This window comes from Coenobita brevimanus, unplaced genomic scaffold (genome assembly GCF_032717465.1).
Source record: "Coenobita brevimanus isolate Jiangsu-jjx unplaced genomic scaffold, ASM3271746v2 jjx.HiC_scaffold_2807, whole genome shotgun sequence".
Taxonomy (NCBI): domain Eukaryota; kingdom Metazoa; phylum Arthropoda; class Malacostraca; order Decapoda; family Coenobitidae; genus Coenobita; species Coenobita brevimanus.
The window spans coordinates 62,026-134,114 of NW_027643771.1; the positions used below are offsets into that span (position 1 = coordinate 62,026).

General features: G+C 41.4%; 2 pseudogenes; both read left to right on the plus strand.

Annotated features, from left to right (window-relative positions):
• The first annotated feature begins 7,740 nt into the window (after window positions 1-7,740).
• LOC145390089 (5S ribosomal RNA) lies at window positions 7,741-7,858 on the plus strand (annotated as a pseudogene).
• A 5,312-nt stretch (window positions 7,859-13,170) lies between these two features.
• Window positions 13,171-47,120, plus strand: LOC145390088 (protein misato homolog 1-like; annotated as a pseudogene).
• Window positions 47,121-72,089: the final 24,969 nt, after the last annotated feature.

Genomic DNA, 72,089 nt, shown 5'->3' on the forward strand with positions numbered 1-72,089 from the left:
CACAGCCAAGCAACAGCACCCCCGGAACCGAAAGCTGCCGCTTGGCAGCAGTTCCGCCTCTGCAGAGATCTGTCCCTGCAAAGGTCCACATACTGGGGTAGTGCCGAACCACCGTGACCTCCACAATTGGCCAGGCCAATAGCCCACGGGCACACCCATGTCCTTCCTGTTGCAACTTACTCGAGGTCATAGATGAGAATTTTGATGAACGTGAAAATTTCCACACTTTTTAATGCCAAAAATAGAATAGAGAGGATAGGAGAAAAGGAAAGAAGAAGCAATAGTAGAAGAAAAGGGCCTTGCAAAATTAAGTTGAGACACCGACAGGGACCCAAGGAGAGGGGAGAGGGTTGAGCAAAGTGAAGGCACAAATATGACATCCACCCAGCAACCAGACTCCTATACTTTTGGAGTACAATAAGGTACCCTGCTATGGCTCCCCTACACATCAAGTCCCCATCGATGTCTCCGAAGCCCCCCCACGACAACAACGAGCAAGGAAACGGGGGGGGGGGGGCATCATCGTAGGAACGTACGTAGAACCGTAGTACTGTATTATATTTTCCTGCCACTGAGCTACATGAAATAAGCTACAAAGGGACGAAAACCTGGGCCAAGTTAAGGTGGAAGAACTATAGGTAATCTCTCAGTCTTCATTGCACATGGCCAAACCATCTCAAGGTACCTCTCCCAACACCCTCCAGCGCATCCACATCAACACCACAGCACATCTTTACTTTTTCAGATTAATACAGACGATTTGGCGCAGCGGAGAGAACTCGTAGCTATCAAAGAACGAATGAACAGTATCCTCGCTTACCCTTCTGTACCTCAAGTAGACGGGGAAGCTGTTTACACACTATAATCCTATCACTGAGTTAATGTACACACAGCACCTGCGTACTACGCCTTTCTCGGTTAGAGGGTGACTGATGGGATTCGGAACTTCAAGGGTTCACAGAGTTCCAGTTAGAGACAGAAGACTCATTTCAATCATGCTCGGTAACATTTGCTTTACTGTATATTTCATTTTAACTATACTCTTTTCACTTATGTGTTATATACTTAAACATTATCATTATCTATACATTAACCACTTCACTTTGAGAACGTCTCTTTGCCTCTGTTCATATTACTGTCAGACGATTTTAATTATCTAGAGTAAAACCTGTCGAAAATGATCGCTTATAGCATCATCATCCATTAACCTCTACGTAAGATGCGCCTTTTTAATTATATCTGCCACCGAGTCTCAAGATATTAATATATATATATATTTTTTATTATTATGACATGCATATTAACATCTGACTGCCAGAATATATCTCAGCTGAATGAAATAATCTTAGTTAGTATTTAGGTGCGTTTACACTACCCATAAGATCCTCTCAGTATTCCACACATCATCTTGGATCATCATCATCATCATCATCATCATCATCTTATCACCGTTATTATAAGATTACCCATCATATGACTACAACATGTGTGCCCATGCGTCTATTACTGCATGTGTCTGCAGATATAAGATGTGTGAGTTAGAGAAAGAACAGAGGAATTAGTTGGAGAAGAACAGGGAGGCTTTGGGGAGGGAAGAGGTTGTGCCTGTGACGTCACATGGAGAGACAGGCTGACGAATGAGGATATAAAGGAGCGTTGTGGTGTGGATGTGGATGTGATAGGAAGCGTTATGAGGAACACGCTGAGGTGGTTTGGCCATGTGGAGAGGATGAAGGGTGAAAGACTGACGAAGAGAGTGTACGTGAGTGGGATGGATGGGGGAAGAGGGAGGGGGAGGCCGAGGATGAGATGGAGGGATGGGATGGAGAGGTATATGAGAGAGGGGGTTGTGAGTTGAGAGCAGGGCAGTGAAATGGCGGGGGACAGGGCGACTTGGAGGCGATTTGTTTGTGGCCACCCCAAACGGAATTGAGGCGTCTGGCAATAGATAGATAGATAGATTTTTTGTGTTGGTAACACTTCATGGTAGCAGCGAAATTACTACTACGAGTCCTCCTAGAAGGAACTTTTAGAAGCAACTCTCATCTACAACCACATTTAGTAATAATTTTAGGAGTACTCCTAGAAGTTTTGGGACATTTCACTGCCCTGCTACCAACTCACACTCCCTTCTCTCATATACCTCTCCATCTCATCCTCGGCCTCCCCCTCCCTCTTCCCCCATCCATCCCACTCACATACACTCTCTTCGTCAGTCTTTCACCCTTCATCCTCTCCACATGGCCAAACCACCTCAGTGTGTTCCTCATAACGCTTCCTATCACATCCACATCCACACCACAACGCTCCTTTATATCCTCATTCGTCAGCCTGTCTCTCCATGTGACTCCACAGGCTCTTCTTAAATAACTCATTTCCACTGCTCTCACACTTGACTTGTGTCCTTCCAACAACGTCAAAGCTTCACTTCCATACGTTAGAGTTGGTATCACAATACTGTCATGTAGTAACTTTTTCACTTCCATGCTCACTTCCCTGTTTCTTATCACTGCTTTCAAAGAACCAGCAACCTTTCTTCCCTGCTGTACCCTTTCAAGCACTTCACCCTCCAAACCTCCATCTTTACTCATCACACTACCCACGTACTTAAACGTACTCACATTTTCCAATTCCTCTGTAAAAGGGAGACTGATCAGAGCTGACCTCATTAAATGCTGGAAAATCTTCCATCGCCAGTCCCCAATTGCACCGCCTGAGCTTTTTTCTCTTCCTTCGTTAACTCACACCAGGGGCCATAGATTCAAGGTGGCCAAGCCCCGCACTTTAAGCCGAGTGTAGACGCAGGTTTTTCAGCATCAGATGTATAGACCTCTGGAACTCTCTTTCAGATGATGCTGTTAGCGCTGACCCAGTTGCATCATTTAAAAAGTCCCTCCACTCACAACTAGGTCACATCCTGTTAGACTATATTGAATAACAACGACTCTTAATTCGAAGTCCTTCAAATAGTGCAACTACCGTGCATATGGCACAAATTCAGCCTCTAATCAATAGTCTATTCTGATGATGATGTATATAGGAAACGGGGCTGGCGTGCCAGCAGGTATGGGCTCCCCTACTTCTTGAAAAGCAGATTCCTACCGAGCCATACTGTTAATTGTAGTAGGGTAGCCAACCAGGTGAGTAAATCCAACCTCGCTGTACCAGGTGAGTAAATCCAGCCTCGCTGTACATTCAGTGACTTCACCTCTCTCAAAGAATCTGTTGATACATTTAATGAATTACCATTAGAAAGCCTTAGAGTATCAGTAAGTAGTTTAAAAATGAAAAACTACTTTACATATATAGAAACAACATCTATTTGATCATATATTATGATTCTTTACGAATGTCGATAAAATGGATAAAATGTAAACACATCGTGACATCGTGTTGGTATAACCGACGTAAACACTAAACACAAGCTACCCAGCGAGACAGGTGTCATGTGATGCGTCAGACTGGTGAGATCGACCCATAATGGCTTGTGTTGTGAGTTTTGTGATAATTGGTATCACATATCGTTTTCGTTTTTCGTTTTTAAAGGCTCCAACATGCTTGCATATGTCGGCTTTGATCACCTAATGGCGGCTCTCCACGCTTCATGATCCATTCCAGCCTCCCTGAAATGCCGTGATTGCTGCTTCCTTTAGTCCACTTTCTGGCCAAATTCGGGCATCATGTGTTGATCCAGGCCAGCTTGCAACCACATCCAGTATTTTATATTCACTCTCAATCGCCAACTGAATGTTCATGCTGTGGTAATTTTTCCCCAGTTCAGTTCAGTTGATAGGTGAGGAGTATTGCCTTTACATCGGCACTCCTCTTGTCAATTCATTTTTCTGGTTTATTATTTTTCTTGTATTTAGCTCGTGTTTTGCTCGTGTGAGTGTGTGTGTTTTTTTTATTCTTTGCTATTTGTTAATGTATTCCTCTTTCTTTCCTTAATTTCTCTCTCTTCCTCCATATATGATGTAAATAGTCTTTTGTTCTTCCTGTATTTTCTTCACTAAACAGTAATTGTCCTATTAAATTGTTTTCATTTTCTATATAAGGCTGTTGTAGGTGTTCTTCCTTATTCCTGTCTTCCTGATACAATGGCCACCATAATACAAAGTGTTTTATGTTCTCTTCTGCTGCCCCGCACAAATCACATTTAATATTGCCCCCTGAAAATCTCTTCCTATCATTTAGTGGTAAATTATTTGTTCTACTTTTATATAATATTATGGATGCTATGGTATTATCATATATTTTTTCTTCTTTTATATATGATTTATAATTTTTATAAATTTCCAGATTCTTTTTTTCCTTTATTTCTTTCTTCCATTGAGATGAGTCCCAGTTCTTTACTTTTTCTTTGATGTCTTTAATACTAATATTTTTTACTGATTTATTTTCTAATCGTATTTCTCTCATGTATGTTTTTACTGTACATATCCACTGGTCTTTTCTACTTTCCATCTTTTCTTGCATTATTCTTTTAATTAAGTCATTTTTACCTTCTTCTAATCCATATTTTAAGTACTTAATATATGCTTCCATTATTCTGCTCTGCATACATGATGCCCCTATTTCTCCTCTTAGTGTTGGTATCTGAGCATATCTTGGTGCCCCTAAGAGGTATCGGTAAACGCTGTTTTCAATTCTTTGTAGTTCCTCTATTTCATTTTTTGTACCATCATCCACTCACTTGATGTAGTGCTACCTACCTCTTCCTTAGCCTTTATCATTCTTTTTCTGTGTCTGTCCTCCTCTCTTCCTATTTCTCGCATCTTTCCTGTCACTTCTTATTGCTTTTCTTTCCTTTACAGGTGGCTTTACATTGAGTGACAAGCCAAATGGTTTCCTGTAAGCTAAGAAACCATTTACAACGCTGGGTGGTTACCATATAACCAAACCATACGTGCTCCCTACACGTCAACGAGTGGGTTGGTGGAGGGTTAGTGCCCCTCCCTGTAAAATAAGTAACTCAAAGTCAAGTGGCCACCCCTTACGGGATTATGGCGTCTGGCAATAGATAGATAGATAGATAGTATATTTGCCCCGTATAGTATAGTTGGGAGTACCACACTTTTCCAGTAAGTTTTGCCTATTAGTACCTTATATACGCTTTGGCCTATAATTGTGTATGTGATGTTTGCCATCTTTTTAGCTTTTTCAATTATCCGTCTCTTGTGCACTCTAAAGCATCTTCTCTGGTCGTTTATTGTAATTCCTAAATATTTGGTTTCATTTGTTACCTCTGTCTCTCTTATTTTTTCGGGTTTGTTTTTCATGTTAAAGATCAGGCTTTTACTTTTTGTTTTATTTATATTTAGCCCACACTCTTCTCCTACTGTAATCAAACTGTCTGCTATTTTTTCTGCCTCTTCTATTGTATGAGCTAGTAGCAGCCCGTCATCTGCAAAGAACAGTGCTGCTATTTTAAATATTTCATCCTTATACCCTGTGCCTTCTTTTTCCAACCTGTTTATTATATAGTAGGTTATCATTTTAAATATTGTGGTTGAGCTTGTGCATCCTTGCCTTATGCCACTATTAATCTTTATTTCTGTTTTATTTTCTTTGGCATATTCTATTGTTGTTCTGTCCCCCGTATAAGTGTCTGCTATTACCTCTATTATATCTTCTTGTACCTTGTATTCTTTTAGTATTTCAATCATTTTCTTCCATTTTACTGAGTCATAAGCTTTTGCAAAGTCTACTGATATTACTACTAGACTCTTTTTCTGCTCATAAATTTTGTCTATACAATATTTTAAAATGAAAAGGTTATTTTCAATTCTTCCTCCTTCAGTAAATCCATTTTGTGTTTCCTTTATTTCATTATTATTCCTTAGATGCTCTTCTATTCTATCTTTTATGACAGTTGACATGAATAATTTATACGAGATGTTAGTTAACGCTATTGGTCTTAATTCGTTTACTTTTGGCACCATCATAGTTCTGGATTCTTTCCATTCATTTGGTACCTTTCCTTTATCTATTATTTCATTAAAACACACTGTCATTGTGCCCATTATCTTGTCACTTTTTATTAGGATTTTATATAATTCTCATCCCTACGTGTCAAGTGGGGTTGGTGGAGGATTAGTGCCCCTCCCTGTAAAACAATTAACTCAAAGCCCTTGGCCACCCTGTCTGGGATACATGGCGTCTGGCAATGAATGAATGAATGAAAATATAATTCTGGTTTTAGCATGTCAGGTCCCGGCGCTTTCTTATTTTTTAGTTTCTTTATATTTTCTCTCAGTTGTATTGTTGTTACTACTGGTTTGTCCAGGTATGAGTCACGTGGAGAGACAGGCTGACGAATGAAGATATAAAGGAGCGTTGTGGTGTGGATGTGGATGTGATAGGAAGCGTTAGGAGGAACACACTGAGGTGGTTTGGCCATGTGAAGAGGATGGAGGGTGAAAGACTGGCGAAGAGAGTGTATGTGAGTGAGGTGGAGGGTGGAAGAGGGAGGGGGAGGCCGAGGATGAGATGGAGAGATGGGGTGGAGAGGTATATGAGAGAGGGGGGTGTGAGTTGGGAGCAGGGGAGTGAAATGGCGGGGGACAGGGCGACTTGGAGGCGATTTGTTTGTGGCCACCCCAAACGGGATTGAGGCGTCTGGCAATAGATAGATAGATAGATCTTTAATTCTGTTTCTTCTTTTCCTTTTTTCTTTCTTAATTTATTTATATTTTCCCATAATCTTTTGCTTCTATTTTCTCCATGGGTTATTTCTGTTGTTATTTTTACTTCATGAATGGTTATGGCCTCTGTTATTTCTAGCTGGACCTTTTTCTTTGGTTCATTATATAAAACTTTATTCCTCTCTTTTTCTTCTTGTGTTTTAGCATTCCTTGTAAGTCTATTATAGTACTTTGGCTTTTTTATTCCCTCTCTAATACTTTTATTCATCCAAGGTTCTTCTTTTATTGGTCCAGTCTTATTTATCCTCCTTCTATATTTGGCTGGAAGGTTTTTGTCAGCACTGTCTTGGATTATTTTATTCAACTTTTCCATATAACTTATGGCCTCTGTTTGTATTCTCTGTTCTATTTCCTTTATATACTCCATAACTTTTCCTCCCTCTGTTTTGTAGTAGGTACTATCTTCCCACCCTTTTTTCTTATGATTTTTATTCGATCTCCCCTTAATCTTAAGTTTTATTTGTATTAAATTATGGTCTGATAGATCAAATATTTCTTTTTCCTCATCTATAATCATTTCCTGGTATACATCATAGAATTTAGCTGTTACTAGTGCAAAATCAATTACACTTTGTTGTTCGTTCTTGCTCCACGTCACTTCCCCTATACAGTCTAGATCATCATTTAACATTATCAAGTTGTACTTCTCCATCCATTCCAGTCTCCTTTGTCCATTTTTATTTATACATTGTTTGCCTTTGAATCCTACATGTCCATTATAATCTCCTAATAGAATTATTGCTTTGTCTTCTAATTTATTTAAGTGTGTTTCAATGTCTTGCTGTAATGCTTTATTTTTGTTATCATCACTTACTGTGAATTATACTGTTATTATATGTATCTCTTTCCCATACACTTCTCCTTTCACATATAAATAATCTTTATTTATACCTTCTACCTTTTCCAGTGTAATCTTTTTATTTTCTTTATGTACTAACATTATACCTCCTCCTTTCTTCTCGTCTTTTTCTCTCATGCTTTCATATACTTTCATATCATCTATGAAAATGTTTCTTACTTTTAACTGTGTTTCTGTTAAGCACATTATGCCACGTTGAGTACACCGCTTCCCATCCGATCAGCGAAGTTAAGCAACGTTGGGTCTGGTTAGTACTTGGATGGGTGACCGCCTGGGAACACCAGATGCTGTTGGCATCCCTTCGTGTCAAGTGGGGTTGGTGGAGGATTAGTGCCCCTCCCTGTAAAACAATTAACTCTGAGCCTTTGGCCACCCCATTTGGGATACATGGCGTCTGGCAATGGATGGATGGGTGGATGGATGGACATTATTGTGTTTCCATCAATTATTTCTCTTAGTTCACTCATTTTTGCTTTTGTTAAACCTTGTATGTTTATAAGTTGTATAAGTACGTTCTCATTCTCATCCTTCTCCTTTTTTATACTCTTTTTCTTTCACTCCTCACCCTCTAGCCTAACAATTTTCCCCTTCTTTATTTTCCAAGAGTGAGAGCAGTGGAAATGAGTTACTTGAGAGGAGCATGTGGAGTGACGTGGAGGGACAGGTTGACGAATGAAGAAGTGAAGGAACGTTGTGGGGTAGATGTGGATGTGGTTGAAAAGATTAGGAGAAATACACTGAGGTGGTTTGGACATGTGGAGAGAATGGAGAATGAAAGACTGACTAAGAGGGTGTATGTAGGTGAGGTGGAGGGAGGGAGAGGGAGGGGTAGACCGAGGATGAGGTGGAGGGATGGAGTTGAGAGGTATATGAGGGAGGGGGGGGTGAGTTGGGGGGAGGGGAGTCAAATGGTGGGTGACAGAGTGACTGGGAGGCGTTTTGTCTGCGGCCACCCTTTGCGGGATTAGGGCGTCGGGCTATAGATAGATAGATAGATTTATTTTCCATGTTCCTCCGTTTTTCTGTTTTTCTGCCAGCTCATCTCTAAGTTTCTTGTTTTCTTCCCTTTCCTCTTTGGTCATATCTAATGCCACTCCTATTTTCTTTATTTCTGGTTTAGTGTTATCTTTCAGCGTCTTTGTTTTGGCTATAACTGCCCACTTCATCTTTTCGCTTCCTGTTGTTACTAGAACTGGTCTAACCTTACCCTCAGTTTTCTTCCCCAGTCGGATTGTCTTTACTACTTCTATATTCTGTAATCCCATTTCTTCCACAATTATATCTGCACAGCTTTTGTCATCATCTTTTTCTCTCTCTTTGCCTGTGTCTTTTTCTGATTCAGGGATATTGAACATCACTACGTTTTTCTTTCTCTTTTCCTCCTCTTGCTTTTCCTCCATTTTATTCATCATTCTTTCCACTGCCATATCTACTAGCCTGTCTTCTTTTCTCTCCCATTCTCTTCCCATGCCCTTCATCTTTTCTACTGCCTGCTCTACCATTCTGACTTCATTTCTCTCCCATTTCTGCTCTAGGTCTTCTATCCTGTCACTCAATCTTTCATTTTCTTCTTTCACCTCTTCCATCTCTCTTTTGATCTTTCTGTTTTCTTCCCTGAGTTTTTTCACTTCCTCAAAGTTCTTCAGAACTTGAGGCTTGCATCTTGTGCAAATCCATGTTGTTGCCTCTTCTTGTTGTAGAACTTTATAATAGTCTCTGCTTACCTTGCCACATCCTGCATGGTACCAGACCTTACAAACTTCGCACTTCACTCCATTATCTGTGTTCCTAACCATCTTTTTACACTTGCCACAACCTTCGTCGTCCCTCATGCTTTCGCAGTCTTCGCATCTTTGTTCTCCATTTACTTCTGCAAAGTAGCCACAATCTTTGCATTTCTTTCTTCCCGGTACTCTTTTCTCGTTCCCTGCCATATTTTCTGTTGCTTTCGGGATTTTGTTCTAGCTTTCCCCCTTATTTTTTGTTAAATCTCACCCGTTAGCAACAGACGGTGTTTGTTGACGTAATAATCATTGTTATTGTATTAGAAAATTGTTGAAAGCCAGTGTTTTGAAGATCTATCTATCTATCTATCTATCTATCTATTTATTGCTCAGACACCATAATCCCATAAAGGGTGGCCATTTGACACTGAGTTATCCGTTTTACAGGGAGGGGCACCAACCCACTTGTTGACACGTAGGGAGCACGTATGGTTTGGTTATATGGTTACCACCCAGCGTTGTATATGGTTTCTTGGCTTACAGGAAGATAATCAGTATAAAACCACCAGTTTAAAATGCAAACCATGTCAAGCAGCCACCTGCAATGTCAGACTTTTAGGTTGATATGGTTCCATAGTCAAACTGCCACTAATAGTTTGTCTCTGCCAACCTGACCTAACACAACTGTACCAAACCTAATCTAATGTAGCCAGATTCAAATCAAACTTAAATTAACCTAACCTAACCTGAAGAATTTGGCAATGAATGAGATTCCAAATTGACCCATTACCCTCTGCAGGACACCACTACCGGTGTCAGCAAACCTGTGCTCCTGAGTAATGTTATTTTTGCAGAATTTGGGTGTCATGAATAAATTATACAATCTTTAGTGACCAGTGATATTTCTACAGAATGTCTGTCTATCTATCTATCTATTGCCAGACGCCTCAATCCCGTTTGGGGTGGCCACAAACAAATCGCCTCTATGACGCCCTGTCTCCCGCCATTTCACTGCCCTGCTCCCAACTCACACCCCCCTCTCTCCTATACCTCTCCACCCCATCCCTCCATGTCATCCTCGGCCTCCCCCTCCCCACATCCACCTCACTCACATACTGTACACTCTCCTCGTTAGTCTTTCACTCTCCATCCTCTTCACATGGCCAAACCACCTCAGTGTGTTTCTCCTAACGCTTCCTATCATCCACACCACAACACTCCTTCTCCATGTGACTCCACATACTCCTCTCAAATACCAGTAACTCATTTCCAATGCTCTCACTCTTGACTTGTGTCTTTCCGACAAGGTCCAAGCTTCACTTCCATACATTAGAGTTGGTATCACAATACTGTCATGCAGTTACTTTTTCACTTCCATTCTCACTTCCCTTTTTCTTATCTCTGCATTCAAAGAACCAGCAACCTTTCTTCCTTGTTGTACGGTATCGTTTAAGCACTTCATCCTCTACACTTCCATCCTTACGTATCACGTTACCCATGTACCGGTACTTAAGTGCACTCACATTTTCCATTTCATCCTCATCCAACGTCACTGTACAGTGAGTGACAATTTCTCTAGAAGAAATATAGGCTACATGAAGCTAAAATTGTTAGGTTAGGGTAGATTAGACTACAGTATATTAGGTTGGCTTAGATTATTTTTATATAGATGCAGTAAAGACTGAGATATAAGCTAGAGAATCTCCCTTTACCTACTTCCTTATTTACCAAGTACCGGTATGTATAAAAGCCTGGGAAATGGACAGTTTAGTTTTCAGCAGCAGGAAGACCTTACCAGCCCATTTTTATTCCAAATTGCTTCTACAGTGAAGTCACCATAGAGTCTGCCAAACTAGTCAGCAATACTGAACTAAGGTTGATAAATGGGGCAGTACAGTGTACACTGTGTGTGCTTTTTACCAGTTGTGCTTCAGTATGGCTTGAAATTGCTCTCTTCCCATATGATTGCATAGTTATGATACTGGGGAACCCTGATAATGTACTAGTCATGAAGGAATGCTATGACAAGGATGTGAAATAACCTGCAATTATGGGCCAGATTAGTGTAAAATGGGTATAGTTTGCATTTACAGTACCAGGATATGATATTGTTGTTATGTATTTTCAGTCAAGCTTTTGAATTCATCCCTGGTAGTTAACCCTCGGATTTATCGAATTTTTGGCTCTATCAAACCAGGCTTCCCCCCAATTAGTTTGATAAAGTGAAGGTCTACTGTATTTAGTACTAAGAAATCAGTGCTGTGGATATTCAGAACCACTTCATTTTTCCAAGATCTGTCACATCCATTTGGGATTATTATGAATTACTTGGGAGAAAGTCATACAGCGTGACCTCAGGGATAGGGGACTGAAGTGAGAGGCTGCCAGGAACCGAGCAGTGTGGAGAGCCCCCATTAGGTTACTAAGGCTGATGCATGCAAGCATGTTGGAGCCTTTATAAAAATAATGAATGAGTGAACTTAAGATCATTGCATAAAAACAGTTCTAGGACGGTAATATCTTAATCCCATAAAGAGTGGCCACAAACAAATGTTACTGTGTCCTGTACTATCAGGCTGCCATTTATCCAGTACTCTCCCCCCTCCCCTCATGTGTCTCTCCACTCCATCCTTCCATCTCATCCATGGTCTCCCCTTCCTCCCCTCCATCTCATTCACATAGACTTTTCCAGTCATTCTCTCAATCTTCATTTGCTCTACATGGACGAACCATCTCAGTACAGATTTTCTCCTAACACCTTCTATCACATCCACATCACCACCACAATGCTTTGATGTTGTATCCTAGCAGCCAGCAAAGACCTTTATTGGCCCAAGAGGAAATACTGTACCCAGCAGCCAGTGATATTACAGTACCTTCTTCACAAACCTGGCTGAGTTGGTAGAGAGGTGATTGTCGCAGTGAATGTGATTTGAATTCTGGTTGGGAGAAGGAACAGTTTAAACTTTAAATGATGTGAATTTAATTGATGTAGACTTGACTGATCTATCTATCTGTCTGTTGTTATCTATCTATCTGTCTATAGCCCGACGCCCTAATCCTGCAAAGGGTGGCCGCAGACAAAACGCCTCCAAGTCGCTCTGTCACCCACCATTTGACTACCCTCCCCCCAACTCACCCCCCCTCCCTCATATACCTCTCAACTCCATCCCTCCACCTCATCCTTGGTCTACCTCTCCCTCTCCCTCCTCCCACCTCACCCACATACACCCTCTTAGTCAGTCTTTCATTCTCCATTCTCTCCACATGTCCAAACCACCTCAGTGTATTTCTCCTAATCTTCTCTGTTGCCAGATGCCTTAATCCAGTAAGGGGTGGCCACAAACAAATCATTCTGGATGGAACAAGGAACAGTTTAAACTTTAAAAGATGTGAATTTCATTGAAATAGACTTGACTGATCTGTCTGTATTTTTCTATTGCCAGATGCCTTAATCCCATAAGTGGTGGCCACAAACAAATCGCCTCCCTGTCCCCTGCCATTTTATTGCCCTGGTCCCAACTCACATCCCCCTCTCTCATATACCTCTCCACTCCATCCCTCCATCTCATCCATGGTCTCCCCCTCCCTCTCCTCCCCTCCACCTCACTCACATACACTCTCCTCGTCAGTGTGTCATTCTCCATCCTCTCCACATGGCCAAACCACCTCAGTGTGTTTCTCCTAACACTTCCTATCACACTGGACTGATCGACCAGGAATACAAATATGGCAGTTTTAGATCAATTTCAGATGGACAGAGTATAGTAAGTAGCTTAACAGCAGCAAGTGTTATTAATACTGTATACATTATTTCAGCAGCAGTAAGTCTGTGAGTCCCCACCTTTAAGATGAGGGAGTGAGTCACGTCCTAATAAGCCAGATGTCAACAACCACACGAGAACTGATCACCCTTCAAGTTGGCCATTATGCCAGCTTTGTGGGAACACACTGGTGGAACTTGCAGGTCAGTCACTATGGGAGGTTGTCTTTGTACCATGTGGTGTCCAAGTAAATACATAAAAATATTGGTTATTGATTGAGAAGGTGAATGCCGGCCAGTATTATCAGTTATTGATAGAGAAGCTAAAAGGGCTAACTAAATGTTACTGGTTATTTGTAGAGAAGATAATAGGACCAACTGAATGTTACTGGTTATTGATGGAGAAGATAACAGGGTTAACTAAATGATAATGTTATTGATAGAGAAGGTAACGGCGTTAACTGAATGTTCGGGAGGATTAAGTGAGAATTAATCTTTCACAAGCAGCAAGTAATTTTGATTTTCTTCTTGTTTATACCCTGTTTTCTCAGTTAGGTTTGTCCCTGCTAGAACCTTTGTGTCAGTAGCCCTGGGTGGGTAGCTTATAATAGGCATATAATAATATTAATAATAATAATGATTATAATGATAATACCTGTAGTAATGATAATAATATGTCTGTCGATCTATCTCTCCATTGCCAGATGCCTCGGTCCCATAAGGGGTGGCCACAAACTAATCGCCTCTATGTCGCCCTGTCCCCTATCATTTCATTCACTTCCCAGCTCACACCCCCCTCCCTCATATACCTCTCCTTCCCATAATAATAATAATAATAATGTCATAATATCCAGGTAAAAGAGAGCCTTGAGTTGGTAGGGGAGTTTGAGTATCTCAGTGCCGCAGTAGAAAAGACAGATAATGTACAAAGGAAATAGTGGTAGGTGGTGGCGACCATCATCCACTCACTTGATGTAGTGCTGCCTACTTCTTCTTTTTCTGTGCCTGCCCTCCTCTCTTCCTATTTCTCCCATCTTTCCTGTCACTTCTTATTGCTTTTCTTTCCTTTACAGGTGGCTTAACATTGAGTGACAAGCCAAATGGTTGCCTGTAAACCAAGAAGCCATTTACAACGCTGGGTGGTAACCATATAACCAAACCATACGTGATCCCTGCATGTCAAGAAGTGGGTTGGTGGAGGGTTAGTGCTCCGCCCCGTAAAACAAATAACTCGAAGTCAAATGGCCACCCCTTACAGGATTATGGCGTCTGGCAATAGATAGATAGATAGATAGATAGAAATGGAAAATAGAGTGACACAGGGAAGGAAGGTGGCTGGGACTGTGAAGACATTGATACTAAGCACTGAGATGAGTGAGTGAACTGTGCAGGGACTGCATGAAGGTGTGTAAGTTCCCTTATTGATATATGGGTTGTGGAGAGGATAGGGAATGTGAGAGTGACTACAAGAGTGTGAGTGAGGAGGAGGGGGAGACCAAGAATGAGATGGAGGACTGGAGTAGAGATATGAGGGGGGGGGGTGAGTTGGAGGGAAGGCAGTCAAATGGCAGAGGACAGAGCAACATGGAGGTTATTTATTTGTGACCACCCCTTATGAGAATAAGGCAACTGGCAGTAGATAAGTAGATAGCGTCAGACCTTGGTATTGCATGAGAACAAAAAGTTAGGAGTAAGAATAGTGGAAGTGTGAGTACTGAGCAGTGTGTGTGTGGAGTGGAAGTGGAACTGGAAGTATTGAGCAGTGTGTGTGGTGGGTGTAGAGTGGGTAGGATTACAAATACTGTTACGTAATTCCCAAGAGATGTGGAGGAAGGCAGTCTCTTAATAATAAGAGTACCTGGAGAGGAGAGTGCCAGAGGAGGTTTAGCTGTGTGGAGTGCACGGTGAGAAAGAGATTTATGAAGAGAGAATATGTGAGTGAGATGGAATGAGAGAGGGGGAGAGGGAGACTGAGGATGAAGTTTAAGATAGGAGTGGAGAGGTACAGTTTGCCTACATTTTACAGGGAGAATGTTTCAAAAAATCCAATGCATAACTATATATTGTACTGTATATTGACTAAGATGTAACATGGTTTCAGTGGGGATATACGGTATTTTATTTTTTCCCCCTCCAAGGGTCATTCACCCAACAGTGTCTAAAAAGTAGTTTCCAGTTCACTATGTCTATCTATCTGTCTATTGCCAGACACCATAATCCCTTAAGGGGTGGCCATTTGACTTTGAGTTATTTGTTTTAAGGGGAGGGGCACTAACCCTTCACCAACCCACTTGTTCACACGTAGGGAGCACGTATGGTTTGGTTATATGGTTACCACCCAGCGTTGTAAATGGTTTCTTGGCTTACAGTAAACCATTTGGCTTGTCACTCAATGTAAAGCCACCTGTAAAGGAAAGAAAAGCAATAAGAAGTGACAGGAAAGATGCGAGAAATACGAAGAGAGGAGGGGAGGCACAGAAAAAGAATGATAAAGGCTAAGGAAGAAGTAGGCAGCACTACATCAAGTGAGTGGATGATGGTTGCCACCACCTACCACCACAACTAGTAATTTCACTGCTCTTCACTTGCTGCTTACCACCAAAATTAAGTTCAAATATTAGTTTTCAGCTCACATAAACTGGTACAGGTAGTTATTTCACTTGACTGCACCTCACATACTGCAGGACTTCCAACACCACTCTATTGTCCCATCACTGACACTAACACACCCAATAGTGACCAACTTCAAGGGCCTTCTTTGAACAAGCAGATGGCTGTAAACTTGTGTGTTAGAGTTTGTATAAGCAGAAACAGCAATTTTACATTGACCAGTGAGGCATTGTACAGGATCATAATCATCGTATACATGACCAAAAATGCTATTGTAATACTGAAAATAGATCCTAAATTTTTTGTCCTATAAGCAGTTCATTACATACCAGTTCACTGTATAATGTGTGTTGGTCATGTATGGATGAGAATGGTGTGCATTGAAGAGAGGGCAGCTTGATGGTGGACAGGCCAATGTGGAGGTGATTTGGTTGTAGTCGCTTTGTTGGTATCATTTTGGCCTCAGCTTTGTCTGAGTGTGAACCCAGTGAACTGCAGGTTGAATTTGCCCTTGTCCAGCATTCTACGATCTTCCTCATGTAGGGGCTTGGGAGGCAGCCAAGGGATGTTCATACATATAAATGGACAACAAAGCCACCTGGCACCATCAGTGCCACCACTTGAAGGCATTCCCACCAGCACCTAAGCAGTGTGTGTGTGTGTGTGTGTGTGTGTGTGTGTGTGTGTGTGTGCACTATATTTATATACAGTACAACCTCCCAGATTTGAACATCTGATTTCCAAAAACTTCAGCTTTACCAAAATACTTTTTCATGCCATGGGAGTGTTTTGATATCACATGTCCTCTCACAGTCAGTGAACATGTGAAGACAAACGTTATTTGTAGACAAGTATAGCGGTAGATGATATGTTATGGATACAACATACCTCCCTGCATTTACTCTTCATGGTACTGTAGGCTGTTTTTTTGCATGCTTTTTACATGATTACCGCAATGATTTTACTTTCTAAAATGTTGCATTTCCATAAATTCTTTGGAATCATGATTTTGGAATTTCAGATTTCAGAGTTTGTGCTTTGCCTTAATAATTGTTTTTCTTTTGCAGGAAGCCAGCTTTGTGTATGACAGCACTAAACCTACGGACCTGAATCATGATTTTCTATTCAGAGAAGGCCTCACTCCTCAGGTGAGTCTATGCAGCACATTGTAAGCACCATATCACATTATTGGTTTTATACCTAGAGATTAAGATATTTACATTTACCATAGGGATTAGGGACTGAATGGAGGCTGCTAGAGATAGAGCATTGTGGAGTCATCATTAGGTGACCCAACAATGCATGCAGGCATATGGAGCTTTTATTAATAAAATGAAACAATTCAGCAGCAGTTTTTTATGGATCTTTGTCAGGCTTTAGCAGTTTTGTGTAATTTTGTAATTGTTTTTTAAAGATATTTGTACCTTGCTTTTTGTAACCCTTGTTGAGAGCAAGTAGCCTCTGTGAATCTGTTTTTGGCCAGACTATTTGTAGGTGACATTTGATAATGGGAGAAGAATGGTTAAGAGAGCTGAAGATATATATAAGAACAGAGTAGCCTGGACATATTTTATTATGACCACTTCTTGTGCAAGAGTTGTTTGTTGTTGAGTAACCCTAGTTTGTCTGACCAAGCAGACCCATCAACCGCAGGCAAGCAATTGCCCCTGCAGGGCTGTCCCTTGCAGTGAACTGATGTTCCCTTGCAGTAGACAGTGTCTCACCAGTGAAGTGGGGAAAAGAATGTGATGGTTTGGATCCCCTATGGATGTTGCATTTACATCTCTTCACCCAGTTAACAGGGGCACCATAGCAGGCATGGCATTACCCCATTACTGTATTTGGTTATCACCCAGCACTGTAAATAGTTTCCAGGGTTAGAGAAAACCATAGGCTTGCCTCCCACTGTAGAGCTGCCTGAAGTGGAAAGAAGAGTGATAAAAAATGACAGGAGGGATGGGTGAAACGGGAAGAAAGGAGGACAGCACAGAAGAGAATTATAAAGGTTTCAGTGTATAATAGGCCCTCATTGTAAGTAATTTATTTATTTTTTAAATTTAACTGTCGGGGCCAACTTGCCTAGCCCCGGGCTCCTACGCTTCTTATGGGGCAACGTAGGATTGGATGATGGATGGATGTTATGTCCACAGTAAACAGCAGAAACACTTCCCATTGAAATTCATTTGCTACATGTAAAGGTAATTTGGCATTTGTCCTGGTTAACAGTAACAGTTGTAATGAAAAATTATGACAATTTGGATCACATCCCTGGCATATTATGAGGTCTTACTGTCCTCTCTGGTGAGGGACTCCTTCATGTGGTGGGTGGCAGTGTCACTTTTATAACTGGTCTGTTCAATTGCCTGGTTAAACAAATCTCCCTCAACAACTTCCATATCCCTTGAAAGGAGATTTGGCATAAAGAATATTAAAGAAATGATGCAGAGTAGTAGGTTGAGATGGTTTGGACATGCTGAGAGGAGGAGGGAGAGATACTGGCTGAGAAGGGTCACAGGTATGACTATGGAGTGGAGAAATAGAGGCAGACTGAGCATAACATGTGGTGAGGTCCTGCATTGACATTTCTGAGCAGAACTGAGTTGGGAATGACTCAATATCACCACACAGGTAATGCTGCCCTCAAGTGAAAATACCCATACATGTCATACTCTTTTAACTAATTTGGCTCAGCTATTTGTCCTTTTGTAGCTTATTTGATGTAGTAAGGAAAAACAAAAACTCTTGTCCCTTGCATTTCATCATGGCCTGGTACCATACAGCACACGCATATTATAATGATTGCTTCATGTGGAATTATTCACTTATATGATGAGTAAGAATTTAGAAACTTGCTTGTTTAATGAAAAGTTTTTAGCTTATATGATCACTGTGATCTTCATAGCACTTCCCCTGCCTGGTATACTTTTTGTAAGGTAGTTTACCTTTCCTGAGTCATTGTTTTATAACTAAAGTAAATTGGATGTCATATGAGGCTTGCAGCTTGGCCTGTGCAGACCTTCATTGTGCCTTATACGAGATCTGCAGCACGGCAGGGATTAGTGTAGGATAGAATCATCTGTGATTTTGCAGTAGTCAGTCTATTCTGTCTGACTGTTTCACATGAAGTACAATATGTACCAATACTTTTTTGATCAGCTCTGCTATCTACTTATAAGTATCTATTGCCAGATGCCTTAATCCCATAAGGCGTGGCTAAAATAAACTACCTCCATGTTGGTCTGTCCTCTGCCATTGACTGTTCTCCCTTCAACTCATACTCATCCCCCATCATATACATCACTCCATCCCTACATCTCATTCTTGGTCTCCCCCTACTTTTCCTTCCCTCCCTTTCTCCCTCCTGCCCTCAGATGCACTCTTCTAGTTAGTCTCTCATTCACCATTCTCTTCATGTGGCTAGACCATTTCGAAGTATTTCTCTGAACACTTTCAACGCTTTCACTCACATGCACAGTCACGTTCAGGAGAAATGATACGCATCTACTCATTTTGTGTACTATTGTATCCATTGCTGGTAAGATTTTGAACAAATTCTCTCACTTATTGGCACACTGATGGTCAGTGCAGCAGGCAGTAAGTGAAACGGTTCCTTATCTCACCAGCAGTAGACTCTGCAGTAGATAATATGAGCAGATGTGTATCCCTACTTACCAGTGCGGTTGTACATCTTACCTGTGTTAGAATATCAGACATACCTCTTATTAATGGCTAATTAGACATCAAATGAGGAAGTTGGCACCTCAGTCCTTTTTTTTTTTTCTGGATTATATTTATCATATTTAAAAGTGGTTTAAAAACTTAAAGATAAATTGTAGGACACACATGCTAGTATAGTTATACTTGGCTTCTGCTGAATTTTCTGACTAATGTTTTAGTCTGCCACTTTGAAATTTTTCTTTATTGGATATTCTAGTATTGATTACTACTGGAATAATTAGGATATGATTCATCAGTCAAAATATTCCCTTGACTATGATGTTTACATTGTGCTGACATGTTTTAGCTATGCATTTTTTTTTTTAAATACCATATTGGTGAAACTTTGCCATGTAGCTCCAGCACCACTGATAAGCCACCAATAAACAACTGTTTTTTGTTTTTTTTTTCCAAATAAATTATGACTGTGTCCTTACTGTTGCCAACCTTACATAGGATGATGGGCTTTAATTCAGTTTTTATTCTTGTCCAGCATCCATCCAAAGCTAATGAGTTCCCAGGGGATTAGATTGTAGGTGTGTATGTTTGTGTTTGTGTTAACCTGGAGTTTGAGTGTAAGCGTGCCTGGGAGTGTTGTGTAGGGTCAAGCACTAGGCTTTTGTCCTCACACCACTTGCCAGGTAATACCTCCCAGGGCTAGTGATAATCATTCACCTACATTTGTACATGCCTCTGCTCATGTGTAATAATTATTTTTTTCTTTTCAAGAGGCAAGAAACATACACACCACGAGTATTGTGCATCGACGTGCAAGGTAATCTACACACTTTATCTGCCCGTGGGAGCCTGTACAGACCCGTCCACCAGTGAGGCGGCCTGGGATGGACCTGTGGACTTGATACATCAACAGCCGCTGGAGAAAAACCAGTATTTGATGGACCTGGAGCAAGAGGATGCATGATACTTTGCACCCACTGATGAAGATAAAGATATTTGTTTAGGTAAGCTGATTGTTGTTCAGTGTTACCCTATGACACTTTTATTACTCCCTTTTGGGAGTTTTGGAATCTGGCGCCAGGCTACTTGTCCCAGACATTGAAGGCAGGAATGAACAGTGACTTATTCCTTAGTGGCATTATGTGAGCAATTAACCCTAAGTAATAGTTGGGTTTAAACCTACTATGGGATGCGTCCAATTGGAATGCACCCACTTGATAATGATACTCTTTTTACTCAGACTTGGCCTAAAATTTCCATCTCCCTGTATTGAATAGTGAGTTGCAATAAGAGATACATGCCAGACTATGATCCCAGTTATGATGAAGGGTTATGGAAAGGATGTAGCTGGGCCAGATTAAGCTTAATAGGGGCCTGAGGCACAGATCAGCTTGGGGGCCTCCACGCCCAACATATATATGGACAGTAAGTAACAAGAACAAAAAATAAATTGCTTGTTACTACTGTTTATTCAATAACTAAAGTCCACAACTTCTGGTAACTTAAACACTTTTCTTTCTTTCTAGAAAATTCGTCAATGATATCATCAAAATTCAACCAACCGTAAATATATATGTAAATTACAGGAACATAAAATAAATCAGTTGCCAATTCCCAGCATATTGGTAATTTATCAGAAGAAAATCAGTTTCTTGTTACTATTGTTTATTCAAAAATCAAAGTCCACAACTTTTGGTAGCTTAAACACTTGTCTTTCTAGAAAAATCTTCAGTGATATCAAAAATCAACCAACCCCAAATGTACATGTAAATAACAAGAAAAAAAATTGCTTGTTACTGTTGTTTAGTCAAAAAACAAAGTCCACAACTTTTAGTAACTTAAACACTTTTCTTTCTAGAAAATTTTTCAATGATATCATCAAAATTCAACCAACCCTAAATGTATATGCAACTAACTCTCTATCTATCTATCTATTGCCAGATGCCTCAATCCCATTTGGGGTGGCCACAAACAAATTGCCTCCACGTCGCCCTGTCCTCCGCCATTTCACTGCCCTGGTCCCAACTCACACCCCCCTCTCTCATTGCAAGAACAAAAAAAAAAAAAATTACTTGTTACTACTGTTTATTCAAAAATCAAAGCCCATAACTATTGGTAACTTAAGCAAACACTGTTCTAGCTTTCTTTCCAGAAAAATCTTTAACGATATAAAAATTTGATGGCATATATTTTTATCCAAAGAATCTGGGGGCCTGAGGCCAGTGCCTCAAGTGCCTCATGGTTAATCCGGCCCTGGGATGTAGAGCTGTAGTATTGTCTCAGTACCATTGAAGTATATCAAATAAATGCAAGAGAACAAAAACCTGGCCTAGTTTAAGGTAAAAGACTGTAGGTATATAATTGTAGGCTAAATAGTTACCAGGTAATGCAGCAAAAGTGCATCCCAGGAAAATATTTGGCATGACATTCAGTATAAGGTCACCTGAAACCACTGTATTGAATGAGTGGATTTGAATTGTTAGTGATATATTTAGCTACCAGTATAGTACAGTCAGCTCCACTTGTAGACACTATTGGAAGTGGTATGTTGAAGTTCTTATTTGACATCAGCTTATTTGTTTATGTTTTACTTGAGCTGTAGTCTGACCACTGTAATGGGGTTGTTCCAGCACAGGGGGCATGATGTAAAATAATGTACCGGTGTCTCAAAAGACCTCTAATATGCCACCACCTGTTGTACGTATAACTGTGGGTTGTTGTACAGAAAGTTCTCATATATAGCTTCATTTGACACACACACACACACACACACACAGACACACACACACACACACACACACACACAGACACACACACACACACACACACACTAAAATATACAGATTCCATTATACGATATGCACAAAATATAAAAATTTATTAAACATGTTAGACATGAGCAAACATGGCTTTTCATCTCTCCGTCATGTCAATAAATTCATTGTGCTCGTGAAGCAAGTCTCTCAGTCAGTAGATAGAGTTACAATAATAAAACACACAAAAACATAATTATAAACACATTAGAGAAAATAATCTCACAGGCCAGAAGGCAACAGAGAGCAACACTTGGCGAATGACAAGAACAGCATTGCTACACAACGTAAACATTGAAGAGCATCATAATACTGCCACGGTGTGTATCAGATAGTTGTGTCAACATGATTTATGGTAATATTTGACATGTAGTATCATATTATACTTACAAACTTGATCAGTTTCATGAGTTGTTACTGAACCCTAAATCTTTGTTGAAGTTTTGACAAATTAATATACAGAACAGAAAATATTGGGGGGGCTACAGTCCCCCTATCCCCCCATAAATTATGGTCCTGGAGAAAGATCAGGATGATGATGATTCAATTTCATTCTGTCTTTCTTTGTTTACAGATCCTACCTCAACCCACCTTTTGTTGGAAAAAAAGATCGGAGCGATGATTGATAAGAATGATAGTTGTCCTGCTTCTGTACTAAATGATGATGATGATGATGATTATTCACTTACTTGTGCACTTGGTGGCAATAATTATGATGATGATGATGATGATAGTTCTCCCACTTGTGCATTGATGAGATGATGATGATGATGATGATGATGATGATGATGATATGATGATGATGATGATGATTAATAATAATAATAATAATAATAATAAAATCAATAATGATGGTGCTGCTGCTGCTGCTGCTGATGATGATGATGATGTACTTTTTTCTTTCAGATGATGTGAACAACACCAGTAAAACAAAGAATGACAGTGTACCTTCATCACAGAAAATATACGACCTCTCCAAGTCCGTCAAGGTCTGGTCTGATTTCCTGCAGCCTCACTTTCACCCAGACTCCATCTATCTCCTAGACAATATAATGATCCAGGGGGCCAGGGGGGCTGCGGAGGAGGGGGAGGAGGACCTGTGGAGTTTTCCGTCTGGCTCGGCTGTCTGCTACTGTGAGAAGGTTGAGGAGGAGATTACAGATCGCATCAGACGGCTGGCTGAATCTTGCAATAGCCTTCAGGTGAGTGCTGTCGGTATTGTAAATAATTATTATTATTATTATGGTATCATTATTATTATCGTACTTACTCATCGCACTACTCAGGTATTAAAGAACTTGGGTAGTGTGATGATGAATAAGGATGGAAGTTTATAGGGTGAAGTGCTTGAAAGGGTACAACAAGGAAGAAAGGTTGCTGGTTCGTTGAAAGCAGTGATAAGAAACAGGGAAATGAACATGGAAGTGAAAATGTCACTGCATGACAGTAATGTGATACCAACTCTAATGTATGGAAGAGAAGCTTGGACCTTGTTGGAGGGACACAAGTCAAAAGTGAGAGCAGTGGAAATGAGTTCTTTGAGGAGCCTGTGGAGTCACATGGAGAGACAGACTGACAAATCAGGAAGTGAAGGAGCGTTGAGGTGTGGATGTGGATGTGATCGGAAGCGTTATAAGAAACATTGAGATGGTTTGGGCGTGTGAAGAAGATGGAGAGCGAGAGACTGACGAGGAGAGTATATGTGAGGTGGAGGGCTGGAGAGGAAGGGGGTGGCCAAGGATGAGATGGAATAATGGAGTGGAGAGGTATATGAGAGAGGGGGGTGTGAGCTGGGAGCAGGGGAGTGAAATGGCGGGGGGCAGGGCGATTTGTTTGTGGCCACCACTTATGGGATTAAGGGGTCTGGCAATAGATAGATAGATAGATTATTAGTGTTGTCTGGACGTTGCTACTCCTCACCCAACCCTAGGGTGGGAAAGGAGGTCCGGATGATGATGATGGTGATGATGATTGTTGTTGTTATTATCATTAATAATCATTATTATTTTATTTTATGCATTAGCCTTCAGATGGGTGTTACTATATCAGGATAGTGAGATTTTTTAAAGATAACTATTATTATTTATTATTATTATGTTGTAGGTGGGGGCACTCACCATCCACTCACTCGATGTAGTGCTGTCCTCAGGTGACTGTCCTTTCCTCTCTTCCTTCCTTCTTTCCATCCCTCCTCTTCTGTCTGCAAGTGACTGTATACTGAGTAACAAGCCAAATGGTTTCCTGTACACCAGGAAACATTAACTATGCTGGATGGTAACCATATAATATCAAATTTTGGTGCCTGGTGGTTTCGTGGGTAATTACGGGGTTCCAGTCGGATTGAGCTGGTGAAAGTTTATATCCAAGGGATGGTTGGGGTTGATTGCTCACATAATGCCACTTGGGGATGAGTGAGGCTGGTCACTCTCATCTCAAATGTCAAGACCAACTTGCCTAGCCCTGGGCTCCTACGCTCCTCATGGGGCAACGTAGGATTGGGTGGTGGATGGATGGTTTCATTATAATTTTTTTGCACTTTTTCATATCCAAGAAAGAGTAGGTTAGGTTAGTTTTTTTTCTTAATAGCAGGTTAGGTTAGTTTGTTCATCGGTTCAGTAATCTGTTAGGTTAGGTGAGGAGGGAAATATAAGTAGGTGATAAGGAAGGAAAGGCTGATGAGAGAGAGAGAGACTGGAATGTGATCATCCTGGGAAAATCAGACTTGGCACCTAGAGCAGTTTGCAAAACTGGGATACAGAACAGAAATCCATGACCAGGACCTTTAGACATGATCTCTACCCCTGCGTGTGTGTGCCTGTAACTGAAATAGGAGTCGGGATCATAAATTGAATAGTTGACCATTTTAGTGTGGCGTTTGGGTGCCTATTTGTTCCTCTAACTGAAATAGTCAATTGAATGTGTGTATGTGTTAGTATAGTGTTTGGGTGCATTGGTGGTCAGTCATGTCTGAAATTACTTTGCAACTCATCTGATTTATGCCTTGAATGAGAATCAGAGCCACCCTGCTCATATGACAATAAGAGACAAAATAGTGACGGTGATGGTGATGATGGTAGTGGTGATGTTGATGTCAGCACAATGCATAGCTGCCAGATAATATCAGTGTTATCACAGTAATGCTTCCCTCTTCAGCACTAGTTTACTGTACTGCCTTACAAGCTGTGTTTACTGTACTGCCTTACAGATTAAATGGATGTGTAAAAATGACAGAAGGCAACAGAGTTCAGTAGATATCCTGGTCACAGGTGCAGTTTTGTACTGCACATAAGATTAATAGCCATATACTACATGTAAATATAATATAGGTGGGGGCGCTCACCATCCACTCACTCAGTGTAGTGCTACTCTCGGGTGTCTGTCCTTTCCTCTCCTGCATCCTTCTTTCTTTCCATCCTCTTTTGTGTTTCTTTCCTTCATTTTTTCCTCGTCTTTCTTCCTACGGATGACTTTGCACTCCCTCTTCTGTCTTTCTTTCCATCATTCTTTCCTCTTTCTTCTGCCTGTGGGTGAGTGTACACTGTACACCAGGAAACCATTTACTACCTCGGTGATAACCATATACAGTAACCAAAATTTGGCGCCTGGTGGTTTAGTGGGTATTTACGGTGCTCTAATCAGATTGAGCCAGTGAAGGTTATATCTGAGGAGTGGTTGGGGTTTATTGCTCACTTAATGCCACTCAAGGATGAGTGAGGCTGGTCACTCTCATCTTAAATGTCAGGACCAACTTGCCTAGCCCCGGGCTACACTCCTCATGGGACGATGTAGGATTGGGTGATTGATGGATGTGTATATGCAAATACAGTATATATATATATATATATATATATATATATATATATATATATATATATATATATATATATATATATATATATATATATATATATATATATATAAAATATGTGGTAGGTGGGGGCGCTCACCATCCACTCACTCGATGTAGTGCTGCTCTCGGGTGTCTGCCCTTTCCTCTCCATCCTTCTTTCCTTCCATTCTCTTCTGTCTTTCTTTCCTTCATTCTTTCCTTGTCCTTCTGCCTACAGGTGACTTTATACTCCCTCTTCTGTCTTTCTTTCCTTCATTCTTTCCACTTCCTTCAGCCTGTGGGTGACTCTACACAGAGTGACAAACCAAATGGTTTCCTGTGCATCAGGAAACCATGTACTAAGCTGGGTGGTAACCATATAACCAAATTTTGGCGCCTGGTAGTTTAGTGGGTAATTATTGCGCTCCAATCGGATTGAGCCGGTGAAGGTTTATGTCCAAGGGGTGGTTGGGGTTGATTGCTCATGTAATGCCACTCAGGGATGAGTGAGGCTGGTCACTCTCATCTTAAATGTCAGGACTAACTGCCTAGCCCCAGGCTCCTACGCTCCTCATGGGGCAATTAAGGATTGGATGATGGATATATATATATATATATATATATATATATATATACTGTATATATATAAAAGAGGTACAAGGTAGGGTAGTGGATGTTGGAGTGGTCCTGGTGAGAGAGGATAGTGTTTGGAAACTCCCTGTACTGTTTGCGGATGATACAGTGTTGTTCAGTGAAGAGAAAGGGGAGCTGCAAAGCTTTGTGGATGAGTTTGAGAGAGTGTGTAAGAAACGGAATCTAAAGGTAAATGTAGAGAAGAGTAAAGTGGTGGTCTTTGAGAGAGATGAAGTCAGTGAATGTACAGCGAGGTTGGGTGGTGAGGAATTGGAAAATGTGAGTACATTTAAGTACTCGGGTAGTGTGATGAGTAAGGATGGAGGTTTGAAGGGTGAAGTGCTTGAAAGGGTACAGCAGGGAAGAAAGGTTGCTGGTTCTTTGAAAGCAGTGATAAGAAACAGGGAAGTGAGCATGGAAGTGAAAAAGTAACTACATGACAGTATTGTGATACCATCTCTAACGTATTGAAGTGAAGCTTGGACGTTGTTGGAAGGACACAAGTCAAGTGTGAGAGCAGTGGAAATGAGTTATTTAAGAGGAGCTTGTGGAGTCACATGGAGAGACAGGCTGACGAATGAGGATATAAAGGAGCGTTGTGATGTGGATGTGATAGGAAGCGTTATGAGGAACACACTGAGGTGGTTTGCCCATGTGGAGAGGATGGAGGGTGAGAGACTGACGAAGAGAGTGTATGTGAGTGAGGTGGAGTGGGGGAAGAGGGAGGGGGAGGCCGAGGATGAGATGGAGGGATTGGGTGGAGAGGTATATGAGAGAGGGGGGTGTGAGTTGGGAGCAGGGCAGTGAAATGGCGGGGGACAGGGCGACGTGGAGGGGATTTGTTTGTGGCCACCCCAAACGGGATTGAGGCGTCTGGCAATAGATATATATATATATATATATATATATATATATATATATATATATATATCATATATATATATATATATATATATATATATATATATATATATATATATATATATTATATATATATATATATATATATATATATATATATTATATATATATATATATATATATATATATATATATATATATATATATATACTGTATATATATATATATATATATATATATATATATATATATATATATATATATATATATATATATATATATATATATATATATATATATATATATATATATATATATATATCCTATATATATACCCTATATATATATACAGCTACCGCAAATTGAATTAGGACCTCCCCCCACAAGGGACTGTACAAAGAAAACAGAAATCATAGTATATCACAATGTTTGTTCATGAAATGCCATTTATTGATAAAAAATCATGGTTCCCTTGTTTTTCAGGACCAGTTGGATGCATTTTGGCATGGAATTACTTAGATCTCTAAATTAATCTAAGGACATTTCTTTGCACCAAACATTTGTCAGTTCGGTCCTGAGGTTGTCCAGATTGGGTGTCTTCTTCTCTGCCATGATTTTCTTCATCTTTGCCCAGCAGTTTTCTATCGGATTTAGATCCGGACTGTTGCCAGGCCAGTCGAGGACCTCAATCCGATAGTCCTGAAGCCATTTTGTCACCTTTCTTGACTTGAGACATGGAACTGAATCGTGCATGAAAAAGTCGCATCCAAGAGTAGCAAAAAGGTTTAGCAAATGATGTTTCAGACCTTGAATGTACTGGCCACCATTCATCATCAAGTTCTTAGGAAGAAAGTAGAGGCCTCCCCTTCCCAAATCACGGGAGGCAGGGCGACGAACCTTGGCAGAATGCACCTGGAACACTTGAAATGTCCTTTCATCGGAAAACATAACTTTTCTCCACTCATCCGATGTCCAGTGTGCATACTTCTTGGCAAACTGAATGCGCTGCTTCTTTGTGCGGTCAGTGAGAAGCGGTTTCTTGGCAGCTGTGTGGTTTGGCAAACTCAGCTCCTTCTGCAAGCAGTGTTGGATAGTTCAAATTGAGACGTCTTGTAACAGCTGGGGATGCATTCTCTTCAATTCTACTGCTGTCAGACGAGGATTCTTGATTACTTCCCTCTTTGGAAGTGTATCTGTACCTCTGAAAGTTGTCCTCTTCTTTCCACCACCATGCTCGTGCTATGGTACGGCTTCAGGTGGCAGGCTGCAAGCTGCAGCAAGAATCTTCATGACGGTCGACTTTGCACGTCCAGTACCTTCACAAATCGTGTTGATAGGGACATTATCCTGTCACCATGCAATGATACGGACCCTCTCATCCCTTGAGCAGTACTTTCCAGGCATGAAAACTCGACTCTAGGAAAAAAAACAAGGCAAACAGTAATGCATACGAAAAAAGAGTGAGGTGCAAGCTCGGAGCGACGGGAACATGTACTCCCAATCTCGCTTCTGGGCAAGCACTGACATCCTGAGTGTTTCACCACCTCCCGCCAACACCAGATGAGTTGCCAGTTACTTCTTGCCCCCAAAACTCACTTGGCAGAGGTGGAAACACAAAGCAAGGATAGACAACTCTCCCACAGCAATTCTGTATGTAGGTCCTAAATCAGTTTGCGGTGGGTGTAATTATGTATTTACATCCATATACCACCTCTGTATGCTGCTTTCTCATAAGCTCTAAGCAGTATTATATGATAATCTGCTGTGAATTCAGGCATTTGTACAATTTTGTACCTTAAGAGTGGTACTTCCCTCCTCAGTTAACTGAAGTGCTATTATAAGTGTGACAGTCTGCCTCTCACAACCCAATTCCCGACATTCACATTTCTCACTTTCCAGACCCAACTGTCATCCTCCATCCTCTCCACATGCCCAAACCATCTCAATCTACCCCTCATCACCACAACACCAATACACTCCACTCCCAGCCTTTCTCTCAACTCTTCAATCACGAACCAGCCCCTCAGGCCTCATATTCAAGGACACACTATACATCCTTTTAATCACTGTCATTTCTGTACATATGAGCCTACAGATCTCATCTTCCTTTACTGCCCAGGTCTCATTACCATATAGCATTACACTCCTAATGCATGCTGCATACAAAGGTCCTTTAGCAATGAAAGGAGAACCCTCTCCATGTCAGGAGAGGTAATAGCTCCCTGAACTTCTTCCAACCACTCCTCACTCTGGCCACAGAGCTGTCTCCAGCTCCACCTCCAGCACATAACAGGTGCCCCAAATGACAAAACTCTTCCATATACTCAAGAGACTCACTAGCATGATCAATACTTTCAACCTGACAATCTTAAATGCTCTCCCCAACACACCACACACATGAAATCAACATTACCTTGCAGTCTACCTCTAATACCACTTCATCTCTTATGCACCCACTTATCACAAGCACTGCACAAGATGGAGTTAGAACTGGAGAGGTCATACTGTATATAACATTCAATTACTCCGTCCCTAAATGAGGTCTCCCTGATGCTGCATAAAATCAATTAGATGTAACAAGAATAAATAAAATACTTCACTGGAGGGATAAATTAAAATATGAGGAACATGCTTGTCACTGAATACTCAAATGCAGGTCTAAAGTAGGATAAATCTAACACTAAAATCAGGCAATATATTCTTTTTTGACTCCAGTTATTTGTAGGTTAAAAAAAAATCAACAGCATTTCCTAGCACCAAATCTGGAATGTTACAGAAAGAAATAATATAAAGGCTAAGCTGTTAAAAGAGTGGCTAATACTGACATGCAACAGAAATGAAGGAGTGATGTGATGTGGATGTGATAATGTTAGGAGATATACACTGAGGTGGTCTGGCCATGTGATGGAGTGAGAGACTAACTAGGAAAGTGTAAGTGAGTGAGGTGGAGGGGATGAGAGGGCAGAGGAGACTAAGGATGATGTGTAGGGATAGAGTAGAGAGGTACAGTAATAATTCTTCCATATACCTTCCCTACCACACTCAATATATTTTGCCATGATAATTCTTGCACTCACTTGGCTCATCTTTATTTTTGTACCGGGGGTACAAGCACAGCCTTTTTCCCCTCTGCTGGCACAGTTTCACTCATTGATGCCCTCCCACATATCTCCAACAAGCACTTCATTCCATTCTCTCCACTACACTTAATCATCTCGGCATACACATTATCAACCCCAGCTGCTTTCCCATTTTTCTTCTGCTTCACAGCACTCTTCACCTGTGTGAGTGTCACGTTTCCTGGCACTGCATTCCTACTCTGCACACCCCCAAAACCAGTCATGTTTACAGCCGCTCTGCTCTCTCTATTCCCATTCATCAGGCTCTCAAAATATTCTTTCCATCTGGTCTGTATTTCATCCCCATGGGTTAATAATCTACCACTTACATCCTTCACACTTTCACGTTTCTTTCCACTGTCACCTCTACATTTCCACACCTTTTTCCAGAAAAACTTCCTATTTTCAGAGTAGTTGGCATTCATTTTTCTTCATAGATCATCATTTACCTCCTTCTTTTTCCTCTTCACTAGTCTCTTTACGTGCTTCATGCTCTCAGTATATTCAGTTCTTATTTCAACTTAACCCTTGACCTGTAACCACTTTAGCCACTATTCCTCTTTTCCTCCATTGCTCTCTTAACCTCATCATCCCTCCATGCTGTACCTTTCTTCTTTATTGTTACTCTTACCTTTGCTGTTACTCTTGCCATGATGATATTAATAATAATAATAGCAACAACAGTAATGATGATGATGATGATGATTTTACAGTATTATGGTTTTTCTTTCAGGTGTGGTGGGAGGGTCACTGTTTGGTGACTTTGAGGCTCAGCAAGTGTGTGGGTTCCATGCATCTTCATCTGGGAACACAACAAGATGGACCTGGGGCGCCAGAGAGTCTCCGCAGGACCACACACTTGGCACACTGTATGGTGAGTACACTATAGCCAGCTTGTTTTTTCATGTAATGAAAGTGGGTCACACACACAACATTCACTGTATAGTGAATATGGTGCCTGTCTGGCATCTATACCATTCTGCTTTACCTTGACATAAAATTGTCATCTCCCCATACTGACTGATGTGGTGTAACAAGATTAACAGTGGAATATCATGCTATATTCTGTTCAGTATAACTTGGCCTAAAATTGCCATCTCTCTGCCTCGAGTGTTCAGTGATAGCAGTAGTTTAACAAAGGAATATGGTGGTAGTCCTGAAAATTTGCTGTGGAAGGGATGTAGAGCTTTATAATTGTTGTCATTGAGGAAATAAGCTGAAAAATTATGAAAGTCTCTTCCAAGTTAAGATGAACAAATTGTAGTCCGTTTATCTGTAAAGCATCTCTTAGTATTTAATATAATATCTGGTATATCAGGCATTTTGTTGAGATATACAGGGTGTCCTGCAAGAGTTTTCAAAAACTTAAGGAGATTATTCTAAGGGTAAAATTTAGTAAAAAATGCTGTGTCACCTGGCCCAGTTCTGAGCCATTACAGAACTACAGTTACTGATGACCTGATGGTTGAAAGTGGTCTTCCTCATAATTAGCCCATAAGGCCGTTGGTAACTGTGGCTCTGTAATGGCTGAGAATGGGACCCATCTTGATACAGCATTTTTTACTCAGACCTCCTGAGTTCTGAAAAATGCCACAGAATATCCTGTATATGAAAATTTACTTAACCTCTCCTGTGTGGTGATTTCTTTTTTATTCTCTTCCTGCTGTCTTAAGGTTGTTTTATTCAGGCTAGGGAAGACTTTTTGACTTGGAGGAATGAAATCTAATATCCATCATAAGGCAAGGGATCCGAGAAAGAAACAAGCTTCAAAGAAAGTGTGCCAAGAAACCCATTACGTACGGTGCAGAGTATCGCAGACTGTGCAATGAAATCACAGCTAAAATCAGAGAGGCAAAGTCAGATTACTATAAGAATAAAATAAGTGAAAATATAGGTAACAGTAAAAAAACCTAGTGTATAATAAACTCCATCCTTAATAAGCCTTCTTCACGACAAAGAAATAATTGCTTTTATTTAGTAAACAATAATGAGGTATATGAACCTAAGGAAGTAGCCGACCATTTTAATAATTACTTTGTCAGTGTTGTTAAGAAACTTGCTGAGTCTGTTGGAGAGTCTGAGGTTAATTTCTATTCATATTTACACAATAGGCAAGACAGTGTATTCGTTTTGTCACCTACTACTGAACATGAAGTTAGACTATAAAAAATCTATGGAATGTTGGTCCCGGATATGACGATATCCCCATGTCCATCGTTAAGGAAATAATGGCCAATCTAGTTCCTGTACTTGTCTTCCTCTTTAATTTATCCTTTGAAACTGGAAAGTTTCCTGACATGATGAAATTGGCCAAAGCCATTCCAGTTTTTAAATCTGGTGATCGTAAGCTGTTAAGCAATAATCGCCCTATCTCAGTCCTGCCAGCAATCAGTAAGATAATAGAGAAATTGGTTTATGGTAGGTTAATTCAGTTTTGCACCAACAACAATATTATCACTGATTCACAATTTGGATTTAGGGAAAAATTGTCTACCGAGAGTGCTTTGCTGTCATTCACCAAGGACATGCTGACTTCATTTGATGAAAATAAATTTACTATGGGTGTATTTCTAGATCTGGCTAAGGCATTTGATACTGTAAATCACTCTGTATTACTAAAGAAGCTTGACCACTATGGTATACGAGGCACTTCAAATCAATGGTTTGCTTCCTACTTAGCCAATCGCAAACAGTTTGTGCAATACAAACAGTGCCAGTCTATCTGTATGCCAGTAGAATCTGGAGTTCCCCAGGGGTCGGTCTTAGGACCACTCTTGTTTATTTTGTACATAAATGACATCATGTACGCTACCTCACATATGAAGCCAGTACTATTTGCAGATGATAGTACCTTTTATGCCAGCCACCAAAATCTCAATGAACTAACAAATGTTGTAAATAGCAGCCTAACAGATATTAAAAAATAGATAACAAGCAACAAACTCACACTAAATGTAGGCAAATCTCATTACATTATATTTAGAAGGACACAAAGCATTGCAAATCAACCCAACATCTACATAGGTGCCCAGTCAATTGAAAGAGTGGACAGTATAAAATTCCTTGGTGTTATAATTGATGAACGTTTGTCATGGCATTTACATATCCAGTATCTCCATACAAAGATTAGCAAACAGTGTGGTATCATGTACCAAATTTGTGATTAACTAACAACACAGTCTTTTAAGCTCATTTATTACTGGCTGATTTTTCCTTTATTGTTTTATTGTAACAATGTATGGAGTGGTGCTCATAAGACACAATTCTATCTATCTATCTATCTATAGCCCGACGCCCTAATCCCACAAAGGGTGGCCACAGACAAAACGCCTCCAAGTCACTCTGTCACCCACCATTTGATTACCCTCCCCCCAACTCACCCCCCCCTCCCTCATATACCTCTCAACTCCATCCCTCCACCTCATCCTCGGTCTACCCCTCCCTCTCCCTCCCTCCACCACACCTACATACACCCTCTTAGTCAGTCTTTCATTCTCCATTCTCTCCACATGTCCAAACCACCTCAGTGTATTTCTCCTAATCTTCTCAACCACATCCACATCCAGCCCACAACGTTCCTTCACTTCTTCATTCGTCAACCTGTCCCTCCACTTCACTCCACATGCTCCTCTCAAGTAACTCAATTAAACCGCTTATTTATAGCCCAAAAGAAATCGGTCCGTATAATGGAAAACTTATGCAATTATGACCACACTAATCCATCTTTCAAGTAATTGGGTATCCTAAAATTGCTTGATACAAAGTCCTACTGCACTGCTCTGTTTGTTTACAAGTCTTTGCACAACCTATCATTTAACAGTTACTTCGATTTGAATATGAATGATCGGTATAATCTCCGAAATAACTGTAATCTAAAAATACCAGTCATGGCTTCAACCCAGTCCCAGTCACATATCACTTATCAGGGACCCAAAGTTTGGAATGGTATCCCAATGGCCATTGAGGAACTAAGCGAGGCTGTATCTTTCAAATCTTCTTATAAATCTTACTTGCTATCAAAGTACTAAATCTTCAAATTAGTTGACTTTCATTGTTATTATTATTATTGTTGTTGTTGTAGTTATTCTTATTATGACCATTATTACTGGTATTAATATAAAAGTTACTGCGTGACAGTATTGTGATACCAACTCTAACGTACGGAAGTGAAGCTTGGACGTTGTTGGAAGGACACAAGTCAAGAGTGAGAGCAGTGGAAATGAGTTATTTAAAAGGAGCCTGTGGAGTCACATGGAGAGACAGGCTGACGAATGAGGATATAAAGGAGCGTTGTGGTGTTGATGTGGATGTGATAGGAAGCGTTATGAGGAACACACTGAGGTGGTTTGGCCATGTGGAGAGGATGGAGGGTGAAAGACTGACGAAGAGAGTGTATGTGAGTGAGGTGGAGGGGGAAAGAGGGAGGGGGAGGCCGAGGATGAGATGGAGGGATGGGGTGGAGAGGTATATGAGAGAGGGGGGTGTGAGCTGGGAGCAGGGGAGTGAAATGGCAGGGGACAGGGCGACTTGGAGGCGATTTGTTTGTGGCCACCCCAAATGGGATTGAGGCGTCTGGCAATAGATAGATAGATAGATAGACCTCCGTTTTGTTGTAGTGCTATCTTGTATATACCCTTTATTCTATCTATCTATCTATATACCTAGGCTGCTTCCCCCAAGGAAAGGGAGGTAGCCGAGACAGGACGACACACTCCCCATTTACTCATCCATTCAAACACAGTCATTCGCATCTTAGCCCCAAAGGAAGAACGGACTGATCCTCACCGCATCACATTGCACAAGGGTCAACTGCGCAATGGAATCAGTGACATCCGCACCAGGGCCCGACAGCAGAACTGGTTTACCCCTGCCACATCATAACAGACCCATCCCCTTACCCGCACCTGACCTGACTAGCTGATCAGACCAAATGCGGGAGAATATCCCCTTAGAGCTGCGCATCACTTATTCATTCACAATTTCTCTCCATTTATTTCTGTCACGCACAGCCACTCTTCCTTGCTCAACAGACATCCCTCTTGCATCCAGTGCTCTCTTCACACTGTCCATCCATCCTATTCGTGGTCTTCCTCTCAGCCTTACACCTCTCACATCAGATCTAGTTATCTATTTCACCAATCGCTCATTATCCATCCTCTCCATATGCCCAAACCATCGCAACACCCTCTGCTCAACTCTACCAGCCATCTCCTGAACAACTCCAGTTCTCCTTCGCACTTCATCATTTCGCACCCGATCCATACGCGTCACTCCACACATACTCCTCAGACACCTCATCTCCATTACATTCAAACTTTTCCTCTCTGCTACACCCATATTCCATGTTTCAGCCCCATATAACGCAGTCAGTACCACAACACCCTTATACAACCTTCTCTTTACATCCATTCCAAGCGAACGACATTTAAACACTTTTTTCATTCCTCCCAGCACCTTTCCTATTTCATTTATTCTAAACTTCACTTCTGCATCTATTCTTCCATCCACAGCAACATGTGACCCTAGATATTTAAAACAATCTACCTCCTCAAGCAACTCACCATTCAAAACTATATTCATCCCCCTACCATCTATCAACCTCGTACACTTCATCACTCTACTCTTATTCTCATTTACTTTCAATTTCCTCCTTTCACATACCCTTCCAAACTCCTCTGCTAACTGTCTCAATCTCTTCTCTGAATCAGTCACCAGTGCAGTATCATCTGCAAACAGCAGCTGCTTCAGATTCCACTCTCCACCATCAACATTCATCAGACTCAGACCTCCACCTAAAACTCTTGCATTCACCTCCCTTACAACACCATCCATGTAAATATTAAACAACCAAGGCGACATCACATCCCTTTCGCAGCCCCACTCTCATGGGAAACCAATCACTCACAGCATTTCCCACTCTTACACACGCTCTACTATTTACATAAAAACTTTTCACCCCTTTTAGTAACCTACCATCAAGTCCATACAATCTTAAAACAGTCCACAAAGCCTCCCTATCAATTCTATCATACGCTTTTTCTAAATATATAAATGCCCAAAACACATCCTTGCCTTTCGCTAAATACTTTTCACACACTTGTCTCACAGCAAACACCTGATCAACGCATCCCCTCCCTCTCCTAAAGCCACACTGCTCGTCACCAATCACTCCCTCTGTACCCTCTCTAACTCTCATAATTAACACTCTACCATACACCGTACCTACAACACTCAACAGACTTATACCCCTAAAGCTAGTACATTCATACTTATCACCCTTGCCTTTATACAACGGGACCACACAAGCACTTGCCCAGTCAATTGGCACTATACCTTTCTCAGAGCACACATCCCTAACCAGTCAACAATAGTCACTCCACCACCCATCAGGCATCAGGCATTCCACAGCACACCCATCCATACCTGCAGCTTTCCCTATTTTCATCTCCTTTACTGCCTTCTCCACTTCCTCCTTTGTGATCAAAGAATCATTCAACTCTCCCAACACATTTATTCCTTGCACCCTTCCATCTGCCACAATCTCAGCCACCCTTTCCTCCTCTACATTTAACAGTCTTTCAAAATACTCTCCCCATCTCTTCCTTACTGCATCCATCTCAGTTAACATCCTTCCATCCTCTGCTTTTACTCGTTCTTCCTTCCCAGATTCTCCCTTTCGCACCCTTTTCACCTTCCAAAACATTTTCTTATTCTGTTGAAAATTCTCTGTCAGCCGCCTACCCCACCTCTCATCTGCTGCCACTTTAGCATCACGCACAGCCCTTCTCGCTCTATTCCTCTTTTCCTTATACCTTTCATATGACATCTCATCCTTCCTCTGCAGCCACACTTCATATGCACGTCTCTTCTCAGCCACATCCATAATTACTTCCTCGCACCACCATTCACTTCCTTTTCTTACACCACCACCCACACGTCTCACACCACACACCTCTTCTGCATGCCCCACCACAGCACTCTTAAACAACTGCCATTCCTCCTCCACGCTGCCATTTTCCCGATCTTTCACTGCGTTCCACTCATCTTTCAATTTCTCCTGATACTCTATCTTTTTCTCTCTTTTATCCAGCTCACTCACTTTCAAAACCTCCCTGCCACACCTAACCCTCCTAGCTCTCACCCATCTCTTACCTACTCTTAACTTTCCCTCCACCAGGTAGTGGTCAGACATACCTCCACCCTCTCCTCTCAGAACTCTCACATCCAACAATCTTCCTATTACATTCCTAGACACAACCACATAGTCCATCAGTGCTCAATCAACAACCCTTCCACCCTCCTGTCTCACCCATGTATACTTATAAATATCTTTCTTCTCAAACAGCGTATTCCCAATCACCATCTCTCACTCAACACACATCGCTATCATTCGTTCCCCATTTTCATTTCTTCCAGGCACACCATTCATACCAACTACACCTTCAGCTGCTACATTTCCCACTCTAGCATTCAGATCACCCATCATTACCACATTCACATTCGCTCCAAAACTCTGCAGACATTGATCAACATCATTCCAGAAAGACTCCCTCTATTCTTCATCCCTTTCACTACCAGGCCCATATGCACTCACAAACACCCACAACTCACGTTCAAATTTCGCTTTCACCCACATCAGTCTCGATGACACCTCCTTCCATTCAATCACACACTGCTGTACTTCCGGACTCACTAACAAGGTCACACCTTCTCTTGCCCTTCCTCTATCAACACCTGACAATCTTCCATTCACACTTCCAAACATAGACTCACCCTTCCCTTTCATCTTCGTTTCACTCAAAGCTAACACATCCAACTTTCTTCTCACAAACATTCTCCCAATCTCCTCCCCTTTAGCCTCAATCGTACTACAGCCAAGCACATTCATAGACCCAATCTTCAGGGTACGGGGATAACTCCATCCCCCATCCCTTTCTCTGGCCTGTCTCTTTTTAGGAACTAAAAAACAGAGGAGGGGGTCCCTAGTCCCCTCACCCTGCCCCTTTTAGTCGCCTTTTACGTCACGCAGGGAATACGATGGCAGTATTCTTCCTAACACAACCTGGCCGCAGAGTAGTAGTACCACCCCTTAGTGTGGCCAGATTGTGTCCCCCCCGCCACAAGGGGGGGCACTGATACACACAGCCACTGATACACGCAGGCACAAATACACACAGGCACTGATACACACAGCCACTGATACACGCAGGCACTGATACACACAGGCACTGATACACACAGGCACTGATACACACAGGCACTGATACACACAGGCACTGATTCATTCAGGCACTGATACACACAGGCACTGATTCATTCAGGCACTGATACACACAGGCACTGATACACACTGGCACTGATACACACAGCCACTGATTCATTCAGGCACTGATACACACAGCCACTGATTCATTCAGGCACTGATACACACAGCCACTGATTCATTCAGGCACTGATACACACAGCCACTGATTCATTCAGGCACTGATACATACAGCCACTGATTCATTCAGGCACTGATACACACAGCCACTGATTCATTCAGGCACTGATACACACAGGCACTGATACACACAGGCACTGATACACACAGGCACTGATACACACAGGCACTGATACACACTGGCACTGATACACACAGGCACTGATACACACTGGCACTGATACACACAGGCACTGATACACACAGGCACTGATACACACAGGCACTGATTCATTCAGGCACTGATACACACAGGCACTGATACACACAGGCACTGATTCATTCAGGCACTGATACACACAGGCACTGATACACACAGGCACTGATACACACAGGCACTGATTCATTCAGGCACTGATTCATTCAGGCACTGATACACACAGGCACTGATACACACAGGCACTGATACACACAGGCACTGATACACACAGGCACTGATACACACAGGCACTGATACACACAGGCACTGATTCATTCAGGCACTGATACACACAGGCACTGATACACACTGGCACTGATACACACTGGCACTGATACACACTGGCACTGATACACACAGGCACTGATACACACAGGCACTGATACACACTGGCACTGATACACACTGGCACTGATACACACTGGCACTGATACACACTGGCACTGATACACACTGGCACTGATACACATAGGCACTGATACACACTGGCACTGATACACACAGCCACTGATTCATTCAGGCACTGATACACACAGGCACTGATACACACTGGCACTGATACACACTGGCACTGATACACACTGGCACTGATACACACAGGCACTGATACACACAGGCACTGATACACACTGGCACTGATACACACTGGCACTGATACACACTGGCACTGATACACACTGGCACTGATACACATAGGCACTGAGACACACTGGCACTGATACACACAGCCACTGATTCATTCAGGCACTGATACACACAGGCACTGATACACACTGGCACTGATACACACTGGCACTGATACACACTGGCACTGATACACACAGGCACTGATACACACAGGCACTGATACACACAGCCACTGATTCATTCAGGCACTGATACACACAGGCACTGATTCACACTGGCACTGATACACACAGGCACTGATACACACAGCCACTGATACACACAGCCACTGATACACACAGCCACTGATACACACTGGCACTGATACACACTGGCACTGATACACACTGGCACTGATACACACAGGCACTGATACACACAGGCACTGATACACACTGGCACTGATACACACTGGCACTGATACACACTGGCACTGATACACACAGGCACTGATACACACTGGCACTGATATACACTGGCACTGGTACACACTGGCACTGATACAAGCACACACCGTAGCACACAGTATTGCACTTACACACATGCATATCCACGTTAGACACACACACACACACACACACACACACACACACACACACACACACACAAAATACTCTCTAATGGATCTTGTTGGTGTGGAAATGTGTTTATGTAACTGGTGGTGTGGGAGGTTGCCGTGGTAACACACAGGACATCGCACCAGTCAAGCAAAGATTTTCTTAACAATATATTTTTGCATAAGGCTGGTTAATATCCTTTTGTTCACACACACACACACACACACACACACACACACACTCATTTACTAACATCCATACCCAAACCTCCATTCACACAGGCTCTGTGATCTTGTCCATCCCTCCACACCCTGTATCCCTCCCCGACACAAACACAGGCTCACCTACGTACACACAGACAACTCAACACACACACACACACACACACACACAAAGGTATACGAGTACACAGAACAGACGAAACTTGGAATGTGACATCCGTAGACTTTTTTTCAGGCAGCAAAATTTATTAGCGAATATATAGCCGATCGAAAGTTAGGTTAGGTCACTTTGGGCAGGGTTTGGTCTGATTAGGTAATTTTTGGTTGGGTTGGCTTCAGTTCGACTAGATGTAGACGGATTAGGTTAGATTGCTTTAGAATACGTCGGTTTTGATAGGTTTTGGGTTGGGTTTTAATTTGTTGGGTTAGGCTGGGTTAGGTTCGGTTGGATTAGGTCATTTTAGGCTTGACTGGGTTGGGTTAGGTCGGGTATGGTATGGTTAAAGTGAGACTGGGTAGGATTAGGTAGGGTTAGGTGCGGTTAGGCTGCTTCAAAATAGGTTATGTTAAGTATGAGGAGGTTAGGTGAGATTGTGAGGTTAAATACAATTAGACTGGGTTAGGTAAGGTTAAGCTAGATTAGGTTGGGTTGATTTAAGGTGGATTAGGTCATTCGAGGTTAGGCAGGGTTTAATTCGAATGAGTCTGGGGAAATAGCAGTCAGATAGATTATTTTCTGGTTAGGAGGGCCGATAGGAGGTTAGTGAGGGATGTGAAAGTTATAGGAAGTGAGGAGTGTGTGCAACAGCACAAACTATTGATTTGTGATATGGTGCTTAAAGAACAAGTGATGAAAAAGAGGACTTATGTACCTAGGAGGATAATATGGAAGCTGAAAAACCAAGTAGTAAGGGATGCCTTCTATAGCGAGTTGAGGAGAGTGGTGGTTGAACAGGGAGCTGTAGACAGAGGCATTAATGAACAGTACAGAGCCCTGAAGAACAATTTCTTGAGAGTTACTGATGTAACATGCGGTTGGACAAGAGGACCACCAAGACATAAAGTAACTTGGTGGTGGGATGAGGGTGTAGAAGCTGCAATTAAGGAGAAAAGAAGGCTTTTCCGGGAATGGAAGAAGGGTGGTAGCAAAGAGGAATATTTGGCTGCCAAGCATAGGGCTAGGAGAGAGGTATACAGGGCAAAGTCTGAGTCACAGAGACAATTACTTGATAACCTAAATCATGGGGAAGGGAAAAATATATTTAGGGTGGTAGGTCAGGTGAAGAGGGATAATCGGGATATCATAGGTGAGCAGTGTGTGAAGAATGATGAAGGAAGGGTAGTAGTGAACAGTGAGGATATTAAAGATGCATGGAGAGAGCATTATAACCGGTTGTTGAATGAGGAGTTTGACTGGGACAGGGAAGGTTTGGAGCCAGCAGATCCAGTGTCTGGCCCTTGGCCTTTGATTGATACTGCTACTGTGAGTGAGGCAATAGGCAGGATGAGGGTGGGGAAGGCAGCAGGTGTGTCTGGGTTGACTGCCGAAATGTTGAAGGCCTCAGGCGATATAGGGGTGAGTTTAGTCACTGACCTGATAAATAGGATTATTTATGAGTGTGTTGTCCCAGATGATTGGCTGAAGAGTGTAATTGTAAATGTGTATAAAGGGAAGGGTGTTGCCCTGGAAAGAGGAAATTATAGAGGTATAAAGCTTTTAGATCAGATAATGAAGGTAATGGAGAGAGTTTTAGAAGGTATGATTAGAGAAAGAGTGAATATTGATGAGATGCAGTTTGGGTTTATGCCAGGTAGGGGGACCACTGATGCCATATTCATTGTTCGACAGCTTCAGGAAAAATATATTGGTAGGAGAAGGGATCTTTATTTTGTTTTTGTTGATTTGGAAAAGGCCTTTGACAGAGTCCCGAGAGAGGTGGTGAAGTGGGCAATGAGAAAGCTTGGCTTGGAGGAGTGGCTGGTTAGCCTGGTTATGGCCATGTATGTGGGTGCTCACACCCAGGTGAGAGTGAATGGAGATTTGAGTGATGAGTTTTCCGTGAATGTTGGTGTGCATCAGGGGTCAGTCTTGAGTCCCATGTTGTTTATCATGGTACTTGAAGCCCTTTCACGTGACTTTAGAAACGGACTTCCGTGGGAGTTGTTGTATGCTGATGATTTGGTGTTGATTGCAGAGAATGAAAGGGAGGCGGAGGAAAGGTTTAGGAAGTGGAGAGATGGTATGGGGCAAAAGGGTTTAAGGGTAAATGCAGATAAAACAAAAGTGATGATATCTAGGGTTGGTGGCGGTACTGTCAAAGACGAGGGAGAGTGGCCAGGTGTTGATTGCAGAGAATGAAAGGGAGGCGGAGGAAAGGTTTAGGAAGTGGAGAGATGGTATGGGGCAAAAGGGTTTAAGGGTAAATGCAGATAAAACAAAAGTGATGATATCTAGGGTTGGTGGCGGTACTGTCAAAGACGAGGGAGAGTGGCCATGTGCAGTTTGCCACAAGGGCGTGGGAAGTAATTCTATCTTGTGCGGTGTGTGTGATAAATGGGTGCATAAGAGATGTTGTGGTATCAGAGGTAGACTGCGAGCTAATGCTGATTTTATGTGTACGGCGTGCCGGGGTGAGCAGGTGGAGATCGTCAGACATGAAAGGATTGAACTTGCTGGTGAATCTCTTGAGTGTGTGGAAGAGTTTTGTTATTTGGGAGACATGATGTGTGCTGGAGGTGGGGCTGAAGCTAGCTCTGTGGCTAGGGTGAGAAGTGGTTGGAAGAAGTTCAGGGAGCTCTTGCCTCTCCTGACATTGAGAGGGCTCTCCCTACGTGCTAAGGGGTCTTTGTATGCAGCATGTGTTAGGAGTGTAATGCTGTATGGCAGTGAGACCTGGGCAGTGAAGGAGGAAGATATTCGCCGGCTCAGACGTACAGAAATGACAATGATTAGGTGGATGTGCAGTGCGTCCCTGCGTCCAAGGCCTGGAGGGGCTGGGTTTACAGTGGAAGAGTTGAGAGGTAGGATGGGACTGGAGTGTATTGGTGTTGTGATGAGGAGAGGTAGATTGAGGTGGTTTGGACATGTGGAGAGGATGGGAGATGATAATTGGGTGAGGGAGGTGAGAAGTGTTAATATTGAGGGTGGGGTTGTGAGGGGTAGACCGAGAAAGACATGGGACGAGGTCATTAAGTGTGACCTTAGGGTTAGGGGACTGAACAGGGAGGCTGCAATGGATCGTGCAGCGTGGAGAGCCGCCATTAGGTGACCAAGGCCGACACATGCAAGCATGTTGGAGCCTTTAAAAACGAAACGAAACTTAAATGATGAAACCAGCAGTAACATAAACATCTGGTGTTCATATTCTTGGAAGCCAGGATATGTTGGATTTACTTAAATGATGCAACCAGTAGAATAGTGCTTCAGTCATGAGGGCCCTACCTGTCCTTTATAAACACAGTATATGATAGGACAGTGTCATCATAGTGAGAATGGTTAATACCCACAACATAATTACTTCTTTTCTAATACATGATGATTATTTCAGGTTCTACATTCACAATCTGTTGGTGCTACAGCAATGCATTCATGGATTATTGCTACACATGATGGTGTGGTAGTAACAGCACACTGTGACTGCAAAGCTGGTCAAGGTGAAGATTATTTTTGTTTGGATATTATTCATATCAAAACACAAACAATATTATTATGTGGTTTCTATAGTTATTAGACAGTAGTTCAGTATTTGTTTTTATATTCATGATTCTTATCTTACAGTAGTTGGCATTTCTGAACACAAAATCCAATTCTCCATAACAGTTACACATCCTTCCCCTCAACTATCACCTTTTTGGGTGCACCACCACCTGTCCCACCCCTCCATTCATTCAACAATATTTACAAATGCTTCTGTCCCCCACCACAACAACTTTAGTTTCCTGCCAATAACCCGAACCCATGAATCGACAGTACCCATTCTACCCCATTTCAGCCAAATACTCATCCTACTGCACTCTTCCACCTTTTCTAATCTTTTTTACCTTCATTACTACCCATTCTACCTATTCTCCCACCACTACAAGCAGCCAACACCCTGCCACAGGTCTAAAAAATAAAAAATGCTTTTTCAAGCTCACCATTCCCACAACACACACACAATCGTAACCCCAACATAACCTTCTCTTCATCTACCATTCTTTTCCTTTCCTGGTACACTTTTTTCTGCACTACACTCCTATTCATTAATCCTACTTCCACCCACCATAAATCCAGATCTTGAAAAACCCGAACCCAAAATCACCACACACAACACCAAGCCAGCCACCTCACTTTTCCAATTACCTTATCCACCCATTCATTTCTCCCTTTTATTCCCATTCATCACCTTTTAGCACATTTCCCTACCTCTACATGCACCCATTACTCCAGCTCACAGTCAGCCAAAAGTGCATTTCTAACGTACCACCCCCACACTCCATTTCAATTCTCACTTCCCCCACAAGTTTTTTCTCCCAAACTCCCACCTTATTGATTACACATTATACCACACCACCTCCCCCCCATCCACCCACATTAATTCACAGATGCCTCCTCTTCACTCCATTACAACTTTAGTCTTTTGACAAACCTGAAACAGCAGTCTGATGGCACTTGTCCTCCCTCACTACTCCCAAAAATTAACTTTACACCACCTTTTCTTACTTCCCCACCTTCACACCCACACTACTACTTATTAACAAGTTACCCTGCTCTATACTGTTTTTTTTTCTTTCTTTTTCTTTTTTTTACTCAATTATCACCAACCCCAGAAGCTCTCTCCCCTTAACTGCCACTTTTTTTACTACAGCATTGAGTGAGTGGATGGTGAGCGCCCCCACCTACCACTAGCATTTCTGACATAATTCTTGAATGTATTTCAGGTGGAACTTCCTCTCATGTAGCAGCCATTCTTTTCTATATTGAAGCTGCAGTACGCATCAGAGGCAAGAAAACTGTGACACAAGAGAAGGCATATTGGTTACTTCCTCGGGCACTGGGGAAACTAAAGTATGAAGAAGTATCCAGCACAGACTTTACCTCTTTAGCCCGAAAGAAAATAATATTGGATGATTCTTTGGCCAGCACATCAAAAGAGGTCAGTGGTAAGAGGCAAAGGAGCTACAGTGAAATGGAGCCAAGTGAGGAGGAAATACCTGTATACCATCTTATGAAATCATTTAGTGATAGTGGTGCCTGAAGTGTTATGCTGTCTGTAAAATCGCCCTTTAACAGACCTTTCATTCCAACTGCAGTTAGACTAGCAAATGATCTGCCTGCACCACTAACCAAGCTTAAAAATGACAAAGATATAAGCAATGACACTGAGGAACCTATTAAATCAGTTCTGCAAGTGAAAGTTGTAATAACTGAGGAACAGGTATCACTGGTGGAGTCTGCAACTCGTCAACAGTCTAACTCAAGGTTGTGGTTTGAATACAGGGCAGGAAGAATCACCTCTTCAAATATGAAAAAGGTATGTTCAGCTCAATTAGACAAACCTTCTATATCTCTGATTCAAGAAATATGTTATCCTAACAAGAATAAGTTGAGAGTACCAGCAACCAAATGGGGTTTAGATCATGAGAACATTCCCAGACAAAACTACATACATCATCAGAGCACAAGTCACCATAACCTTACTGTAAATACTTGTGGTTTGTTTATAAGTCCTAGTCATCCTCACATTGGAGCTTCACCAGATGGTATTGTTAACTGCACCTGTTATGGCAAAGGATGCATTGAAATCAAATGTCCCTATAACCTTGCAGAGGGAAATCTTTTGGAACATCCATGTCTAAAAAATGACCCAAATCTTGGATGTCATCTGAGCGAGAGTCACCCTTATTACTATCAAGTTCAGTCACATCTTTTTTTGACCATGACTTCCTATTGTGATTTTATTTTGTGGAATCCAAAAGAAATATATATACAAAGAATAAAACCAAACACAGAATTCCAGAATGTTATGGTGAGTAACGCCTCAAAATTTTTCAGTAACATTGTACTTTTAGAGCTTTTAGGATGCTACTTTTCAAAGATGAAATGCTCAAAGAATAATGAGAATAAAAAATCCCATGAAAATATACCAACAACTTCTTATTTTAACTTGTAAAATCAAAAATTCTCACACAACACTCACAAATTGCTGTTCAACCTATGATTCCACTGTAACTGTGATCAGCCTCTGTACGAATTTTGGAAAGGACAAAATATCGTATAAAGCAGTACATGAAAGAAAAGCATAAATGGAGAGAAGAGGTTATGTTTACATAGATATTCACAGCTCACATACTTACCAATAAAAACATTTTTATTAGTAAGTTTTCTACTGTATATTACTATTCATACAGTTCCTGATGTATTAATGCTTACAAAAAAGAATATGTTGGTACAAAAAGATTTTATTTCATTTGATACATTTATTGTCAAATAATTATTAAATACACAGGCATATATTATCTGACAGTGCTTACCAGACAGTACTTCATCATAACCCATGCAGGACCAAGGATGTCTGCTGTTTTACTTGAGTAGCCCTAGACAACTATGTTCTCTCAGGTAATATCAAAGTACCTGAAGTTCTTTGGTGGACATTTGTGCTGGGAGGTTGTTGGCTGTTGCCAATAACTTCTTTAGACACAAAATGATCCACAGGTATACATGGCAAGTGATGAGGAGAATGAGTGAGGTATTGGAAGAATGGAAGGCAGTGACTGATTGTGTGTGTGGATGGGCGAATGAGAAGACAAGTGATGGATGCAAGAATGTGGAGAGGGTGGGGGAGTGGATTATCTGACCATTACATAGTAGTGACCAAATTAACAGTACAAAAGAAGTGGATGAGAGGGAGAAGGAGTAGACAGGAGGAGACAGCTCCTGTGTATAGAGTATATTTTTGTTGGCTTCCATAGCCACAGACCACTGAATTAGGCTGTGGAAGAGGTATAGGGATGGGTGGATTTAAGTAATTATGAATGGAACAATTTTAAAATATAAGACAAATGTCTCTTCTCATCTGGGTGGACAGCTGGTCAATCAAAGGTTATGACTGAAGGACAAAAATTGCAAAGAGCACAACATACAACAGCTATCTTATCAGATGTTGTCATTTTTTGGCTGTCTGAGTTCATAACATAATGTACAGGTATGGGTCCTCCCAGGATTTTATACTTTTGACGTACATGACCAATCACCCTCTCAACATGTATCCGTACATTAGCAATATTCCTGGTTGCTACCACTTCACTCATACTCAGTTGCCTCCTTCCTTTCATGTATGCTGGAATAGCAAGTGATCCATGCACAAGACCTACACTCTCAGCTATATCAAACCCTCTGTCAGCCATTACCAAATCACCTGGCAAGATGTGATCCAGGATACCACAGTTTTCAGCAATGTATTTGTCACTTGTTCTACCACCCTGAGCCTTGGATATAAATGACACAGAACCTTGAGGAGAGATTCCAATTAAATATTTCACAGTATTATGGTGCTTATAAGATGACCAAGTTTTAGCCTGTGCCAGTAAGTTTGTTGGCCGATCCAAAAACACTTCAAAACAGTCCATAATAACCGCTACCTTCTCCCCATAATGTTCCCTGAAACACATTGGCATTGTTAGCTGCAACTCCTCTCGGGTTGGCCATCTGACATTCCATTTTGTCCTGACATACAGAATGTCCAGTAACTTGAGGAATATTTTTGAGGAAGTGCTAGTGGAAATATCAAATCTGATGGCCAAGTCTTGGAGTGGAAAATTATGACGCAGTTTCATGAGTGAGCATCATCTGCTGAAAAGGTGTTAAGGCACTCTTACCAGTTACAGTAATGTAATGTTTTATAAAATGAAACAATTTCTGTAAATCAGAGTAACTATTCAACCCAGTATAAAATTTAACTCTCTCATCATGTCCTTGAAAAAAGTCTTTCGTCATTTCCTTTCTGCTCAGCTTTTCCTGTAATTTCACTTTGTCCATAATTAACCTGTTAAGCTGATCCTGTAATAATTCTACATGGTTAGATGTAACTTCAGTTTGTGATCCACTTTCAGCCATACTGTTAGCTGACTGTTGCTGGAGTTCTTGGCCAACAGCAGAAATATCCAAAACACAAGTGCAGCCTGGAGCATGAGCGCCAGTATCATGGCCAGGTGTATAATCATCCACAGTATTGCCTGACGCAGAAGCATCGTTAACTCCTAGATGGGGTGGAGAAGAAGCACCCACATCAAGATGACCAGGAACAGGCACACCCACATCAACGGCAGGAGCATCAGACTGGACAGCAGCACCCATACCTACAGTGTTGTATAAAAATCATACTTATATCATGTATACAACACCTTTTCCTTCAAAGCATTTACAGTACTGTATATGATGTAACCTGTAGACAATACAAAAACACAGTTAAGCAACGAAGAAAGTCAAATTGGGTAAAGCCCAAGGAATTGATGGAGTGTCTGGTGAAATGCCGAAGCATAGGGGAGAGACAGTAGTCGAATGGTTACGTAAGATGGTAAGATTGGCCTGGGAGGATGGTAGAGTCCCGGAGGATTGGAAGTCAGGTATAATTATTCCCTTGTACAAAGAGAAAGGAGAAAAAGAAGTGTGTGGTAATCACAGGGGCATTTGTCTTCATAGTGTAATAGGAAAAGTATATGGTACGATACTTACTGACAGGGAAATAACAGAGGAATTAGTTGGAGAACAGGGAGGCTTTAAGAAGGGAAGAAGTTGTGTAGATCAGATATTCATTCTTAGATCTTTAGTGGAAAAGTTTCTAGAGAAGGGAAAGAATTAGTATGCAGCTTTCATGGATTTGGAGAAAGCATATGACAGGGTGGATAGACAAGGATTGTGGAAAGTATGAAAAATATATGGAGTAGATGGGAAGTTGTTGAATGCTGTGAAGGGTATGTATGATGGTGCCAAGGCTGCAGTGCATGTTGATAGTGAACTGAGTGAATTTTTCTGTTTGAAGGTTGGGTTGAAACAGGGATGTGTCATGTCTCCATGGATGTTTACTCTGTACATGGATGGGGTAATAAAAGAGATACAAGGTAGGGCAGTGGATGTTGGAGTGGCCCTAGTGAGAGAGGGTAGTGTTTGGAAACTCCCTGTACTGTTGCTTGCAGATGATACTGTGTTGTTGAGTGAAGACGAAGGGGAGCTGCAAGGCTTGGTGGATGAGTTTGGGAGAGTGTGTAAGAAACGGAATCTAAAGGTGAATGTAGGGAAGAGTAAAGTGATGGTCTTTGCGAGAAGTGAAATCAGTGAATGTACGCGGAGGTTGGATGGTGAGGAAATGAAAAATGTGAGTACGTTTAAGTACTCAATGAGGAGTGTGATGAGTAAGGATGGAAATTTGGAGGGTGAAGTGCTTGAAAGAGTTCAACATGGAAGAAAAGTTGCTGGTTCCTTGAAAGCAGTGATAAGAAACAGGGAACTGAGCATGGAAGTGAAAAAGTTACTACATGACAGTATTGTGATACCAACTCTAACGCATGGAAGTGAAGTCTGGACGTTGTTGGAGGGACACAGGTCAAGAGTGAGAGCAGTGGAAATGAGTTATTTAAGAGGAGCATGTTGAGTCACAGGGACACACAGGCAGACAAATGAGGAAGTGAAGGAGGGTTGTGGTGTGGATGTGGATGTGATAGGAAGCATTTGGAGGAACACATTGAGGTGGTTTGGCCATGTGGAGAGGATGGAGAGTGAGAAACTAATGAGAGTGTATGTGAGGGAGGTAGAGGGGGAGGGGGAGGCCAAGGATGGGGTGGAGTGGAGAGATATATGAGAGAGGGGGGTGTGAGTTGAGAGCAGGGCAGTGAAATGGCGGGGGACAGGGCGACGTGGAGGCGATTTGTTTGTGGCCACCCCGTATGGGATTAAAGTGTCTGGCAATAGATAGATAGACAGTTAAGTCGTTAAGTTAATGTCGCATCTCCGCCTTCATTTGTTTTGTTTTGTTTTTGTTTTGGGTTCTGGCAACGGTGGGCGCTGCATGGCGGCGGTTATGTGGAGCTGTCATATTAAAGAGTATAATGTGCTGCTGTGTCTCCTTGTTACCTCTGCTGACTATGAGCAAATTCATCAGATGGTAGCAGAGCGTAGTTACGATCTACGGACCTCTGGGCCCATAACCCAGAGGTCAGATTGGATGGTTGAGTACAAATACTAGACCTGATGTGAGTTATGATGTGCTTGACATGAGTTGTGTTCTGAACCATCCCAAGGTAGATAATGTGATCCAAGCCAACAAGTGTTTGAGAAAAACAGAAATGGTGGACTGTAGTTTAAAGTCTTCTCACTTAGGAGATTTGAACAAGATCAAGCTGGTAGCCTTTAGTGATGCATCCCATGCTAGTTTGCCTGATGGATATTCAAGTGCTGAAGGGTTCATAATATTTCTTGTTGGAGAAGATGGTAAAAGTTGTCCACTTGCATGGGAGGCAAAGAAAATAAGAAGAGTAGTTAAAAGCACTTTGGCTGCTGAAACCCTTGCTGCATCAGATGCTGTAGATATGTGCTATTATTTGGGAAGTGTCCTGTCTGAAATCCTGTTTCATGAACATGAAAAGAATGTAATTCCTATTTGTTGCTATGTGGATAATCATTCTTTGGTTGAAAATGTTCACTCCATGAAAAATGTAAGTGAAAAGAGATTGAGAATAGATTTAGCCACACTAAAACAGCTAATACAGGAAGGTTGTTTAAAGATGATTTGGGTTAGATCAGAATTGCAATTGTCTGATTGCCTTACAAAGAAAGGAGTGAATACTTTCAAATTGTTAAACATTTTGCAAAAGGGAGATCTTACTGACATAGGTATGTAACTAAAGTTTGTGTCTTTTTGGAAAAGTTATTATTTTTATTAAGAAAGAAACGAGGGAATTCTGTCAAATTATTGTTGTATCATTTTTTTTAAAGAAAGAAGAGAGGGAATTCTGTTAAGTTAATGTCGCATCTCCGCCTTCATTTGTTTTGTTTTGTTTTGTTTTGGGTGCTGGCAATGGTGGGCGCTGCATGGCGGCGGTTATGTGGAGATGTCATATTAAAGAGGATAATGTGCTGCTGTGTCTCCTTGTTACCTCTGCTGACTATGAGCAAATTCATCATAAGTATCACTTTATATCTCACCTGGTTGTATCGTCAACTCTAATAAACCATCAGCTGCAGCAAATCTAGTTGTTGTGCACGTCGCTTTGATAAACGCTCATATCTCTCCATTGACTTCATAGACTTTGTTGCATTAGACACAAATTTTGAATGTCCCAGGTTCAGGTTTGGTGCCCAGTCTGGGTTGTCCAAGTCATATAAGTCAGCAGGAGCACCTGAACCGATACAAAAATCATTATAAATAAACATGCCCTACCATTTACACTCTGGGTAAAGCATTTGTATTTTTTCTTTACATGAAGGTATACGTTGGTGCTGCAGTGAACAGAATTACATAATTATACTTGCAGTAATATCTTGTCCAAGTTCATGAAATAATAACCTTACATAAATGACACTATCTTGCACAGATAATTATACTGGACTCCTCTCTCTTATCTTTCTCCATTCCATCCCTCCATCTTATCCTTGGTCTCCCCCTCCACCTCACTCACATGCATTCTTCTAGTCACTCTCTCATTCTCCATCCTCTCCACTCCATCCCTTTTCTCAGTCTTGGTCTCCCCCTCCCCCACTTCCCCTCCACGTCATTTACAAACTCTTCTAGTCAGTCTCTCATTGTCCATCCTCTCCACATAGCCAAACCATCTCAGAGTATTTCTCAACACTTTCAACCACATCAACACCACAATGCTCCTTTACTTCCTCATTTGTCAGTCTGTCTGTTTGTCTATGTATCACAGCATAAAATAACCATCTCTCCATCTTGACTACTGAGATATACAGGATATTAATGCCAGAATATGAAGCATTTAAGTGTGGATGTTTATGAGGTGGAGTCAGGATTCCAGGGGCTTGAATGGTGAGGGAGTGAGTGTGTGGCACATTCAACTGGATAGGCTTTTTTTTCACATTCTATATAGTTATTTCTGGCTGTGCACTTTACCTCACACCATCCTAGGGTTGGAAAGTAGATCTGGATGATGATGATGATGATGATGATGGTGATGATGATGCAGATGAAGATGATAATGATGATTTATGCACTTCCCTCCTCCAATGACTTTGTTATTTTGCAGAGGACTACAGCCAGCTAGCATCAGAAGTCCTCAGCATCACCAACAACACTCCTGAGTCGTTCTGGTAATGCATTGCACTCATCAACCTCCTGCCACACCAGAGGGTCCTTGTGGAGTACAGGTGGGTGTGGGTGAGTGGGCATTTTTATTTTTTATCTGTCTGTCTATAGTCAGATGCCATAATCCCGTACAGGTTGGCTGTTTGTCTTTGGGTTAGTGGTTTTACAGGGAGGGGCACTAACCCTCCACCAACCCACTTGTTGGCATGTAGGGAACATGTATAAATTGGTTATATAGTTACCACCCAGCATTATAAAAGCCAGGAAACCATTAGGCTTGTTTTTCAATATAAATCCACCTGAAAAGGAAAGAATAAAAATAAAAAGTGACAAAATGGGAAAAATAGAAAGAGAGGAGGACAGACACAGAAAAAAATTAATGAAGGTGAAGGAAGAAGTAGGCAGCACTACATCAAGTGAGTGGATGATGGCCACCACCACCTAAGTTGTAAATTCTTGCTCTCTTGTTTTTCTTCTTTGCCTCAGCCCTTGTTTTATGTGGGAAATGAAGTTGGAATGATGATAACTCCCCCCTCGCCCCAAAAATACATTGTCACGATGACCTAGAACTGTGGTGAGGGTTGGTCTAATTCAGTAAACATATGGATCCCTTTTGTCCAGTAGAATTACACCTATCACAAGCTCATGTGGCATTTTATCATTGTATAAAGAGACCAAGGATGAGATGGAGGGATGGAGTGGAGAGATATATGGCAGAGGGAGGTGTGTGTTGAAGGGAGGGCAGTGAGACGGCAAGGGACAGGGTGATATGGAGACAGTTTGTTTGTGGTCACCCCATACGTTATTAAGGCATCAAGCTATAAATAGATGAATTTCCCATTCAAAGTTCTCTTTGAAGCAACTGTGCTCAGGATTGATGCCAATATGTAAAATACTGTATTTTCAGTGACTCCTTACAGTACTCACAAAATTTTTCTCACAGCCCCTCACAACTCATTTTTCCTCAGAATTGGCACTCGTGTCCTAATGTTACCTACAGTCTTATAACCCCAGGCATACTTTTTTTTTCCTTTATTGGTGTAAATTTCAGTTTTGAATTATTTGGACTGAGCCTGAGTAGGTTTATATCCAAGGGGTGATTGGGGTTTATTGCTCATGTAATGCCACTGAGGGATGAGTGAGGCTGGTCATTCTCATCTTAAATGTCATGACCGACTTGCCTAGCCCCGGCCTCCTGTGCTGCTCATGGGGCAACACAGGATTAGATGATGTATGTATGTCATAATGTTTTGTTTGTGTGGGTGTCATTCCGACTCACCCACCACACTGTGAAGAGGATCCTGTCAAGATTGAAGATATTTGTACCAGGCCTTTGTGGGTGGTAGGTGGTGGTGACCATTGTCCTCTCACATGAAGTAGTGCTGCCTACTTCTTCCTTCTCTTTCCTATTCTGTCTCAGTGCCTGCCATCCTCATCCTACTTCTTCCTTTCCTTCTTGTCATTTATTACTATTCTTTCCACTTCTAGTGGCTCTACACTGAGTAAGTAAGTCTTATGCCTCCTACACATAGGTTTAGTTCTAAAAAAAAAAAAAAAAAAAAAAAAAAAAATGGTGTTTTTCTGATCATGTAATGCCACAAGAAGAGTAGGCTTGTTGTTTTCCCTAAATTTTTCAGTATGGTACCCTAACCCAGGGTTCTTGCACCTTATAAGGGATAATTTGGAGCTGGTTGTGCCATTTATCAGTAACAGTTTTCCAGTCTTGAACATGACCATTATTTTTTCCACCACTCATCCCACAGCTCACCCAGCATTGCAAGCCTTTCCACGTTGGCCACCTGTGCTCCACCATCAACGGCACATCCTGGCCTGTCTCCACTCAGCCCTGGGCCACCATGTCACCTGCATCAACCACCAGGGTGACTGGGCCACACAGTTTGGTCTCATCCAATATGGGAAAGACTCAGGCACAACTATACTCCTTCAGTACATTTTTTGTCTTTCGTCTTTCATGCAGTTTTATTCATTCACTGACAAAAAACACCGTGAAGGAAATTATGCCAGGAAAACAAAACCAGGGGATGCTAATAATACTACAGAAGGAAAATCCCAGTGAGATGGCAAGGGACAGGGTGATATGGAGACAGTTTGTTTGTGGTCACCCCTTACGTTATTAAGGCATCAGGCTATAAATAGATGATTTCCCATTCAAAGGTCTCTTTGATCCAGAAGCTGCTAAAAAATGGTTAGAGGCCAAGCAGCTGAAAAAGGAGGAGAAGATCAGGAAGTGCGAGATTAAGATCAAGCAAGCTCAGCAGAGACTCAAATCTGACTCCAAGGTAACCATGGTAACGAGAGATTTCCTAGAGAAGGCTTTGTCTGGAGGTTCACAGAAAGCCATATCTAGTCGTCAGCAGGTACCAGTGTTGAGTAATGAGTACCCAGCCTTACACTGGACAAAGACTAGTTCCACAGGGGCAGTGCCTAAAAGGAGGACCTACAGTTCTCATGCAGCAGATCATCCTGACACTACAGTTGATGCATCCAAAGGCAAAAGTGCTGGGATCAAGGTGGCGGATTATACTGTTCAGTCTCAGCACAGAAGCGATGTATCACCCACCAAAAATGACAGCAGTGTGCTAAATCAAGTGGGACTTGTTAGTTACAGCAGTGCACTACAAACAGTAAAGAGGAACAGGCAAACAGTACCCGAGAGAAGTTTTGTTGATTCTCCCCAAGGAGCTGAAGCCTTGCCCACCAGCACGGTCAAGAAGAAGGTGAAGACAAAGGACCTGATAGAGGTTGATCTCATGGCATTTGCTGAAGAGCTGAAGAATCGCAAAAAGCTAAAAACTAAGGTCCCTCAAAGGGTAAGAATCAAACTCCAGTGTGTGGTTACTTTGTTTTACATTTATTTGTCCCAAAGAGAGCTGTAACGGCTTCACTTTAGAATTCGCTTCCTCAGATTAGTGTACCCTCAGACTTCAACACCTAGCAGTTCAGGTTCAACTTTTACAGATTTTTTTATGAATGAAAGCCGTCTGTAGTCTGGTGTATGGATTTTCTCTTCTATATTTAGTTTGTTTTCCTTCCTCTACCCATCTGTTATTAAAAGAGAAAATCAGCACTGCAGTAGAGTATGGTGTTTGTCACAAAGAAGTCCTATGAAAAGGATAGAAGGTCATAGTACTGTATACTGTATATATTTTTCCTCCCTGCCATTGAGCTATGAGAAGTAAGATGCAAAGGACAAATATCTGGACCAAGCTAAGGTATAAGAATAATAACTATAGCTATTCTGTACCCCTCACTTTGACAGTGCAGAGTTGTAACAACAGATTAACACTAGATTGCGGTGCTAGTTATAGAAATGTTACTGGTATAAAAAAGTGTAAAGTTGAAGCATTCATTCTGCCATTGATCTGTATAAAATTAGCTGCAAAAGGACAAGAATCTGGGCCAAGTTAAAGTGAAAAGAACATAAAAATATGTTTGAAAAATAGTGAACTTTTCTTCATTACATTAAAGCATCAGCTTTAATATAAATCTTAATTTGTAATACAAGCATATGAGTGAGCAACATTTACAGCACTCCTGATCTTTTACAAACAATAGACTCCTCAGTATAATCTATGGGATTCATTAATGATTCACATAGGTCTTATTGCCCACCTCCAGTTTTGTATCTGATATAAATTTGTTATATCTACCTTTGAAAACATTTATAGAAGTGGTAATCACAACATTTTTTGGTCACTTGTTCCAGTCATTTATAATTCTATGCATAAATGTACAAATTCTGTGTATGAAAATAGTACTGTATAATCACTGTTCCGTATCATTCAGTACAGGCTTTATATATATTGTGTTGTGGTCATTATTTTGGGTGAAAGTCAACTGTTAGGGGATTTTTGAGGGTCATCATGCAATAAGTACTAATTTAGCTTTCTTTTATTTTTTTCCAGAAATTTTCAAAGGATCTAAAAGCTTCTGCCAAAGTGGTATGTACTTAACTTTGCATTTGTTAAAGAGGATTTTAAGGCTATATCTAACCCTGCCAGTTCAAACGTATATCCTAAACTGAATAAACTCACTGTGAGATGACAAGAATATACGGTAAGAATTTAGCTAATGAAAGAGACTGTCTGTCTGTTGCCAGATGCATTCATCCTTTAAAGGGTGACCACAAACAAATCCTCTCCATGTTGCCTTGTCCTCTGTCATTTGTCTGCCTTTCCCCCAACTCACACCCTCCTCTCATATATCTGTTCACTTCATCCCTCATTCTTATCCTTTGCCACTCCCTTCACCTTACTCATATACACTCTTCTAGTCAATCTTTCATTCCCCATCCCCTCCACATGGCTGTTTTTGGATGATTTTAATGTTTAGCATGAAAGACATTTTCAGTTTGGAGGATTTAGGTGGGAAGTAAGGTCTAGATGATGATGATGATGATGATTATGATTTAAGCATAGCCTTCATTAACTCCATTACTCTCTGGGGACTCTCTTAATATGATTAGGCCTACCATTGTCTGGCAGAAATTTGAATAAGTTAAACAGTACATTACAAAATTCATGAGGTTAATCAGTTAATTCCAGTGATGTATTTGCATTTTGTTTTTTTGCATTTTAAGACCATTTTATTTAACAAAGGAGATACTTTTCAAACTGGAGTTAGATATAGCCTTTGTGAATCCTGTATTTACCAGACATCATCCCAGAGTTGAATAAAATAGTCTGGAAGTACCAAGAATGAATACAGTAAATTTGTAAATATGATCACTGCATCAGAGGGTTTTAGTAGTGTACTCTGTTCCATATAAAGTGGCGGAGAAGCTACGCCCAAGTCCTAGTCGAACGCAGGTGACCGTACAGAGGGATAAAAGTGACCTCACCTGACTCTTTCTCCAGCCTACTCTCCTGGGAGAGAGAGAGAGAGAGAGAATTGAACTGTTTATTGTCTAATCTTCAAATATAGCAATAATATATTTTCTGACCTAATATTAATTAATCCTACATCCAATCCAAACATGAATTTGTGTAATTTGAAGGCATTATTATGAGTTCTATCCTGATTAGCAAACCTAAGAAAATCACCAATTCATCGTGGTATGGTGAAACGTTATAATTATGAAAATATCAGTCATATGATTTGCTGAGAATAACTTCAATCAAGATAGAGTTTTATATTAAAAAAAAAAGGTGAAATACGCATTACCCTCTCTCTCTCTCTCCCTTCTAATGTGTGTGTGTGTTTGATTAATAGGAAAATGGAAAGTTTCTCCCTCTTCCTCCCCACCTTCTCTCTCTGTTCTTTCCTCCTTCCCTCCTCCCTCCCCCCCTCTCTCTCTCTCTCTCTCTCTCTCTCTTGTATAATATTAAACAAATTATGTTCAGTATATGGCTTATATTTATATTTACAACTCTTATTTACAATAAGTATACACAAGACACCTCACACAACACTTGTTTATTCATCTTCATCGCTGCTGGACTCGTTCAATATATTGATAACAAAATTTTCTACCATGTGGTTTACAGCAGTGTCATTTCTCATAAATTCTTCTTTTTTGTGTGTGTGTGTGTGTGTGCCGCACATTTCTGCCAGTTTTCTGCTGTTACTTTTTCTATCGCATTTCTCGTCAGCTCTTCGATCACTCGTAATTTTTGAGAAGAATTTGAGTTTCTCTTCCTCACATCATCGTTGACCTGAGCCCAAATCTATGGGGTTGAGCTGGCAATGATAGGGAGGAAGCCGCAGCACCTGGTGACCACGATTATTGACGATTTCATCAATTTCAAACAATTGCTTGTCTTTGTTTTTTTTCACTTGGTGTAGCAGCTCAGCCTTAGTGTGCAGAGGGTTATGAGGGAGGTTGTTATCAAGAAGCCACTTTATAATTTCTTGTTTTCGTAAGCTCTGTGTTTGTGCTTTATTTATGATTTTGCAGTGGTGTGATGCGTTGTCCATTATTATAAGTGACCTGGCGGGATGTTGGGAAGCATCATCAAGGGCGTTCCAGGAAATGCTGCATGTGACCTCAAGGCAAAAGCTCCACCCATCTTGACCTGAGGCCAAACGCACACCTGAACCAGTACGGGTCAGCAGGTGCTCCACTCATGCATTCCCTCCTTCCTCTTCTTTGTTACCATTCATCTCAAGCAATACTCACCCAAGAGTTCCAGCATGCTCCACATATTTTCATAAGAACTGTCGATAGAGAATATACCTTATATGCGCGTGTGTGTGTGTGTGTGTGTGTGTGTGTGTGTGTGTGATGAATGGGAAATTTTGAAACCGGTCTTAAATAGTTTTTAAATATTAATACAACAATCAAGTTGCTAAAAGTAACGTATAAGAACATACTGTAAGAAGAGAGAAAAACTGCAGTAGACCTTTTGGTCCATGGTAGGCAGCTACAACAGGAATAAGACTAATCTATGAGAGTAATATAAGGATAGCACAGAAGAAGGCTCTCCACAGAAAATACACACACACACACACACATGCACCTACACCTACACGTGCGTGCGCTCACACACTAACACACACACAGACACACACACACACACTCTCTCTCTCTCTCTCTCTCTCTCTCTCTCTCTCTCTCTCTCAGGAGAGGAAGGAGAAGGGAGGGGCTGGAGGAAAGAGCGGGATAATCCTTCTAAGGTCACCTGCATTCTACGTTTGACCCAGACTTGGGAAGGAAAATACAGGTTTCTCTCCGCCAGTTTATATGGAACAGACTATAGTACTGTAGTAGTAGTAGTAATAGTAGTAGTAATGGCTTCTGTAGCCCCAGGGTAATCTGGAAAGTGAACTCAGAGGTCAGCAGGCAGAAGTTACTCTTCTTCTGCAGTCAACTAACCTCACGTAGAGGAACAAGGAAGGACGTAAGGGACATTGGTATAATCAAGCAGTGGAGCTGCCTGGTTTTATCAGTGCCATCACATGAAGGCACTACCAGCACCATCAAAGGGATGATGGAGAATGATGCCTTTATGTGGTGGGTGACACTGATATGATTGGGTATTGGAACTACCTGGTTATACAGATGTCCCTCACCTCCCTTTCTTTCCCCTGAAGAAAGGATGGTGGGCTGCAGGATAGGGGCAACTCCAGCCTGCTGTTCACTGGGTTCACATTCAGATGAACCTGGGGCTGCAAAGCTACTACTGTACTACCATTAAAGGAGTTCATGTGCTGGAATATGTATTTACCTGCAATAAAAAATGAATAGCACTATGCCACACTTATTTTTTCTCTCAATTTCAGGTGAGACGAGGGAAAATTAGAGCCAACAAGAAGAAAAATTTATCAAAACTGAAGAAAGCAGCTAAAAGACTGCAGGATGATAGAATAGCAGCATTTAAAATTATATTTAATGGTAGGTAAATTTACATGGTGTGTTATTACATTCAGTGTTTTGATAGATTGCATTAATAATAATAATAATGATAATAATGATAATAATAATTAATAATAATAATAATAATTAGTGGTAGGTGGTGGCAACCATCATCCACTCACTTGGTGTAGTGCTGCCTACTTCTTCCTTAGCCTTTATCATTCTTTTTCTGTGCCTGCCCTCTTCTCTTCCTATTTCTCCCATCTTTCCTGTCGCTTCTTATTGCTTTTTTTCCTTTACAGTTGGCTTTACATTGAGTGACAAGCCAAATGGTTTCCTGTAAGCCAAGAACCATTTACTACACTGGGTGGTAACCATATAACCAAACCATATGTGCTCCCAATGTGTCAGCAAGTGGGTTGGTGAAGGTTTAGTGCCCCTCCCTGTAAAACAAATAACTCAAAGTCAAATGGCCACCCCTTACGGGATTATGGCGTCTGGCGATAGATAGATGAATAGATAGATAATAATCATCATCATCATCATCCGGACCAGCAAGTTCAATCCTTTCACGCCTGACAATCTCCATCTGCTCTCCCTGACACGCCGTACACATAAAATCAGCATTATCTCGCAGTCTACCTCTGATACCACTACATCTCTTGTGCACCCATTTATCACAAACACCGCACAAGATGGAATTACTCTCCACACCCTTGTGGCAAACTGTAAATGGCCACTCTCCCTTGTCTTTGACAGTACCGCCACCAACCCTAGATATCATCACTTTTGTTTTATCTGCATTTACCCCTAAGCCCTTGTGCCCCATACCATCTCTCCACTTCCTAAACCATTCCTCCGCCTCCCTTTCGTTCTCTGCAATCAACACCAAATCATCAGCATACAACATCTCCCATGGGGGTCCATTTCTAGTCACATGAGAGGGCTTCAAATACCATGATAAACAACATGGGACTGAAAACTGACCCCTGATGCACACCAACATTCACGGAAAACTCATCGCTGAAATCTCCATTCACTCTCACCTGGGTGCGAGCACCCACATACATAGCCATAACCACCCTAACCAGCCACTCCTCCAAGCCAAGCTTTCTCATTGCCCACTTCACCACCTCTCTAGGGACTCTGTCAAAGACCTTTTCCAAATCAACAAAAACAAAATACAGACCCCTTATCCTACCAATATATTTTTCCTGAAGCTGTCGGACAATGAATATGGCATCAGTGGTCTCCCTACCTGGCATAAACCCAAACTTCATCTCATCAATATTCATTCTTTCTCTAATCATACCTTCTAAAACTCTCTCCATTAGCTTCATTATCAGATCTAAAAGCATTATACACTCAACCCCCTGCTATCATGCATTCAGCTATCACACTTATCTGCTATCACGCACACATCAAATGCACAACCATACATGCTATCACGCACCCCAAGACCGCTATCATGCGTCGAGTTTGAAGACAGGCTAAGTGAAACTTATTCACACGGCACTTCATACGAGGTTTGCAGAGGATACGATGGTTAATCGAAACGGTAACGTGGTAAAATTCCCGATTATAGCACGGGCATTTGGAATGCATCTGAACGGATTCCTGCTGAGGACACGATGGGCAAAACAGTGACCAAAACCCATTCAGCTCGAAAGAATATATCGTACTACAGCATTGAAATTTAGCCTAATGCTGAATACTTATTGTATTTTAGAATAAATATCAATCGTTTTGAAACCCTTATAAAGAGTTAATATTTCTTATGCTGAAAAAACTGTGATGTCGATAAAGTAATCACGTGTTTACAACTGAGACGGGGCTCTGACGACAGTGTGAGGAACGTGTGTGATAGCGTCCAAGTTTTGTTCCACTTAAATGTTCTTCAGCCATTCCTGATATAAGGTACCATGTGATACCCCCTTTAGCTGTGGACACTAAAGAAATGGAGACAGCCAAAGAGATCTGGCGGCAACTAAGCCACTCCCAAGCCTCGGAACCCATCAAACCACCCAAGCCGTAATCCTTATAAAAGTTTGATGGCCTTTTATGTTGTTTATTTATTCATTATACTGTTATTATTAATGTAATAATGCTTTATTTCATGTTAGAGGAGAGATTGGCAGGAAATCGTAGGCATAAAGTGGTTAAAAGTTAGAAAAATGGGCCACCGAAAAACCAATTAGAAATTTTCCCATTGATTGTTCAGTTCAGCTATCATGCATTCAGCTATCACGCGCGTTTCCTGTGACCAATTAGGCGCGATAGCAGGGGGTTGAGTGTACCTCTTTAATTTCCTCTTTCCAGGGCATCACCCTTCCCTCTATACACATTTACAATTATACTCCAGCCAATCATATGGGACAACACACTCACAAATAATCATATTTATCAGGTCAGTGACTAACCTCACCCCTATATCTCCTAAGGGCTTCAGCATTTCGGCAGTCAACCCAGACACACCTGCTGCCTTCCCCACCATCATCCTGCTATTTCCTCACTTACAGTAGCAGCATTATTCATAGGCCAAGGGTCAAACACTGGATCTGCTGGCTCAAACCTTCCCTGTCCCAGTCAAACTCCCCATTCCAGAACCGGCTATAATGCTCTCTCCATGCATCTTTAATATCCTCACTGTTCACCCTTCCTTCATCATTCTTCACACACTGCTCACCTATAATATCCCGATTATCCCTCTCCATCTGATTTGCCACCTTAAATGTCATATTTTTCCTTTCCCGATGATTTAGGTTATCAAGTAAAGTCTCTGTGGCTGACTTCGCCCTGTATACCTCTCTTCTAGCCCTGCGCTTGGCAGTCAAGTATTCCTTCTTGCTACCACCCTTCTTCCATTCCAGGAAAAACCTTCTTTTCTCCTTAACTGCAGCTTTTACACCCTCATCCCACCACCAGGTTACTTTATATTTTGATGGTCCTCTTGTCCAACCGCATGTTACCTTAGCTACTGTCAAGAGATTGTTCTTGAGGGCTCTGTACTGTTCATTAATGCCTCTGTCTACAGCTCCCTGTTAAGCCACCACTCTCCTCATCTCGCTGTAGAAGGCATCCCTTACTACTGTACTTGGTTTTTCAGCTTCCATATTTTCCTCCTAGGTACATAAGTCCTCTTTTTCATCACTCGTTCTTTAAGCACCATATCACAAATCAATAGTTTCTGCTGCTGGACACACTCCTCACTTCCTATAACTTTAACATCCCTCACTAACCTCCTATCAGCCCACCTAACCAGAAAATAATCTATCTGACTGCTATTTCCCCCAGACTCATACGTAATTAACCTACTCTTTCTTTTCCTAAAATATATGTTGCACACAATCATGTCCGTTGCCTCCCCAAACTTGAGTATCCTTTCCCCTTCCGCATTCCTTATACCATACGCACATCCCCCATGTACTCCTGCATAACCTTGTGCTGCTTCACCTACATGACCATTTAAATCCCCTCCCAAAACCACTATCTCATGATTCCGCATACCACCCACTACACATATTAAATCATCCCAAAATCTATCTTTCTCTGCTTCATCCAATCCTGCCTGTGGAGCATATGCCGATATAATTGCAGCTATCTTTCTACTGGATAGAATTTTCACTACCAATATCCTATTGCTTACCCTCATAACATTCATAATATATTCCACCTATTTCTCCGCAATCAGTGACATCCGCAGCAGGGCCCGACAGCAATGAATGAGTAAATGGGGAGTGTGTCGTCCTGTCTCGGCTACCTCCCTTTCCTTGGGGGAAGCAGCCTAGGTATATAGATAGATAGATTTCTCCGCAACCATCACACCAACACACCCATATCCGTCTGTCCCCCCCTGCCAAAACAACGTATAGTAACAGTCCTTCCCAACAATCTTTCTGGCTGATCCACCCTGTACCAGACTTCCTGCAAACACGCCACATCCACCCACCTCCTACTGAATGCCTCAACGACTTCCCCTGCTCTTCCCCTCAAACTTCCCACATTCCAGGAACCCACCCTCATCCCCCTGGTTGATTTACTGTCCTCAGGCTTGCTTTGAAACTTATTCTTGTGTTTTGTCATATTCAGTATTAAGAAAGGGGGATAGACATACCCCATAACTAAATTACCTGGATATCATCTGGTGGTAGCGAGAATAAATAGAAATGACAACCATGGGCAGAATGGGTTATTTTCCATGTGTTGACGATGATGATAATGTAATTACAGTTTTTTCCTTCTCAGCTCAACAGAAGCAAAGAGAGCCATAGAGAGACAGAAGACACAACCTCCTACAAGTTCATCAACACCAGCGGACCTGTTACCTGTCGAGGAGGAGGAGAAAGAAAAGAAGGAGGGGGTGAAACGGGATGAAGAGACCGTTAGGAAGGAGTCGACACTGACTGAGGAGACGAGCCATGTGGGGGAAACTGAACACGATGATAAACTGGACAGTGAAATGAAGGGTGAAAAGGAGAGGAAACAGGAGATAGGAGAGAAATATAGTGATGGGAAGAAGATGGATAGTTTAATTAATGATGAAGTAGAAAAGCAAGAGAAAGGAGAAAAATCCAGTGATGAGGAAAGATTAGACAGTGATAACAAGGGTGAAATAGATGAAAAAGAAGAGAAAGGAAGAAGATTGAGGGTTGAGAAAATATTAGACAGTGGAACTAAGTGTGAAGTAGATAAGAAACGAGAGAAAGGGGAAAAATCTAAGGCTGAGAAAAACCTAGACAGTGGAAATAATGGTGAAATAGATAAGAAAGAAGAGAACGATGAGAAATCCAAGGGTGAGACGCACATGAATGCAGAGAGAGTCCGGTGGATAATATTTCAGGAACTGAAGATGCTGGCAGGTCCCGTCCATCACCGTAATTTTAGAGAGTAGGTGTTTTTTTTAATTGTGAGCAACTAATGCAGTCAGATCCCTCTGTGTGATTAAGTTACGTTCGTGGAAAAAAAACAGTCAGTTGTATATCAGATGTAGGGATCATAGCAATCTTATATGGGAAATTGGTGATTATTTGTTGAAAAAGATGCCGAAATATTAAGATCATATAAGCAAACAATTGCACAATGGAAGATCGTATAGTGGGGTTTAGGTGCACTGATGTATTGAATATTGGTTAGGTAGTATGTTGTTACTGGTAATAGGGTAGAAGGGAGTGTGCTTAGTTGGTGTGGTCATATGCTATACAGGTATTTGCCACTCGGTGTCCACAGTACGTTCCGAAAAATAGGATGTTAAGTGATCTGGACATTAAGCGACTACCATAACTTATGCACTGAATACTGTACTGTATATTGTACTATATATACAGGTATGTGGTATATACTGTACTGTATATTACCTGTAAAGTACAGTATGAAAAGCCCAAATTAAGACAAAAACACATATAGCCTTACATGACTGGATGTGGGTGCCTGTGGCCGGTGTTGATGACACTGTTATACAGTAAACTTTTTACTGCATGTTAGTAAACTTTTTACAGTTTTTTTTTTTGGTCTATTTTTTACGGCTTTTATGTAAGTAGATTAGGTTAGCATAGATATGGCTAGGTTGGGTTAGGTTAGATATGGTTATGTTGTTAGGTTAGGTTAGCTTGGGTTAGGTAAGATTATATTACCAGCATGTTAAGTTAGATTACCTTAGATTTACCGGTAGTAATGTTCAGTTAGTGAAGGTTAGGTCAAGTTAGGTTAGATTAGTAAGAATGAAATGACTTAGGATGGATTAACCTTCGGGGTGAATTGATGAGAAAACCCTCTAATCTGACGCCTCTCCCCAGGTACTGCACCCATGTTGTGACAGATGAAATTAATGAAGTGGCAGCAGAATTGCTTAAAGCTGTGGTTCTGTTCCAGAGGCGACTGTATGCACGGGACCCTGCCAAGGGTGCCATCAAGTCAGTTGATAATTTTTGTTGTTGCTGTTGTAGCACAGGTAGTAGTAGTAGTAGTAGTAACTGTGGCCCCAGGCCTTTGTAAACAAGAAGCCAGTGGACTGTAGGCTGAAGCTGACATTTTTCTGCAGTCCACCATTTTTCAATTGGGGGATGGGAAGGAAATTGATGGTTGTTTGTAAAACCAGGCAGTGGAACCACCGAGTTATATAGGCACTGGACTACTGGCACATGAAGGCGTTCTTTGCCAGCACCTGCTTCAAGTGAAACCGCCCTAAGTGAGACATATTTCTGGTTTGTGACTGAGTGGTTAAAGCTTAAAAACATTCATTTCTAACTTGCGAGCAACCTTATAATGAATCATAAGTAACTTTAAGTGAATATCGTCATCATCATCATCATCATTATCTAATCCTGTGTTGCCCCATGAGGAGTGTAGGAACCCAGAGCTAGGCAAGTTGGTCCAGACATTTAAGATGAGAGTGACCAGCCTCACTCATCCCTGAGTGGCATTACATGAGCAATAAACCCCAACTATCCCTTGGATATAAACCTACATTGGCTTAATCTGGCAGGAGTGCCTTAGTTACCCACTAAACCACCAGGTGCCATAGTTTGGTTATGTGGTTATCACCCAGTGTAGTAAATGGTTTCCTGATGTACAGGAGACCATTTGCCATGTCAGTCAGTGGAGAGTCACCTGTAGACAGAAGGAAGAAGAAAGAAAGAAGAGGAAGGAAGGAAAGAAGAAAGGAAGAGAGGAGAGGACAGTCACCTGAGAGCAGCACTACGTCGAGTGAGTGGATGATGAGCGCCCCCACCTACCACTAATAGATGTTAATTCATCAGCAGCAGAATAATGAAACAGCTTTTAAAGTGAAACAGCTCTAACCTATTAAAGTAGAGTGATATTTTCTATTTTATTCTCTCATGATACAGTTTTATTCAGCATAAGAGAGACTTTGAAGTAGAGAGGTTAGAAATACCCTCCATCAACCCCATCACCATAGAAAGGCTTCCAAAGGAAAATGAAATAATCTGGTAGTTATGAAAATACAGTTGATTAATACATCGTTGGATTCATGCTATTAATTTAGGCCAAATTGTAACTCCCTTTTTTTTTTGACAGGCAGAGGTTTGTGTGTGGGCTGAAGCAGACAACCAAGTTAATGGGCAAGATGTCATGCATCATTATGGCACCAAATATACAGAAGTGCTGTGAACCAGGTAACAACATATTTGCATGTTTGTTTTAACCCGGCTCAGATCCTAACCTCTTTCAGCTCAGTTGATGGCCAAATGTAGTTGGATGAGAGTCAGTTTGACAAGCAACCAAGGAGATTCCTACCTCATAATGAAGGCTTACAGAATTTCATATGCCCTTGACTTGGTATTCAAGGTGTGGAAGTGGCCCAGCTTTGTCAGCTGAAAATTAACCAACAATAGTGTGTCAGCTGTTATTATATTACTGTATCCCTTTTCTATGTGCTTAATTGAGTGAAGTAAGCGGTGATTGATTATTTGTTATTTCATGTCATTATTTGGTCCAATAAATTTTGGGTTAAGAGTGAATGCTTGAGAATGTTGTACAGTATGGTACAGTACAGTACAGGTACTGTAAGTAGTGTTATAAACAGTAATGTAGTAGTAACCACAACCCTAGGCTTATCTGAATGTGAACCCAGTGGATTACAGGCCAGAGATGCCATCTTCTTGTAGCTCACCATTCTCCTTTTAGAGGAGAGGGAGGGAGTTGAGGGAAGTATGTATAAATGGGCAGGGGAGCAGCTCGGTTAATATCAGTGCATCCACATGTAGGTGTCCTTTTCTAGCTCCATCGTTTTGTTTAATTTTTGAAGGCTCTATGCATCGGTCTTGGTCACCTAATGGCGGCTCTCCATGTTGCTCCATCTGTGGCAGCTTCCCTATTCAGTCCCTCATCCCTGAGGTCACACTGAATGACATCGTCCCAGGTGTTTTTCGGTCTACCTCTCGCAACCCTACCCCTAACATTAACACTTCTCACTTTCAGCACCCATTTATCATCATTCATCCCCTCCACATGCCCAAACTATCTTAGTCTGCCTCTCCTCATCACAGCACCAATACAGTCCAGTCCCAACCTACTCCTCAACTCTTCCATCATAAACCTAGCTCCCCCAGGCCTCACACTCGGGGATGCACTGCACATCCACCTAATCATTGTCATTTCTGTACATTTGAGCCTGCGAATATCCTCTTCCTTTACTGTCAGGTGTCACTACCATACAGCATTACACTCCTAACAAAAGCTGTATACAGAGATCCTTTACCACAGAGGGAGAACCCTCTCAATGTCAGGAGAGGCAACAGCTCCCTGAACTTCTTCCAACCACTCCTTGCTCTAGCCACAGAGCTAGCTCCAGCCCTGCCACAAGCACATAACATGTCTCCCAAATAACAAAACTCTTCCACACACTCAAGAGATCCACCAGCAAGTTCAATCCTTTCACGCCTGTCAATCTCCACCTGCTCTCTCTGACACACCGCACACATGAAATCAGCGTTATCTCGCAGTCTACCTCTAATACCACTACATCTCTTATGCACCCAATTATTACAGACACTGCACAAGATGGAATTACTTCCTATGCCCTTGTGGCAAATCGCACATAGCCATTCTCCTTCTTCTTTGACAGTACTGCCCCTAGCCCTGGATACCATCACTTTTGTTTTGTCTTCATTTACTCCTAAGCCCTTGTGCCCCATGCCATCTCTCCACTTCCTAAATAATGTAAAATGTACCCAATACAGTACTGGTATTTGTCCCTCAGCATCGTTTTAAGTGTGTTTAATGATGGAAAGGGTCGATTGTAGCCAACCAGTTTTTAAAAAATAATTTCTGAAATTTGATTAAAGTAAAACCTGTATGGTCTCTGTGTATTTTTACTGACTGCACTCTGTTGTGTGTAGCCTTTGGTAATCTATACATTTCAGTTCAGTTCCCTGTACAGCATCCCTTCACATACACTGTACCATTCACCTCATATGCTTTATACCTCGCTCTTATTTACCTATATTTTTCTGTTATGGATCAATTTTCTCTCAGTCATCCATTCCCCTGATTTAGTTGTCCCCACTGCCATCATTACAGATTTGTCTTACTCCTCACATTTAGGTACTTGTTGAAATGTTCTCTCCATCTCTGAAGTATTCTGCAGTACAGTTTTCTGCAGATATACAGTACAGTACTTTGTAAGGGCTAAGTAGCAGGGATAAGAAGCTTGGAGATGTAACAGTCACAGCCATTCCTTTTAGATAGGTTCCCAAGAGGACATATGGTGTTATAGATGAAGCTAATAATACTGACTGTACACATGGTAAAAAAAAAGGATCACTCAGATTATATACAAAACAGTATGACACCACAAGTGATGGATATTACAAAATGCCCATTATTCCCAGCCCACATTACTAGTACTACTTCTTAATGATGCAGTGAATGATGTGCTAGTGACATTCTTTTATCTTTTCCCTACTGAATATTATTTGTATAGGCACAATCACATGAAAATACAGTAAAAGTCCATTAATCCGAACGCTGATAATCCGAAAATCCCAATAATACGAATTTTTGAAGAAGGCCGACAAACTGTGCATTACTGGTGAGTTAAACAACCCATGACATCTCTTTGTTTACCAATTACAGTTTGTGCCTTCAATAAGGTGTGTGGCACAACCCACCACCTTTTGTTGTATTAGCACTCTGTACCTTTTACAACAATAAATATTTCATTATAGTTCAGTAATACATTAAGTAAAAAATTTGTGTAATATGTAATGTTAATATGTTCCATATTGTATTATGAATGAATGAAAAGTGATCCATTCGGTAAAATTTCAGTTTAAACATGAAATTAAGTGTCTTAGGGGTCCCAGCCAAAAATCCGAAAAATCTGATGATCCGAATGATTCTCGGTCCACTGCCATTGGGATTGATGGACTTTTATTGTACAGCTTATTAATTTTAGACATCTCAAACTTTAATAATTATTTTGGGTAGCAGTGTCCCCATCCTGCACAGTAATTTATCATGTATGCCATCTCTGTACTGACCCTTTTCCTAGTCTGAAGTGCTGCTTTATACCTGGTACTCATTTTGTCTTAACTTGGCCCAGAGTTTTGTCATTTCTAGCTCAGTGGCTGAAAAAGACAATGCCCTGTACTCTGGCTGTATATTCTCTTCATAGCACCTCTTCTTGACTACTATTTTTTTTTTTTACTATAACCTGACATGAAATTGCCATCTCTCTATTGTAAATGCTGAGTTGTAACAACAGATTAGCACTAGAATATAATGCTAGTAAAAAAAAGAAAAAAAAAAAATCCTGTGGAGGGAATATAGAGCCATAGCATTACCTTTTTCTGTCACTGGACTATGTGAAATAAGTGGCAACAGGAAAAAAAATCTGGACCTTGTTAATGTACAAGAAGCCTAGTATAACCTTCTAGTGTTTATCTTTTGCAACACCTCAGCATTCAAGATGAAGAGCTGACAGTTTTAGGCCAAGCAGAAGCAAGAGTAATATAAGGCACTCTTCCCCTGCAGGAGGTCTAGATGATGCTGTGGAAAAGACACTACAACAAGCCAAACTGCAAGAGGTGCCGGTTGTATTTGCACTGTCGCTGAAGAAACTGGGAGGCCTTACCCACATCAAGCCAAACATTTCCTGTGTTGGCATCATTAATTATCAGGGAGCTCAGGTGCAGTCACTTATGTTTGAATTCATGTGATGTTTGTGCTGGTTTTGTTGGTTATTTTGTGGAAGTAGTGTGTGGTGAGTAAGGATGGAAGCAGTATGATGAGTAAGGATGGAGGCTGTGTGATGAGTAGTATGGAAGCAATGTGATGAGTAACGATGGAAGCAGATTGACGAGTAAGGATGGAAGTTTAATAGAGTGCAGGAAAAAAAAAAATGGTACAATGAGATACTGACCAAAAAAAAAAAATCCCCTAGGCTCAGTAGGTTAAGTCAAGGATAATTTTTTTTTTTTTTTTTTAATGGTAATGACCTAAAATTGCCATCTTGTCATTGTGACTGCTAGGCTGTAACAGTAGATGAACACTAGAATATGGTACTTGTTGCAAAGAAGTGTGTGGAAAGTACAGTACTGTGTGTTGAGCTGTTGCATCGTCTTTTTCTGCCATTCAGCCACCTGTAGTAATCTGCAAAAGGACAAACATCTGGGCCAGGCTGAGGTAAAAAAGGTATTGCTCCATGTCTGCAGGTAGCATTATGTAAGCAGGTGGTGAATCAGTAGAGAGGTGATCCACTATCCCAATGGACACAGATTTGAATCCCGGCTGGGGCATGGAATGGTTTAAGGGATTTGAATTTGACATGCCATAAAAACACCCCCACTAATACCATTACACCAGTCCTGTATAAGACACCCCTAGTATGTATTCAGTATGGGTGGCGGGTGTTAGTGCTGAAGTGGTGACATGTGGAGGTCTATGGTTTGTAGAACTGCTGGGCCTCAGGGAAAGGACTGTTAAGCATATGTCCAGAGTCAGATACATTAAAGGAAAAAAGTATGAAGTAAAATGACGGTTTTGCATTTAAGCCATAATTGTCAGAGTAACATTTCACTATAGTCCTTTTGCCTTAACTTGGCCCAGGTTTTGATCCTTTTGCTGCCTATTTCACGTATCTCAGTGGCAGAATGAGACAGTACTTTGGCTCAACATGATTTCCATAGTACTTCATTTCTAGCATTATATTCTAGTGCTATTCTCATGTTACAACTCAGCAGTGAAGGTGGAGAGATGTCAGTTTTTGTCTGCCAGCCTTCTTCAGTTATCCTCAGCTATGTT